Source organism: Triticum dicoccoides, chromosome 2A (assembly GCF_002162155.2).
Source record: "Triticum dicoccoides isolate Atlit2015 ecotype Zavitan chromosome 2A, WEW_v2.0, whole genome shotgun sequence".
Classification (NCBI taxonomy): Eukaryota; Viridiplantae; Streptophyta; class Magnoliopsida; order Poales; family Poaceae; genus Triticum; species Triticum dicoccoides.
The window spans coordinates 188,560,352-188,632,440 of record NC_041382.1 but is presented as its reverse complement, the minus strand read 5'-3'; positions in this window follow the sequence as shown (position 1 = coordinate 188,632,440).

The following is a 72,089-nucleotide window of genomic DNA, read 5'->3' as shown; positions in this document are numbered from 1 at the left end:
CACCTGCCGCACCTGGGAGGTAAAGGGCAAGAACAGGGATCACGAGGCACCTATCCATTTTAGTTTTTAGACATGCGGGCACTCATTAGATTTGAACCTTGTAATCCCCTTGCTCATGTTTACATTCCGTACGAACTATACCTGTTTGAAACGTATTAATGAAAAAGGGTGCTTGCCGGGTTCTTTGTGCATGAGCGAGGCCCATGCCAAGGAATGAATCCTTGATATTCCTAAGATAAACATTATTGCCCGGCAACAGGCCTTGTTGTCCCCTCACTTCATAGCACGACCATACTCACACTCTCAGCGGAGGCAGGGGGAAGTAGGATTAGGCCCTCCGTTTGCTTCCTTGTCAACACAACTACAACCAAGTTCTGGCCCAGAGAATAGTTCTTGGGCACAGGAAAGGGGGAGCATGGTGGCCCAGGAATAAACGAGGCTTCATACGTCCCAATTCCTTACGGAAATGCTTAACAGGGAATAAAAAGACTTATCTAAATCTGCAGCCCCCGGCAACCTTGGCTTGCCGTGGTTGAATACTTGAATATGCAGCCCCTCGGCAATGGCTTCCCGGGGTCGAGGATGTCGATCCGTCTCCCTGGCCTTAAATGGCTTGGCAGAAACGCCTGCGTAGCCTGCGAACCAAAGAAAGGACTGGAAAAGGCAGAAAGACACACACCCGACCTCTATGCTAGGGGTTAGTTGTCGCTGAGCACTATCAACCCTACCAAAGAGGGAGACTTAACCTAGCATGCATGCTAAAACTTAGGGCGCCAGCGCTTCATTTATTTATGCTCATGGTCTGTGCCTGGCTCTGTACAAAGGGTTACATGCCTTGTCGGCAAGGCTTGTACAAAAGGTGGTTTTCCGGGAGGCTTGGCAACCGCGCCTCATGTATAAAACTTACGAAGATGTTTGATGTTCTAGGAGTTGCTCACTGGGACACCAACTTCGGTCTCCAGGAGGACTGCGCCAGGCCTGGTGACTCGTATTACCCGATAAGGCCCTTCCCACTTCGGCGTCAACTTGTTGGAACTCTTGGCCGACTGAACGCGCCAAAGAACAAGGTCGCCTTCCTCAAGACTTCGGGCATGAACCTTGCAGCTATGGTAGCAGTGCAAGGCTTGCTGGTAGCGTGCAGCTCGCACAGCCGCCCAAAGACGATCTTCCTCAAGGAGCGTCATGTCATTTTGCCGCAACTGCTCTTGCTCAAGCTCTTCATAAGCGAGCACTCGAGGTGACCCGTATGTGAGTTCCGTGGTGAGAACTGCTTCTACCCCGTATACCAGGGCAAAGGATGTCTAGCCAGTGGCTCGATTTGGTGTCGTTCTGATCGACCAAATAACCGTCGGCAACTCATCAATCCAGTGCCTTCCACACTTGTGCAGCATGTCAAAAGTATTTGTCCTTAGGCCTCGCAGTACTTTAGCATTTGCCCTCTCCGCCTGGCCGTTGCTTTGTGGGTGTGCCACTGAAGCAAAACAGACCTTGCTACCGAGGTCCTGGATCTATTGCATGAAGGTGTGGCTTGTGAACTGTGTGTCGTTGTCGGTGATGACCCTGTTCGGCACACCAAAATGGCAAACTAGCCCCTTGAAGAACTTGACGGCTGACTATGCTATCACCTTCCTCACTACTTCCACTTTGGGCCACTTTGTGAACTTGTCGATTGCGACGTACAAGTACTCAAGCCCCCGGTAGTACGGGGGAAAGGGCCCAGTATGTCGAGCCCCTAGACCGAAAATGGCCAGAGAGAGGGATTGTTTGAAGGGCTTGAGCTGGTTGATGAAGCTTCTTCGAATGGAACTAACACGCTTCACACTTGGTTACTAGCGCAGTTGCATCCTGGAGGGTTGTGGGCCAGAAGAAACTTTGCTAGAATGCCTTGCCAGCAAGGGCCCTCGACCCTATGTGGGAGCCACATACACCTCCATGTATCTCCGCAAATAGCTCTAGTCCGTCCTCTTCAGGAATGCACTTCAGCCTCACACCGTTTGGCCTCCTTCTGTATAGGGTATCATCCAGAAACCGGTACATGTTGGACCGGCGGGCTACTTTCTCTGCTTCTTCCTGCTCCTCAGGGAGCTCTCCTGTTTGGAGGAAACGGACGGTGGGCTGCGCCCATGCCGGAGCCTGGGGCTCGACGGCAAGGACCAAAGGCACATCTTCGCACGCAGGGGTAGCTGCCTCTACGGTCAAGGCCTGGGGCCCTGCCAGAGGTAGTTTCCCCTCGGCAAGCTTGGGCTACCCGGCAACCTCCTTGCCGGCGGCTCCTGGGAGCTCGGCGGGAAGGTACTTGCCGGCGCTTGTCTTCCTTCGCTTGTTCTGCCCTACTAATGGCTCTACGGATGGTTGTATTAACTTAAGTACAAAGGTACCTGGTTCCACAGGCAACTTGAGGGCAGCGCATTTCGACAGGTCGTCAGCAATGATGTTCTCCGCTCGGGGAACATGTTCTGCCTGTAGGTCGTCGAAACATTCTTCCAACTTCCTCACTTCATTCACGTAGGCCTCCATCAACGGGCTCTGGTAATCCTTGTTAACTTGCTTGACGACGATCTGTGAATCACCTCTGATGATGAGCTTCTTGATTCTGAGGTCTGCCGCGATCCTGAGACCGGCAAGCAACCCCCCGTACTCTGCCGTATTATTCGTTGATTTTTCCTGGGGAAAGTGCATCTGAATTACGTACTTGAGGTGCTCTCCGGTGGGTGCGATGAGTAGCACACCAGCACCAGCACCTTGGAGGGAGAAAGCTCTGTAAAAGTACATAATCCACTCACTCCTCGTCTCCTTGCCGGGAAGGGTGGTCTCTTGAATCTCCTCGTCGGGCATTGCGGTCCACTCTGCTATGAACTCTGCCAAATCTTGGCTCTTGATTGTTGAAGTACTTTCAAACCTGAGGCCAAAGCTCGACAGCTCCAATGCCCACTCCACAATCCTCCCTGTCGCATCTGGGTTGTGCAAAATCCAATGCAAAGGGAGGCAGGTGACGACGGTGATCTCGTGCGCTTGGAAATAGTGGCGCAGCTTTCTCGAGGCCATGAGGAGGCCTAAGAGCAGCTTCTGCATTCCAGAATATCTTGACCTAGCCCCCTGCAAGAGGGAACTGACAAAATACACTGGGTGATGCACCATCTTCTTCTTCTGTCCCACTTCGCCCATCCGCTCAGACTCTGCCTCGCCGGGACCAGGCCTTGCCGGGGTCATGGTTTTTCGGTGTCAGGCTCTGTCAGGAGGACCCCGGCCCGCCATCCGACGGCTTTGCCGCAACTGTTGCTTCTCCCTCAAGTTCCCTCTGCACCACTAGCGCAGCACTGACCATTGATTCGTTACTGCTAAGTCCAGCAGCAACGGCTCCCGTGGTTTAGGCGCGACCAGTATTGGTGTGGAGGAGAGGTACCTCTTCAAATCTTGCAGTGCTGCCTCTGCCTCGGGAGTCCATTTTACTGGACCCGCCTTTTTCAAAACTTTGAAAAAGGGAGGGCGCGCTCAGCACATTTGGAGATGAACCTACTCAGGGAAGCAACGCAGCCGGCGAGCCTACAGACGTCTTTGACCCGTTTCGGTGCCTCAATCTGCTTGATCGCCTTGATCTTGTAGGGATTTGCTTCGATTCCGTGTTGAGACACAAAGAACCCGAGAAGTTTGCCGGAGGGGACACCGAATATGCACTTCTCTGGGTTGAGCTTGAGGTTGATCTTGCGCAGATTTGCGAATGTTTCTTCTAAATCTTGCACGAGCGTGGCCCTGTCCTTGGTTTTGACCACTATTTAATCCATATAAGCTTCCATATTTCTATGTAGCCGGGGCTCAAAACCAATCTGGACTGCCCAGGCAAATGTTGAACCAGTGCTCTTCAACCCGAAAGGCATTCGTACAAAACAGTATGTACCACATGGGGTGATGAACGCGGTCTTCTCTTCGTCTTCCTTCATCATGAAGATCTGGTGGTATCCTGAATAGGCATCGAGGAATGACAGCAGGTCACACCCAGCAGTGGAGTCTACAATCTGGTCGATGCGTGGCAGAGGGAAAGGATCCTTTGGACAAGCTTTATTGATGTCTGTGTAATCAATACACAGACTCCACTTCCCATTCACCTTACTCACCACCACCGGATTGGCCAACCACGTGGGGTGGAGTACTCCTCTTACCAGGCCTACCGCCTCCAACTTCCTGATCTCTTCAATGATGAACTCTTGTTGCTCCAAAGCTTGCTTCCTGACCTTCTGCTTGACGGCCGTGCGTGAGGACAGACAGCAAGATGGTGCTCAATCACCTCTGTGGGAATGCCGAGGATGTCAGATGCTTGCCATGCAAATACATCGACATTCACCCGCAGGAAGGCGACAAGCATGCTTTCCTATTTGTTGTCAAGAGTGGAGCTTATAGTGAAAGCCCCGCCCGTGCCGTCCTCCTAGACGGACACCTTCCTGGTTTTTGGTGGTGCAGCCTTGGACTTCTTGCTCTTGCCGGTGGAGCTCTCTGGCATGTCCTCAACGGGGGCACAACACTCCTAAGAGGTGCGCTTGCCAGAGTGGGTGCAAGAGGTCTTGCCGGCCTTCTTCCCTCCCTGGGCTTCAGTGGCAGGAGCAAGTGCCCTGGTGGTAGTTGCTGCAACTACCTCTTGGTAGAGTTGGTCGGCGCAGATGAGCACATATTTCTTGTCAGAGGGGACTGTGATGATGGTCAGTGACCCCGGTATCTTCAATGTGTTGTAGGCGTAGTGTGACGCCGCCATGAACTTGGCCAGCGCCGGGCGGCCAAGGATCCCGTTGTATGGCAGGGGAATGTCGGCAACATAAAAAACGATCTTCTCCGTCCTGTAGTTCAGCTCACCTCCGAACGTAACGGGAAGCGTGATTTTACCTTTCGGCTGACTCCTTCCCGGGTTGACCCCTTGGAACATGCCCGTCTCCTCGAGATCTCCATCAGGAATCTGCAGCTTCTTGATCACAGCGGGCGAGATCAAATTCAGACCGGCCCCACCATCAACCATCATTTTGGTCACCTTGAGGTTGCGTATTGTTGGTGAAACCAACAACGACAAACACCCGACCGCAGTTGTGCGATCAGGGTGATCCTCGGTGTCAAAAACGATGGGCGTGCGGGACCACTTCAGTGGCTTCTGGGCATCGAACGACGGCTCCGCCACAGTGACCTCACGCGCCCATTGCTTCAGCTGGCGACGTGAGGTGTGCAACGAGGCGCCACCATCGACGCACATGGCCTCTGTAGCCTTCTAGAACTCGTGGTCACCGGACTCGTCGTCCTTGTCGTGATCATCATCTTCCTCTTTCTTGTCGCGGCCCCGAGCGGGCCTCTCCTGTTGGTTATCTTTGCCGTGGCGACCCCCTTAGCCACCACACTTCTTGCTGGACCCATCGGCACCATCCTGACCCTTCTCCTTGTCTCACCTTTCATATTCAGCCTTCTGCTTTTCTGCCAGCAGCTCAACCTGTCGGTAGTTCTGGAGGTCATGGCCCTTATTGCGATGGATCTTCCAGTACTGCTTGTCGGAGCCTCCTGGTTTTGCCGGCAGCCGACAGGGCTAAATAGGCGGCACACCCGGCAATCTCCTTGCCGGATCGTCAGCCTTGGCCTTTTTGGCGGTGCCGGGCTCGCCGGATCCCTCAACAGCAAGCATAGTCTTGCCCTTACATTTCCTGTTGCGGCGTCGGTCCTTCTTTTTCGGGGCAGCGGTGTCTTCGTCTGTGGAGTCGGTTTCCTCACCGGCATCTTCGCCAGGGTACTTCCTCCCCTCTTCAGCTCGAGCACATCTATTGGCCAGAACATAAAGTTCGGCCACATCCTTGACCCTGTTCATTGCCAACTCTTCACGCATCTTGCGGTTGCGCACATTCTGATGGAATGCGCTGATGACAGCGGCGGGATGAACATCCGGAATGTTGTATTGCACCCGACTGAACCTCTGTACGTACTTGTGCAAGTTTTCACCTTCTTTCTAGGGGATGGTATGCAAATCGCTCGCCTGGCCATGAGCTTGGTGGCCTCCAGTGAAGGCGCCAACAAACTCATGACACAAATCCGACCAAGAAGAAATGGAATCCACCGGCAAGTGCATCAACCACGACATGATGTTGGGTTTGAGTGCCAATGGGAAGTAATTGGCAAGCACCTTGTCGTCGCAAGCTCCAGCAGTTGCATCGCAATGGTGTAGATGCTGAGGAACTCCGACGGGTGGGTCTTGCCATTGTACTTCTTGCCAACATCGAGCTTGAACGTGCGGTGGGAGGGCCACTGGAACTGCCACAGCTCTCGGGTAAAGGCTGGACAACCCACCTCGTAAGGCAGGTCGCCGGGGCCTACCGAACCTGGGTGTTCCATAGTAGGCCCCGCATGCTGATCTGACTGATGGTGCGTCTCCCGTTGTCGTTCGATGGTAGTTCGAGCTTCTTCCTGGGCCCGTTACAAGGGGCTCTGTCGCGGTCTCGCGGCTGCACACTGCCTACACCGGTGTCCGAGCGTGCACGCCGGCCCGGTTAGTCTTGTGAGTGGCGCACAGGGCTCTTTCCGAGGCGGTGCCCGGGGGCTCCGGCATCGCAGTGTTGCTCATCGCGCGCGGCCTGGGAAGGGCGTGGCACGGGTGCCACCTGGAGTGCCGTAGAGGCTGCCACGCCACCCGTGGGTAGCACGGCCCTGCCCCCGGACCCAGCAGCGTGTGGCTCATCATCTCGGATTCGGCCGCCACCACTCGCCTGGCTCCGATCGCCAGAGTGTCGTGGACGCTCGCGGGCCATGTCTCCGGCTCCATCCGTGACCACCCGGCCACCTGCTCGTACTGGCGTCGACGGGCTGGCCCCGGATGAGCCGATCGTTGTGATCCCCTTTTTCTTGGGGGCCATGGTGATGATGAAGTCAGTGTGCTAACCTTCAAACCAGATTTTCACAGCTTGCACCCCTACCTGGCGCGCCAAAGATGTCGGGGGAAAGGACACCTACGGGATCACGACGAATCCCTTTTGCTACGGTTGGCGGGCCCAGGGTTGTGGAAAGAGCGGGTTTGAGGGATCAACACAGGGGGGTTATCCAGGTTCGGGCTGCAAGTGATGCCTAATAGCCTATTCCTACTGGTTTATGTTTGCCTGGTGTTCTTGGACTAGCTACAAAGCGTGTTGGGTCCAAAAAGTCAGAATCCTCTCTCAGTACGCCGTGGGCCTCCTTTTATAGTCAAAAGGGGCTGCCACAATGGCACACAGGAGGTGGAAAGTTGTACAATAGTTGAGTCTATCTCCTGGCATCGTAGGACATGCATTTAATGCGCTGCCAATGTGCCCTTTTTGCTTTATCGGGGAGGGCAAGGAAGCTCGTCCCAGCTGTCGCCACCTTGTCTGGCTTCAACGCGCGTCCGAACTAACAAGGCGTGTAGTGCCACGCTGGCTGAGTGGCTGCTGAGTTGGTGTGGTGGCAGAGTCTTCATGAAGATCTGCATGCCAGCACGCAGGTGCTTGCTGAATTAGCCTGGAGGCCGCACATCGCCATGCAGGTGCTCGCCTAGTTGGTGGGCTTGCAGCTATGTCGGAATGGCGGTGGAGTCTTGGCAGGTGTGGGTCTTGCCGCGGCGTCGTGGGCGTCCCCGACAAGGGTCTTGCCGGGGGGGTCTCATGGGTATCCTCGGCAAGGATCTTGCCGAGGATCTTCGTCTTCTGATTCTCATCTAGTCTTGTATGTTCTTGGTCTTCACAAAGATCTGCATGTCACCATGGAGGCGCCTCCCAAGCTTTGGTTCCAATGTGGTTGAGGGCGTCACTCTTAGGCTCAAGGGTGGCAACCCTGCTTGCGTTGGGCAAGTTGCCTCGGCAAGGTTCTTGCCGGGGCCGTGAAGGCCGCCCTGGTAAGGACCTTGCCGGGGGAGTTTCACCTCGCCCCTCAGTTCTTCATGCTTCTGGTCTTGAGCACGGCTATGGTAACCTTGGCTTATTCTGCCCTGCCAAGTGTGGTGTCAAAAACGGCGGATCTCGGGTAGGGGGTCCCGAACTGTGCGTCTAGGCCAATGGTAACAGGAGGCAGGGGACACGATGTTTTACCCAGGTTCGGGCCCTCTTGATGGAGGTAAAACCCTACGTCCTGCTTGATTAATATTGATGATATGGGTAGTACAAGAGTAGATCTACCACGAGATCGGAGAGGCTAAACCCTAGAAGCTAGCCTATGGTATGATTGTATGTTTTGATTGTGCTCTATCGACTAGCCTGGCCCTGGTTTATATAATGCACCAGAGGCCTAGGATAACAAGAGTCCTAGCCGAATACGCCGGTGGGGAGAAGTCCTTGTCTTGATCGCCAAGTCTTGTGGAATCTTCCTTGTATGCGGCAGCTATCCGAACTGGCCCATGAGTATACGACCATGGGGGTCCTCGGCCCAATCTAATAGATCGGGAGACGACGTGGTGAGTACTCCCTAGTCCAGGACACCGTCAGTAGCCTCCTGAACCGGTCTTCAAGTTAGGGACGCTCCTCGATTCTTCCAAACCGTTCTTCATCTTCGGTCGTCGGTCTTGAAAACTGGTTCAACAAATCTTCTCATCTTCGATATTGAGGATCGCCGAAATGCATTCGACGAGTTTACACGTCGGGTATCCGAGGAGCCCCTTTAAGTTTACGGCCTTTATCAATGCCTTGTTATTTTTATGCCACACCTCGGGTTTGAAGTTGTTCCCAGGCGGCAGCGTCCTCTTGCGTCCGAGCTCCAACACCGGACTGTATTCGAGGTATCTTTTGCAACCGAGCACCAACGCCGGACCGCTTCGTAGCTCTAATGCCGGAATGTATCCGAGCTCCAACGCCGGACTATGTATCCGAGCTCCAACGCCGGACAATATCCGAGCTCCAACGCCAGACTATATCCGAGGTGTCGTAAATCACCTTGGTTCAAAGAAGTTTGAAGGAGTTTAGCCGAGCTTAATGCCGGAAATGCCCTCTATGGAGCCAGCCACTAGCGCCCGAGCTTTATGCCGGGCTACTTCCGAGGTGGTGCACCACCCCGAATGTGGGCCGATTTTTGTGAATATTTTTTATTGGTGCAATTTATTCTCTGGCGAGATATATAGCCAGTAGCCCTCAAGGTGTGTATCGGTCTAAAACCCGAGATGCACCTGAAGGATGACGTAAGACCGCTGATTCCAGTAGCCGCTGAGACTCAGGTTGATTTGCAAAATCGGCCTGAGGATCAAGTCCAAGCTCGGCAGAATACTTCGGGACACTAAAAGCGGCGTGCTCAGTCCTCGAGACTCAGGTTGGGTGCGGCCGACCAACCTGAGGATCAAAATCTCCTCGGAAACTATATTGCACATAAAATTTTCTGCATTGGACAAGCAATGCAGTAGCCCCCGAGACACTGGTCGGGTGGCAAAACCAGATCAGGGGATCGATGTGCCCCTTTAATATTTGTAAATAATAATCCCAAAGCCCAATAGCCCCCGAGCCTTAATGCGGGCACGGGTGGCCGAATTAAGGATCAATATCCATAGTAAAATGACAAATTATGTGTAATGACTCTATGTATCCAAGTACTTTATGTCATTAATGCTCGGATCCGCATTGTACAAAACTTTGTTGACCGACCATCGGCTTCCACCTCCTCGGCCAGTAGCCGAGGAGTGTTTGTCCTACTTTATAAAGCCTTTACGAGGGCAAAGATTTACAACAAACAAGGCAATCTGGCCATACAGTTTTATAAACAAAGGTACGCAGAGAGTTATATTACTGTTTAACAGAAAAATGTCTTCCAAAGAAAATAGTCCCGCTATCGGTTCCTTTCTTTGGGTTGTCATGCTAAGCATGATCATTAAACCTCAGCTCTAATGTAAGAGCAAAATATCGAGGATTTAGTTTGGGAGGCAAGTTAATAGCCCCCGGTAGTGTTCGGTGACAGTCGGGGTCAAGCCGTAAACACTTCGGCCAATGTTATGAACGGCCCGTCATTTAACATAGTCATCGGATCGCTGACCAGTTTACGCTTATTGTGACAGTCAGTTTTCGGCTTTCTCCACTGAGGTGCTTAACTATGTGAGCTGGACGCACAATCGCAGCGGTTCTCCCTTTGCACGCCTAGCCGAACAAAACGGAACGTAGGAAGCAAGTGCAGGAGCCGGGCAACCCAACTATTGACCGAAGACACAATTCGAAACTGATGCATATATAGCAATATCTGAGAATGTTTTTGCCGAATCCCTAAAGGTGTCCGGCGTTGCACTGCGAGACTAATGCTGGAAAAGCACAAATAGTTTAAAAGTGCCAAAAAGCTTGGAAAACCAAGAAACGTCAGTAAAAACATGACGTCCGAACAAGATCAAGTGTTCGGTGCCAATCCGAAAATTGGTCTTAGAAAAAAGAAGTGCCTCTGTCGTGCTTTAACATGATACATCCTATCTCAAGACTTCGAGTGGGTCAGCCTACGGCTTCAACCTCCTATCCCGAGGGCGGAGTACTTCTCATTAGGCCAGTTTAGCAAACTAAACTCTAGCGGCTTTGAGAGAGAAATTAGGCTCCCCGGCTAGTGACCGCACACTCACGTCGAAAAAGGGAGTGATGAATAATAATAATAATAAAACTTTGCAACGACTAAGAAGAAGAACACTTATTATAAAATGGCTCAAATAAACTTAAGAGCCCCCAAGTGACTTGGGTAAAAGAATGATTGCATGTACCTAAGTACATATATCATATCTATGTTCAATCGAACTTTAAACGCGTCTTAACCGACCGTCGGCTTCTCCCTCTTCGGTCAAGGACCGAAAAGTGTTATGTACTCCATCGGTCGAGAATATCGACGGTGTTTCCAATAACCAGGCAATCAGGCCATAAGGCTGTAACAGACAAAGCTCACTCAGTAACTTATGCTATATTACTGCGAAGTGTAAGAAGCATCTTCGAAGAAAATAGTACCCCCACCGATACCTTTCTTCGGTGCTCATTGTTATTATGAGACTTGTGCAATAGATTTTTTGTACTCATGAGTTCCGTTGTGTGCCGACCATCATTGAAAACTATAAGAGCACTAGCTTTCGGCTTCACCCAGTCTGAGGTCCGGCTCGGGTGACCCGATCGTGACAATCACAGAGGTGCTCCCTTTACTCCCTAGCCGAACAATCGGGAATGTAGGGGTAAACACAGGAGCGAGGCAACCCAGCTTGCAAATCGCTTAAGTCAATATGGTGCATATTGTGGCGTAATACACGAACAAGGAACGAAGCCGTACAAGTGTAATCATATGCAAGAGGAAAAGCTTCATGAAGGAAGCCCCCGAATGAATTGGGTATTTGAATTTATGCGTCACAAACAAAGTTTGGACAAGGAAATTTTTTACAAGCAACTTTTTTCCAAAAAAGTATAATGCTTGGTCGAACCAAACACAAGTTAGAAATTTAAGCTTTGAGCATGAAAGCGACTTAGCTGGTTAATGTGTTCGGTATTGATGACACGGCCTGAGCTTGATGCGGGGCAAGGTTCCATCCACCAAGCCGGTCCCGAGGTGGCGGAGCGGAGAGCTCGACACGCCGAAGTGGTGACATAGCACGGTCAATGCAGCGGCAGAGTGACGCCGAAGTCCCCGGATCATTTTCCTGTGCACAAAAAATAGTGCAAACCGGAGATAATAGTAATAATGATAATTAAAAAAATCGTTGCATAATAAATAATTTATGCAAAGTGAGTAATAAAAGAAATATGACCTGGCACCGAAGTCAATGTCGATGCAGGGCGTCGGCGTGATGCGGTAAAGGCGTGGCAAAGCCTGAATTCGCAGGTCGGTCCGGATGCGGCGTTCGCCGGACTATGTACGGAAACTGACCGAACCACCATGCGACTGTCGTTAATGCGGCCACCATTTGATAGACCTGTGTACATATGATGGACAAACCAGAGTAATAATTCCTTGGGAAAAATGAACCCAAACAAGCAAAAAATATTGGGGTTAATAGCACCTGGTTTATTTGTCGTAGCCATCCGAAGGAAGGTGATTCCCAAAATTGGGACTCGATCCGCACACCCATTGCCTAATGGGTGATAAAATGACGGCATGGCAATGCTGGTAAAGGTTGGCTCGCCGAGGCAAAGCCCTCGGCCCGGCTAACGTGACGGAGCTGGTCGGCTAGTGACGCCGAAGTGTCCGGAGTAGGTTGATAAAGAGATGGTGAAGCCCCCGGTCCAGCCGAGATGTCGAGGCCTCGATGTCAGCCGATGAGTCGAAGTAGGTTGGCGTGATGGACACCAGCTTGAAGAAGCAATAGTGCGGCCCTGTCGATGCAGGTCGTGACGTGGTCGACGCCGGCTTGATGAAGCGACCATGCGGCGATGCCGGTATGCCCGCTCCGTGTAATACGTGGGGCGGCAATGTTGGTGATGATATATCCTTCGCGATGCCGGACTCTTGTTCGGCTTGCCGAGATGATGATCCGAAGAAGTTGAGCTCGGCTCAACAAAGTGACGCCGTGTCATGCGCAGGTCGGCAGCCGTGGAGTAATATTGCTGGACTGGATTGACACCAGCATGATGTTGAAGATCATGTTCAAAAGATTTTAAAGTTAGTGGGATGTGTTCGGGAACAAAACACAATACCCCATACAAAACTTCCTTCAAAAGGGATGTCCGAAATCCCGTTCATAAAAAAGATGAACTCGGGTCGGATTCGTTTTCGCGCAGAAAACAGATCCGAAAAGTGATGCACTAATCGGAAGGTTTCCGGAGTTTGGACGGCCGGATCAAGCTGAAATTTTGAGAGGTGATAGATACAGGAATTCCGCAGCCGATCAACGGTTGGATCTTCCAAAGGACGTCCGAGCTAGAAGCTGGACACCACGCCCTAAACGCATCCAAATTCCCGTCCAGATTTGACGTGGCTCCGGTATATCGTGGATTGCCAGAGATTCCTCCATCGGAACTCGACAAAATTTTCCAGGATTGTTATAGACTCAATTCCACACAATTCCACCAAAGGGATCGTCAAAGTGAAACTCGAGGAGGTGGTGGTGGCAGATACGAGTTCGCTGTCCAAAAAAACAACACGGTCGCTTGAGGGCAATGTCGATGTTGAGCCCCCGAGCTCCATAGATGATTCCTCCGTGATCTTGATAGAGATCAGAGTTGATGTTTGATGAAGGCCTTCGTCCGAACATGGTGATCCGAACACGGGGCGCAATTCTTGGTCGAACCAAGGTGACCAGTCGAGCTGGTGATGAAAATGCCGAAGTCGCAGTTGATCTGCAGGCGAGCCATCGATCCTTTTGTCGATCACAGAGCGGAACTCTCAATGAAAGCACCAATGTCGGTGTCAAAACCGGCGGATCTCGGGTAGGGGGTCCCGAACTATGCGTCTAGGCGGATGGTAACAGGAGGCAGGGGACACGATGTTTTACCCAGGTTCGGGCCCTCTTGATGGAGGTAAAACCCTACGTCATGCTTGATTAATATTGATGATATGGGTAGTACAAGAGTAGATTTACCACGAGATCGGAGAGGCTAAACCCTAGAAGCTAGCCTATGGTATGATTGTATGTTTTGATTGTGCTCTATCGACTAGCCTGGCCCTGGTTTATATAATGCACTAGAGGCCTAGGATAACAAGAGTCCTAGCCGAATACGCCGGTGGGGAGAAGTCCTTGTCTTGATCGCCAAGTCTTGTGGAATCTTCCTTGTATGCGGCAGCTGTCCGAACTGGCCCATGAGTATATGGCCATGGGGGTCCTCGGCCCAATCTAATAGATCGGGAGACGACGTGGTGAGTACCCCCTAGTCCAGGACACCGTCAACGGCTATGGTAACCTTGGCTTATTTTGCCCCGCCAAGTGTGGCCACGGGCGTGGGGCTGCGACTGCCCGCACACAAGTAAAGGGGTACAAAAAGGGACCCCTACTTTTGTACACCAACAACTTTATGTTATCAAATAATAAATTCCTTGGAAAAGTGTTGGTATGGAGGGCACCCGTGGATACAGTTAGCCATGGAAAGTGAAAGTTATGGTGGAAAAAGGAATAAACTTTATTTTCTGTTTGGAAACCACCTATGATATATCTATGCATGGAAAGTATTGGGAACTCAAAGTCGTTTTTGTTGGTGGGATGGATACACCTCCCAAAATGTTTTTGTCTCTAAGTTTTTCGCTTTGAGCTCTGGCACCTCTACAAATCCCTACTTCCCTCTGCGAAGGGCCTTTCTTTTACTTTATGCATTTTTTATTTTGAGTCTCCATCTTCTTTTACAAAAGCACCAACTAGGAGGCAATATGATCATGCTTAAGTATTGGGTGTAGTTAATATTCGAGTGTGTTTCATGAATGGATCAATGTTTGAGCATGATGGGCTAGGGATAACTTATTTTAGCATTGATATTTTGAAAGACATGGTTACTTGTTGATATGCTTGAGTATCTAAATTATTATGTCAAAACTAGACTATTGCTTTTAATCACGTAAAAGTCAAAATGTCCATGCTATAAAGAAAAGAATATGATATGACATGATGAGCAGCACTCCACATCAAAAATTCTATTTTTATCACTTACCTACTCGAGGACGAATAGGAGTTAAGCTTGGGGATGCTGATACGTATCCAACGTATCTATAATTTTTGATTGTTCCATGTTGTTTTATTATCAATCTTGGATGTTTTGTAATCATTTTTTGGTACCAACCTATTGACATAGTGCCAAGTGCCAGTTGCCGTTTTTTCCATGGTTTTTACATCACAGAAAATCATTGTCAAAAGGAGTCCAAATGCCACGAAACTTTACGGAGATTTTTTATGGACCATATGGAAGATATAGGGCCCTGGTTGCACCTAGGGGAGTCTCGAGGAGGGGACAACCCACCAGGGTGCGCTAGGAGGCCCAGGCGCGCCCTGGTGGGTCGCGCCCACCTCGGGTGCCCCCGGGACCGCCTCTTTTCTCTATAAATACCCAAATATTCCCAAAACCCTAAGGGAGTCAATGAAATATTCATCCAACCGCCACAGAGTCCAGAACCACCAGATCTAATCTAGACACCATCACGGAGGGGTTTACCACTTCCATTGGTGCCTCTCCGATGATATGTGAGTAGTTCTTGTAGACCTTCGGGTCCGTAGTAAGTAGCTTGATGGCTTCATCTCTCTCTCTCTCTCTCTCTCGATTCTCAATACAATGGTCTCTTGGAGATATATATGATGTAACTATTTTGCGGTGTGTTTGTTGGGATCGATGAACTTTGAGTTTATGATCAGATCTATCTTTTATATCCATGAAAGTATTTGTGTTTCTTTGATCTGTTTTATGCATGATCTCTTATAGCCTCGTATTTCTTCTCCAATATTTGGGTTTTGTTTGGCCAACTTGATCTATTTATCTTACAATGGGAAGAGGTGTCCTGTAGTGAGTTCGATCTTACGGTGCTTGATCCGAGTGACAGAAAGGGAACCGGCATGTATGTATCGTTGCTACTGATGATAAAAAGATGGGATCGACACTACAAAAAAATACACTTCCATGATGATACGTGTTTGTCACAGTAGGTCACGTTTTCTATCATGCATGTACATCCATGACAAATTTATGACAGAATCAAGATGATCATACCTGTGCTGTCGTAGAAGTGTTCCATGACATTACCAAAATTATCATCATGGAAGTGTCCACTTCCATGACGATAAATCGCGCATCACAGAAGTGCTTTCGTCAAGGGTGACTGACACGTGGCATCCACTGTAATGGAACGCCGTTATGCTATTGGGTCCAGTTTTGGATCCGATAACCCGTTAACAGCCCCAAACAATGTGGATTTTCCATGTGTAAAATCATCATTGGGTGGAGGAAACACATGTCGGCTCACCGTTGGGACAGATGTCATCCACTCATTAGACCCAAAGCGCCTATGATACGTCGACACATGGCATGGCCCAACAGAGGCCCATTCCTGTGAAAAGGCTGGCCCATTTGACTTGGTCAAAAGGTGGCGGGCCGTCCCACGGCAAGCCTGTTAATGGCCTGTTCGCATATAGCCCATTTACAGCCTGCTATCCCAGGTCCCGTTTACGGCCTATCCGAATTAGGCCAGTAGCGTCATCTGGGCCGTCCAATATAATTCCAGCTCATTTTAACTTCCGGCCCATGTATGGCCCATGACGTCTTTCGGCACATATGAGGTCCTTAGTAACCCTCAGCCCCTTAACGGCCCGTGGTAAAACTGGCCCGTAATGAACAGTGTATCACTTTATACCCATTAATGGCCCATTATTCCGTTGGGCTGTTTCCAGCCCATGTTATCTTCCGGCCTTCTCAGGGCCCATTTATTCTTGGGCTCATTTCCAACATTTGGTTACTTATGGCCCGTTACTGTCATTTTCTGCTTGTGGTCCAAATTCAGCCCGTGGTTACAGTCGGCTCATTTGTGGCCCGTTAATACGTTGGGCCGTTTTCATGTCGAAAAAAACCCGTTGGGCTGTTTTCCTAGAGTTATCAAATACGGCCTATTAATGGTCCGTTATTATCCATGAATAGTATGGCCTATGATTGGCGAAATGATGATATACCACGTAGAAGGCCCATGGATCCTACGGCCCATAAAAGGCCCATGGATTGTACGACCCGTAGAAGGCCCATGGATCATAGAGCCCGTATAGAAGGCCAATGGATCATACGGCCCGTAGAAGGCCCATGGATCATACGGCCCGCAGGAGGCCCATGGTTACAACAGTCTGTGTGTTGCCATGATTATTTTGTCCTAGTTTCCAAAATAGGTTATTGTAGCCACTAGAAAAACACAGAAAAAGAACTGCAGTGACTACAAGCAAACAACTAAAGAAGACAATAAGGAAATAAATAAGCAAGCAATTAATGCTAGCCTATTACCGCTATTACACATATTACATCCACTGGGCATCAAAGTTCGCCACCAGTGCAAATATAGGGAACAAAGCAGCATATTACATGCACTGGCCGTCAAAATTGGCCACCAGTGCAAATAAACCCAGCAACAAAACAAGAGCATAACTCAAACAACTTCAGAAGAGCTCAAGAAACATGGTATCCACCATGCTGGCAATAAGCTTAGCAAGCTTATTAGCTTTGTCTTGTTTGGTGCTAAAATCCTCCAACGCTTGCTGTTGCACCAGAAAGTATGCATCTGAATGCTCCAGGGACTTTCGCAGTCCTTCCGCTTCTTGTCGCAGCATAGTTGATCGATGTCTTTCAGCTTGTAGTTGAGACTCTACACTCAAGAAACCGAACTGATTCAGACAGTGAGTTTGAATAGCTTGTGCAAGCGATAGTGGCCAGTAACTTGAACACTAAACCAAGACGGGACTTTGGGGTTGTCTCACTGTCTTCAAGATAGTCTTCCTTAGCTGTTTTATCAGCTTTGTTGGAGACTGATAAGTCCATTTTGTATCATGCTTTTATATCAATATTTATTGCATTATGGGCTGTTATTACACATTATGTCACAATACTTATGCCTATTCTCTCTTATTTTACAAGGTTTACATAAAGAGGGAGATTGCCGACAGCTGGGATTCTGGGCTGGAAAAGGAGAAAATATTAGAGACCTATTCTGCACAGCTCCAAAAGTCCTGAGACCTCACGGAAGATGTTTTCAGAATATATAAAAAATATTGAGCGCAAGAAGTTCACCAGGGGGGCCACACCCTGCCCACGAGGGTGGGGGGGGGTGCGCCCTACCCCCTGGGTGCGCCCCACTACCTCGTGGGCCCCCTGGTGGCCCTCCGATGACCATCTTCTGCTATATGGAGTCTTTCGATGAGGAAAAAAATCATAATCCATCTTCCCGGACGAAACTCCGCCGCCACGAGGCAGAACCTTGGCGGATCCAATCTAGGGCTCCGCCAGAGCTATTCTGCTGGGGAAACTTCCCTCCGGGAAGGGGGAAATCATCGCCATCGTCATCACCAATGCTCCTCTCATCGGGAGAGGGCAATCTCCATGAACATCTTCACCAGCACCATCTCCTCTCAAAACCCTAGTTCATCTCTTGTATCCAATTCTTGTCTCCAAGTCCGGGATTGGTACTAGTAGGTTGCTAGTAGTGTTAATTACTCCTTGTAGTTGATGCTAGTTGGTTTATTTGGTGGAAGATCATATGTTCAAATCATATATGCATATTAATACCCCTCTGATTATGAACATGAATATGCTTTGTGAGTAGTTACGTTTGTTCCTGAGGACATGGGAGAAGTCTTGCTATTAATAGTCATGTGAATTTGGTATTTGTTCGATATTTTGATGAGATGTATGTTGTCTCTCCTCTAGTGGTGTTATGTGAACTTCGACTACATAACGCATCACCATTATTTGGGCCTAGAGGAAGGCATTGGGAAGTAACAAGTAGATGATGGGTTGCTAGAGTGACAGAAGCTTAAACCCTAGTTTATGTGTTGCTTCGTAAGGGGCTGATTTGGATCCATATGTTTCATGCTATGGTTAGGTTTACATTAATACTTTTGTTGTAGTTGCGGATGCTTGCAATAGAGGTTAATCATAAGTGGGATGCTTGTCCAAGTAAGGGAAGTACCCAAGCACCGGTCCACCCACATACCAAATTATCAAAGTACCGAACGCGAATCATATGAACGTGATGAAAACTAGCTTGACGATATTCCCATGTGTCCTCAGGAGCGATTTTCTGTATATAAGAGTTTGTTCGGGCGTGTACTTTGCTACAAAAAGGATTGGGCCACCTTTCTGCACTTTATTTACTTTTGTTACTTGTTGCTCGTTACAAATTATCCTATCACAAAACTATTTGTTACCACTTATTTCAGTACTTGCAGAGAATACATTGCTGGAAACCGCTTATCATGTCCTTCTGCTCCTCGTTGGGTTCGACACTCTTACTTATCGAAAGGACTATGATAGATCCCCTATACTTGTGGGTCATCAAGACTCTTTTCTGGCGCCGTTGCCAGGGAGTGAAGCGCCTTTGGTAGGTGGAATTTGGTAAGGAAATTTTATATAGTATGCTGAAATTTACTGTCAATTGTTAGTATGGAAAGTAATCCTCTGAGGGGCTTGTTCGGGGTATCTTCACCCCGACCAGTAGAGCAAAGAGTTGCTCCTCAACCTACTGAACCTACAGAAAATGAAAATGTCTACTTTGATATTCCTTCGGGTATGATAGAAAAACTGCTAGCTAATCCTTTTGCAGGAGACGGAACAATGCATCCTGATGAACACCTACTATATGTGGATGAAGTTTGTGGATTATTTAAGCTTGCAGGTATACCCGGAGATGTTGTTAATAAGAAGGTCTTCCCTTTATCTTTGAATGAAGATGCATTGACATGGTATAGGCTATGTGATGATACGGGGTCATGGAACTTCAAACGATTGAAATTGGAATTTCATCACAAGTTTTATCCTATGCATCTTGTTCATCGTGATTGCAATTATATATATAATTTTTGGCCTCGCGAAGGAGAAAGCATCGCTCCATCTTGGGGGAGCCTTAAATCAATGTTATATTCATGCCCCAATCATGAGCTCTCAAGAGAGATGATTATTGAAAATTTATATGCTCGGCTTTCTGATAACAATCGCACCATGCTCGATACTTCTTGTGCTGGCTCTTTTATGACGAAGACTATTGAAGTCAAATGGGATTTATTGGAAATAATTAAACGCAATTCTGAAGATTGGGACCTCGACGAAGGTAAGGAGTTAGGTATGACACCTAAGTTTGATTTTGTTAAATCTTTTATGGATACCGATGTTTTCTGTAAATTTAGCACTAAATATGGACTTGACTCTAAAATAGTAGCTTCTTTCTGTGAATCTTTTGCTACTTATGTTGATCTCCCCAAGGAGAAGTGGTTTAAATATCATCCTCCCATAGAAGTAAAAGTAGTTTCACCTATTAAAGTTGTATAAAAGACTATCACTTATAATGATCCTATTGTTCCTACTTCTTATGTTGAGAAACCACCTTTCCCTGTTAGGATAAAGGATCATGCTAAAGCTTCAATTGTGGTTCGTAAAAGCAATATTTCTATTGTTAAAGATCTCTTGTCTGGTAATATTGATGGGCATGTTATTCATTTCCTTAATGAGACTGCTAGAATTGCTAAACCTTGTGCTAAAGATAAAAACAGACTTGTGGTAGGCATGCCTGTTATTTCTGTTAAAATAGGAGATCATTGTTATCATGGCTTATGTGATATGGGTGCTAGTGCTAGTGCAATACCTTACGCCTTATACAAAGAAATTGCATAATATTGCACCTGCTGAGATAGAAGATATTGATGTCACAATTAAACTTGCCAATAGAGATACTATTTCACCAATGGGAATTGTTAGAGATGTTGAAGTCTTGTGTGGGAAAACTAAATATCCTGCTGATTTTCTTGTTCTTGGTTCCCCACAAGATAGCTTTTGCTCCATTATATTTGGTAGACCCTTCTTAAACACTGTTAATGCTAAAATAGATTGCAAAAAGGATGTTGTTACTATCGGTTTAGATGATACGTCTCATGAATTTAATTTCTCTAAATTTAGTAGACAACACCATGAAGAAGAATTACCTAGTAAGGATGAAATTATTGGTCTTGCTTCTATTTCCGTACCTCCTAGTGATCCTTTAGAACAATATTTGCAAGACCATGAAAATGATATGTTTATGAATGAAAGAAGGGAAATAGATGATGTATTCTTTAAACAGGAACCTAGTCTAAAACACAATTTGCCTGTTGAAATCCTAGGGGATCCTCCTCCACCCAAGGGTGATCCCGTGTTTGAGCTTAAACTGTTGCCTGGTACTCTTAAATATGCTTATCTTGATGAGAAAAAGATATATCCTGTTATTATTAGTGCTAACTTTTCAGAGCATGAGGAAGAGAGATTATTGAAAACTCTGAAGAAGCACCCTGTTGCTATTGGGTATACTCTTGATGATCTTAAGGGCATTAGTCCCACTCTATGTCAACATAAAATAAATTTGGAAGAAGATGCTAAACCAGTTCGTGATCATCAGTGACGGCTGAATCCTAAAATGAAAGAAGTGGTAAGAAAGGAAATACTAAAGCTCCTTGAGGCAGGTATAATCTATCCCGTTGCTGGTAGTCAGTGGGTAAGTCTTGTCCATTGTGTCCCTAAGAAGGGACGTATTACTGTCGTTCCTAATGATAAATATGAATTGATTCCTCAAAGAATTATTACATGTTATAGGATGGTAATTGATTTCTGCAAATTAAATAAGGCCACTAAAAAGGATCATTACCCCTTACCTTTTATCGATCAAATGCTAGAAAGATTATCCAAACATACACATTTTTTGCTTTCTAGATGGTTATTCTGGTTTCTCTCAAATACCTGTGTCAGCCAAGGATCAATCAAAGACTACTTTTACTTGCCCTTTTGGTACTTTTGCTTATAGACGTATGCCTTTTGGTTTATGTAATGCACCTGCTACCTTTCAAAGATGCATGATGGCTATATTCTCTGACTTTTGTGAAAAGATTTGCGAGGTTTTCATGGACGATTTCTCCGTCTATGGATCTTCTTTTGATGATTGCTTGAGAAACCTTGATCGAGTTTTGCAGAGATGTGAAGAAACTAATCTTGTCTTGAATTGGGAAAAGTGCCACTTTATGGTTAATGAAGGTATTTTCTTGGGGCATAAAGTTTCTGAAAGAGGTATCGAAGTTGATAAAGCCAAGGTTGATGCTATTGAAAAGATGCCATGCCCCAAGGACATCAAAGGTATAAGAAGTTTCCTTGGTCACGCCGGATTTTATAGGAGGTTCATTAAGGACTTCTCAAAAATTTCTCGGCCTCTGACTAATTTATTACAAAAAGATATACCATTTGTCTTTGATCATGATTGTGTAGAAGCATTTGAAATACTTAAGAAAGCATTGATCTCTGCACCTATTGTTCAGCCACCTGATTGGAATTTACCCTTTGAAATTATGTGTGATGCTAGTGATTATGCTGTAGGTGTTGTTCTAGGGCAAAGAGTTTATAAGAAATTAAATGTTATTCAATATGCTAGTAAAACCCTAGACAATGCTCAAAGAAATTATGCTACTACTGAAAAAGAATTCTTAGCAGTTGTATTTGCTTGTGATAAGTTCAGACCTTATATTGTTGATTCTAAAGTAACTATTCACACTGATCATGCTGCTATTAAATATCTTATGGAAAAGAAAGATGCTAAACCTAGACTTATTAGATGGGTTCTCTTGCTACAAGAATTTGACTTACATATTGTTGATAGAAAGGGAGTTGAGAACCCCGTTGCAGACAACTTGTCTAGGTTAGAAAATGTGCTTGATGACCCACTACCTATTGATGATAGCTTTCCTGATGAGCAATTAAATGTCATAAATGCTTCTCATACTGCTCCATGGTATGCTGATTATGCTAATTACATTGTTGCCAAATTCATACCACCTAGTTTCACACACCAGCAAAAGAAAAAGTTCTTCTATGATTTGAGGCATTACTTTTGGGATGACCCACATCTTTATAAAGAAGGAGTAGATGGTGTTATTAGATATTGTGTACCTGAGCATGAACAGGAACAAATCCTATGCAAGTGTCACTCTGAAACTTATGGAGGACACCATGCTAGAGATAGAACTGCACATAAGGTATTGCAATCTGGTTTTTATTGGCCTACTCTCTTCAAGGACACCCGTAAGTATGTCTTATCTTGTGATGAATGTCAAAGAATTGGTAATATTAGTAGACGTTAAGAAATGCCTATGAACTATTCACTCGTTATTGAACCATTTGATGTTTGGGGCTTTGACTATATGGGACCTTTTCCTGCCTCTAATGGATATACACATATTTTAGTTGTTGTTGATTACGTTACTAAGTGGGTAGAAGCTATTCCAACTAGTAGTGCTGATCATAACACTTCTATTAAAATGCTTAAAGAAGTTATTTTTCCAAGATTTGGAGTCCCTAGATATTTAATGATTGATGGTGGTTCACATTTTATTCATGGTGCTTTCCGTAAAATGCTTGCTAAGTATGATGTTAACCATAGAATTGCATCCCCTTATTACCCTCGGTCTAGTGGTCAAGTAGAATTGAGTAATAGAGAGCTCAAATTAATTTTGCAAAAGACTGTCAATAGATCTAGGAAGAATTACTCCAAGAAACTTGATGATGCATTATAGGCCTATAGAACTGCATATAAAAATCCTATGGGTATGTCTCCGTATAAAATGGTTTATGGAAAAGCATGTCACTTACCTCTCGAACTAGAACACAAGGCATATCGGGCTATTAAAGAGCTCAATTATGATTTAAAACTTGCCGGTGAGAAGAGGTTATTTGATATTAGCTCACTCGATGAATGGAGAACCCAAGCCTATGAAAATGCCAAGTTGTTTAAAGAAAAAGTTAAAAGATGCCATGATAAAAGGATACAAAAGCGTGAGTTTAATGTAGGTGATTATGTATTGCTATACAACTCTCGTTTAAGATTTTTTTTGCAGGAAAACTCCTCTCTAAATGGGAAGGTCCTTACGTTATCGAGGAGGTCTGTCGTTCCGGTGCCATAAAAAACAACAACTTCGAAGGCACAAATCCGAAGGTGGTGAACGGTCAAAGAATAAAACATTATATCTCAGGTAATCCCATAAATGTTGAAACCAATGTTATTGAAATCGTAACCCCGGAGGAATACATAAGGGACACTTTTCGGAATGTTTCAGACTCCAAAAAGGAATAGGTATGTGGTACCGTAAGTAAACCGACTCCAAAACAGTTTTTAAGGTAATATTTCTCTGTTTTGGAATATTTAGAAAAATAGAAAAATAAGAAGCAGTCCGGGAAGGACACGAGGCCTCCACGAGGGTGGAGGGTGACCCTACCCTACTGGGCGCGCCCCCCTACCTCTTGGGCACCTCGTGCGCTTTCCGGACTCCGTCTTCTTACACGATATGTATTTTGGTCGGTAAAAATTCATTATATAATCACCCGAAGGTTTTGACCACTGTATCACGCGAAAATCTCTTGTTCTTGTTTCGAGTTGTTTTCTCCCAGGGTTGTCAAAGCTAAGCAACATGTCGTCCCAGGATTCATAAGGAGAAAGCTATGTGGCTGACTACTTTGCAGATCCTAAGGTCTATGGGGATGTGGAGCATTGTGGTTGGACTACGGAAGAAGAAGAGGACTATGAACCCAAGGGAAGGGAGGAGACGAGCTCAGAAGAAGATGAAATCCCATTACCTCAACCTGGGGACATGCACGTGGGATTCAAAAAGTCAAGCCTCCCGAATAGAGTAAAGAAACATAAGATCGAGTTTATCCCTTTTCAACTCTTGCAAGAAAACAAGCGGGAACTATGCAAAAAGACACTGAGCCTGGGGCAGGAGATCGAGGACCTAAGGGACCAAAATTCTGTCCTCAAGCACAAATTAAGGAAGAAGCCTACGCCATCAACAAAACCATCACCTCTTTCACCAACAAAGAAGAATGGAGTATCTGGTATGGGCACTCCCCTTGGAACTTGGGGGAGTGCCCCGGTATCGTATCACCATCACTTTTATCTTTCCCGTTTTTCTTAGTTCGATCCTTTTGGTAATATCTTGATCTAGTAGAATAAAGTTTATGGCATGATCTAGTTTTGAGTTTTGCTTTATGATACCTCTATGTAATCGAGTATGTGATTTATATATAATAAAGATTAGTGTTGAGTCAAGGGCTTGATTATTTTGCCATGATCCTAAGTGAATAAAAGAAAAGAGAAATAAATAAATAAAAGGAAACAAAGAGATCATATGGATCTTATGGAGAGTAATGAGCTCACATACAAAAAGTATGATGAATAAAAGTTGTTGAGAGTTGACAAACATAGTTTTGGTCATCGTTGCAATTAATAGGAAGTAATAAAGAAAGAGAGGTCTTCACATATAAATATACTATCTTGGACATCTTTTATGATTGTGAGCACTCATTAAAATATGACATGCTAAAGAGTTGACGTTGGACAAGGAAGACAACATAATGGGTTATGTTTTCATACATCTGAGATAAATTATATTGTCATGGATCATCCAACATGGTTGAGCTTGCCTTTCCCCCTCATGCTAGCCAAATTCATCGCACCAAGTAGAGATACTACTTGTGCTTCCAAATACCCTTAAACCAGTTTTGCCATGAGAGTCCACCATATCTACCTATGGATTGAGTAAGATCCTCCAAGTAAGTTGTCATCAGTGCAAGCAATAAAAAATTGCTCTCTAAATATGTATGACTTATTAGTGTGGGAGAAAATAAGCTTTATACGATCGTGCGATATGGAAGAAATAAAAGTGACAGACTGCATAATAAAGGTCCATATCACAAGTGGCAGTATAAAGTGACGTTCTTTCGCATTAAGATTTCATGCATCCAACCATAAAAGTGCATGACAACCTCTGCTTCCCTCTGCGAAGGGCCTATCTTTTACTTTTATCTCCTGCCTTGCATAAGAGTCATGGTGATCTTCACCCTACCTTTTTACATTTTATCCTTTGGCAAGCACAATATGTTGGAAAGATCCTGGTATATATGGATAATTGGATGTGAGTTTTCATGAACTATTATTGTTGACATTACCCTTGAGGTAAAACATTGGGAGGCAAAACTATAAGCCCCTATCTTTCTCTGTGTCCGATTAAAACTCCATACCCATAAGTATTGCGTGAGTGTCAGCAATTGTGAAAGACTATATGATAGTTGAGTATGTGGACTTGCTGAAAAGCTCTTATATATTGACACTTTCCTATGCTATGATAAATTGCAATTGCTCCAATGACTGAGATTATAGTTTGTTAAGTTTTCAATGAAGTTTACGGTTCATACTTGAAATTGTGATTGAATTATTACTCTAGCATAAGAAATCATGTGACAAGAACTATGTAAGTTGTTGTTCTAAGAATGATCATGATGCCCTCATGCCCATATTTTATTTTTATCGACACCTCTATCTCCAAACATGTGGACATATTTTTTGATTTCGGCTTTCGCTTGAGGACAAGCGAGGTCTAAGCTTGGGGGAGTTGATACGTCCATTTTGCATCATGCTTTTATATCGATATTTATTGCATTATGGGCTGTTATTACATATTATGTCACAATACTTATGCCTATTCTCCCTTATTTTACAAGGTTTACATACAGAGGGAGAATGCCGGCAGCTGGGATTCTGGGCTGGAAAAGGAGAAAATATTAGAGACCTATTTTGCACAGCTCCAAAAGTCCTGAGACTTCACGGAAGATGTTTTCAGAATATATAAAAAATACTGAGCGCAAGAAGTTCACCAGGCGGGCCACACCCTGCCCACGAGGGTGGGCGGCGTGCCCTACCCCCTGGGTGCGCACCCTACCTCGTGGGCCCCCTGGTGGCCCTCCGATGGCCATCTTCTGCTATATGGAGTCTTTCGATGAGGAAAAAATCAGAAGCCATCTTCTCGGACGAAACTCCACCGCCACGAGGCGGAACCTTGGCGGATCCAATCTAGGGCTCCGGCAGAGCTGTTCTGCCCGGGAAACTTCCCTCCGGGAGGGGGAAATCATCGCCATCGTCATCACCAACGCTCCTCTCATCGGGAGAGGGCAATCTCCATCAACATCTTCACCAGCACCATCTCCTCTCAAAACCCTAGTTCATCTCTTGTATCCAATTCTTGTCTCCAAGTCCAGGATTGGTACTAGTAGGTTGCTACTAGTGTTAATTACTCCTTGTAGTTGATGCTAGTTGGTTTATTTGGTGGAAGATCATATGTTCAGATCCTATATGCATATTAATACCCCTTTAATTATGAACATGAATATGCTTTGTGAGTAGTTATGTTTGTTCCTGAGGACATGGGAGAAGTCTTGCTATTAATAGTCATGTGAATTTGGTATTCATTCTATATTTTGATGAGATGTATGTTGTCTCTCCTCTAGTTGTGTTATGTGAACGTCAACTACATAACACTTCACCATTATTTGGGCCTAGAGGAAGGCATTGGGAAGTAATAAGTAGATGATGGGTTGCTAGAGTGACAGAAGCTTAAACCCTAGTTTATGCGTTGCTTCGTAAGGGGCTGATTTGGGTCCATATGTTTCATGCTATGGCTAGGTTTACCTTAATACTTTTGTTGTAGTTGCGGATGCTTGCAATAGAGGTTAATCATAAGTGGGATGCTTGTCCAAGTAAGGGCAGTACCAAAGCACCGGTCCACCCACATACCAAATTATCAAAGTACCGAACGCGAATCATATGAACGTGATGAAAACTAGCTTGACGATATTCCCATATGTCCTCGGGAGCGCTTTTCTCTATAAAAGAGTTTGTCCAGGCTTGTCCTTTGCTACAAAAAGGATTGGGCCACCTTGCTGCACTTTATTTACTTTTGTTACTTGTTGCTCGTTACAAATTATCCTATCACAAAACTATCTGTTACCACTTATTTCAGTACTTGTAGAGAATACCTTGCTGGAAACCGCTTATCATTTCCTTCTGCTCCTCCTTGGGTTCGACACTCTTACTTATCAAAAGGACTACGATAGATCCCCTCTACTTGTGGGTCATCAGAGACCAACAAGGATGTGTCACTATCCTGAACCTTATCTGCATTACTTCCTTTACCATTGGTTAATACGGCACTCTTCCCCAATATTTTGTCAGCATTCTAAAAGAAGAAACAAGCAGACACATAACATGTTTAGCATGTACTAGTATATGAAACTCATTTTGGTGAACCAGTTGATTAGTAAGGTGGACAGGATTAAACTACCAAGTCTTCTATTGCCAAGTACTAGTACATAATATAGGCATCAAACAAACATATATCTATGTCCTATGGTCACTGCATTGTCTTACCAAATCAAAATAGATACATGGTTCAAATCATATCAGTTCAAGACAATGCAGCAGTGAAAGAATACAAAGCGTGGGAAACTACACGGCACAACAAGATTTCAGATGGGTACCACGGGTCTACATGTACAACAACACTATTGGATCTGTTGTGATGCTAGTAATGTGCATGATATGAGAAGTCAACTGTATACATAATTGAAATTGAAATCAACAGAGCTATTGATAAGAGCAAGCCTGTTAAAGAAACATGCGTGAACATACCTGCTGTGCCATTGGAGTTTCGATTGGATCCTTAAATTTAAAAATAAGTTTGTGTGAGTAAATAAAGTGATACAAGAGCAAAGCAGTATGCACAATAGCAATCATAGTTAAAAAAAGGCCGCCTAAGAGAGCGCTTAAGCACGCCTAGGCTCTAGGCGTTGGCGAAACGCATTGCACATAACTACGCTTAATCTGTGCATAACTGCGCATACGCATGCGCTTTGGTCAATAAAGTGCAAGGCGGTGGCAAAACGCATAATTAACGCCTAGCGCTTTTTTGAACTATGATAGCAATGTAATCTTAAATTAGAACAGTTGTTCTTCAGGTTTAGGCACTTGTTCTACATGAACAGAGTACAGTAAGACACAAGAATATAGTACTTAAAATAGAAATGAGCTCATAGACCTTACCACATTCTTGGTTCAGGACCAGTACAGAACAAGGCGTTCCCAGTCATCGTCTAGTAAATGTGTCTCAGGAGAACATAAGGGAATTTGATGAGTTTCTTTGCCGGTGAAGTACGTTTTCTTTAGGTAATTCCGATACTGCCACCAAGCATTCTTGAATATAGCAGAGGTATTAGCACAGGTTACCTCATCCTGAGTTTCCAAATCGGTCTTCTCTATAGACAAAAATGAGAAAATTTGTTGTATTGTAACCATCATGGAGGTAGGATGTATGGGACAAAGCAAATTAATTTCCATGAATAACATTAGTTACACATAACTCGTTCACAAACACCTGCAACTGGCATTTTCCTTCATCTTCAGTATAATATTTCCAAGATGGGAAGATACGCACATACGATTTAACAACATCAAATGCGATAGATGCTAAAGTATGACTAGCTGGTTGTGCTTCCTCCACAGGAATAGGCATACTAACTGGTGGAGTTGGGGTTCGCCGTGGTAGTACTGGCCCTTTGGGTACTGGAGCTGCCTTACTAACTTCTCTTGTTTGGGAGCTCTATGGTGGAGATGGTGTTGTGTCAATAGGAACTGGGTTACTATCTGCCGGGGTTGGGGTTAGATTGGGTGAAGCTGGTTCTCTGTCCATCGCAGTAGGGGTACAATTTGCGAGAGTTTGGGTTATGTGTGGTAGGGCTGGTTCTCATGCATGTACAACCGGGGTGCTATCTCCACCAAGAGGTAGCACTATTTTAGCTGGTTCTCTGTCCATCGCAGTAGGATTACAATCTGCGAGAGTTTGGATTATGTGTGGTAGGGCTGGTTCTCGTGCATGTACAACCGGGGTGCTATCTCCACCAAGAGGTAGCACTGTTTTATTTGAAGACCGTGTTTTTAGTCCGCTAGATGCTGGCATCACCCGCTCCAATTCAAATGGCCGATAAATAGGAAACATAGTTGAATGTACAGACATTGTATGAGAGACAGATGCAATAGATAGTGTGGGAAAAAGAGGGCATGAAATAGTTGACATGTATATTGTTTAACTAAAATGGATAGCATGACATAATTTCACATATATGATGTCTATCTAAACTGGATAGCATCGCATAACATAATTCAAAGATATGATGAATAACTAAATAGGATCGCATGGCATAATTCACCTACTTGTTATCTAAGTAATCAGGATCGCATCATTTAATTCACATATGTGATTTATATGCTAAACAGAGGGCATTAGATATGATGTATGAACTAAGAACATGGTGTTGAATATTGTGTATATGATGTCTAAACTATGCAATGCAAGACACCATATGCATGATATGAGCAGTATAACCGTGACAAGTTAGAGCATACACCTCGGTGGGGGAATAGGACTGGTCATCTGTCTCTGAATCCATCTCTGAGGAGCTATCAGGACCCAACAAGAGATCTGCTTCGACAGGTAGCATTGTCTGCTCTGAAGGCCTTGTTTCACTCCAGATTTTCAATCTCCCACCCAAATGGCTGATTCACAGGAAGAGTAGTTTAATGTACAAACATTGTCGACAAATGGAAATGTAATGAAGGAAAGGATGGGCAAGATATCATTCAAATATATGATGCCTGGTTAAACAGGATGGCATTGCACATTTCATGTATATTATGGCTGGCTAAAAGACATGAGACTGCATAATTCCCATATATGATATAGAAACTAAACAGGTGGCATTACAAAACATGTCTAACCTAAGTAGATGACATATATGATGTCAAAAGTAGGCACTGCAAGGCAACATATGCATGATATGACTAACATCATCATGCCAAGGTAGAGCAAACACCTTGGGGAGTAAATAGGAGTGGTCAGCGGCGTCTAAATCCGCCTCAGAATAGATATCTTCCTCTGGATTACAATCTGGAGAGGGGTGGGGAGGGTTTGCCATTGAACCCACCATGGAGCGATGTCTGCATGACATTGTATTGCCGCGCAAAACTCTTCTCTTTTTCTCTACATGTTCAGCATGACCGTATACAATATCTGACATGCATACGAAAAAAATATGGTGAGATTATGTAAGGAGAGCATGTAGAAATTTAGAGTGATGATAACAACCAGTGGATGGATCCAAAAATAATGATAGCAGGATGATGATTGCTTTAATTTAATAAAAAGACAGATGATGATTGCTTTACTATTTGTTTCCCACTCAAGATGAACAACATAGGCATACCATAGGTGAACCAGATATTAGACAGAGATACTATTCATTGCTTCCTCGATATGTGCCCCACAACTAATTTAGAACTCAAGTTTGAACATTAATTTGGACCTGACTTGGAGTCCAAGAGGTGAACAGGACGATAAAGTAGCAGGTAATTTTAAGCAATGCATAACATAAGCAGAAACAAAAGAGTGCGACCTCTCTTATGGACCCGTGTACTCCTCAGGTTCATCTGCTGAGTCGATGATGGTGATGCCATTGCAGTGGGTGCCGGCAGCAGGGAAGGAGATCTGAGGCGGCGAAAGACGGTCATGAGTCGTGAGGTCTGGTTTGGTGGATGTTTCTGTCGATGGAGCAGCTCAGTTGAGGTGGACGACGTCGCTGCAGGAGCAGGACAAACCACACAAAGTTCCCTTCGACACCTACCTGTAACTGAAGTAATTCTGTAAGGGCTCATTTGGCTTGCATGATTCTAAAAACGCAGGGATAGGAAAAACACCGGAATAGGATAGGAATGCACATGGTAAACAGAGCATTTGTAAACACAGGGTTTCTGTCAACTTGAGTGTTTGGTTTACATGAATCGGAAGAGCAGAGGAATGCAAAGAAACATGGCCAAAATAAAGTGAAACCATATGAAAGCGTGTATAGTTAGAATGTTATTCTGCCACTAATGCACTTGGTCTTGTTTTCATGCATAGCATTTTGAAAAGTAGGTCCAGGTGGATGTTTTGCTTCATTCCTTTCAACAAAATGCATGAATAATTGAATAGTAGAGTGCCATTGGAAAATTCCCTATTGCTATGTTTTTCCGTCGAACCAAAATAGCCCTAATGGATCAACATGAATGTATAGTAATAAGTGATGCAACAAGTGTACAACCTCTTTGTCGTAGCCGTGTCGACATCAGCATCGTTGGGGTGGTCGTTGAAGCAGTTGAGGCAGAGGTGGCTGTCGGAGGTGTGGAGGAAGATCTGAGGAATCTGTAGATGGCATCCAGGGCACTGCTCTGTTGTGATTGATCGCTCTATCATTGGAGCAGCCCCGGTGAGCCGTAAGACGTCAAGGCTGAAGCAGCATAAGACAGACATCATCAATCTCAAGTGGGATTCTAATAGCATCTCCAATAGATGATGTAAAATAGATGATGTAAAATAGATGAAAAATTTACATCACCAAAAACCACCTGACTACAACAGATGAGGTAAAAACTGTTGACTCTGAACTTAACTTTCGAAAGTGAAATTTATCATGGAATCTGAATGTTACTGTCGAAACTGAACGCAATGGTAGTAGAGAGGCACTTGACATGTAGTTTAGGGAGGGCCTGCAGTTCATCTTCAACCTGCACCCCCCTGAGCCGCCAGCCACCACCGGCTGAACCGCCGGCCCCAACGCCGCCTCACCGCCCCGAAACAACTCCCCACCGCCGGTTCGCCACCGCCTCGGCCAGCCCTATAGCCCCCCCGCCCCCACCCTGAACCCTAAGATGGATAGTGGGGTACCTCTACGGTGAGCCCCCGTCCCCGCTGTGGGTGGTTCTTCCTTAACTCCGGCGACCCCCACCCCCTGAAAATCGACTGACCCAAAAGTCGATTCAGTCAACTGAAGTGTAGCTAAATCAGAGTAGAGCAGCAACACGAGCAAGGGGGAGAGAAGCAGCAGCAGCGCGAGCGAGCGAGCGAGAGCTGGAGAAGCAGCAGCTGGGCAAGCGGGCGATCAAGCGAGAGCCGAGCAGCAGCAGCGCGAGCGAGCAAGTGAGAGCCGGAGCAGCAGCAGCAGATCTGGTTGGTTTGGACGCCGCCGCCGAAGGGGCCTCGCGCTGGGGGAGAGCCACCGTGGAGATGTCGCCCGCGATGCCGGCTTCAAGGTAGCCGCTCCATGGGGGTGCGGGATGGAGCACCGTCAGTGCAGGGAGGTCGAGCTAAGGAGAAGGCGCGATGCGATGAGTGTACAACCTCTTTGGTGGTGCCGAGTAGGCCTCGGCTTTGTCCGAGGAGTCGGTGAGGATGATGCGGTTCCGGTGGAGCAGGTTAAGGCGGTGTTGTGGGGATGGAGCAGCCATAATAGACGAGGCGATCGTCGGAGTAGCTCCTTGGACGTGGAGGACAGGGCGGCTGAACCAGCGGGACGACGGATCCTCATCCGGGGAGGTGGACGAGGAATGTCGAGCTATTGTGGTGGATGACGTCGTCGAGGAAGAGGCTCCGGCTAGGCAGCGATGAGGTGGCGGACGGAGGAGGGTGGGGTTTCGCGGCTGGAGCGGAGAGGTTATGGCGGCCTGGGATTTCGAATGGCAAAAAGGAGGTGATGGGAGGGGTGAACCATGACTTAGGGACGCGCTTGTCCAAAATGTAGGGTGTGTTACAAAAGTACCCCCCCCCCCACCGATTTGAACTAGCGGCCCTTTCGACTCAGGGTTAGAAGGAGGATTTCGCGTGTCGGGATTTGGCAGCTGGAGGGAGTTTTCGGTGCGTTGTAATCTATAATACCTAAATAGTAACATGCAGCCTATCCACATCAGCGATCAACATGCAACCATCCACCTAAGCTAATTTGCCACATCATTAAGTTTTTTCTTTTACTTTTCTATCCTCACAGCCATCCCATGTTTTTTCTATTTATATTTACTATAGAGGGTTCCACACCGCAACGCTTCCTCGAGTGGTTCCGCATCGCACGCTTCCTCTTCCCTACCCCATGACCTCCTTTTTCAAGCAGCGCCGCCTGTGCTTCCCAATCACAACCTTCTACCTTCTTCAGATCAAACTTCTCCCCCACTTCATCTTCTCCAAAGTCCATTAAATCACGGCAATGGAAAGGGTGCAGCTCTATATTTACACGGGTACCAATCAATCGATCACATGAGAGCCAAGAACATGAGACGGCGAGGGCGAGGTCGAGCTTCAGGTCAAGGTTCAGACAAGAGGCATGGCCGAGCGATGGCTTACCGGAGCAGTGGCCTCCTCGGTGGTCATGTTCGAGCCATGGCATCCTGCTCCTGCCGGCCGCTAGACAGCGTGAGGTCACACCCCGCCGCCGACTGCTGCTGCTTTTGATGCGTGCTTACCTACGGTAATATCTTCTCTGAACATTAATACTCTCCTCATTCTCGCATACCCATGCCAGTCGATCTGTCTCTTCTCCTTCGATGCAGGGCTCCACGGCCCACTATACCATGCACTACCATCATCATCCACCTAATCGGCTAGAGTGCGCCACAGCAAGTAGTAGCCGCAGCCAATGGAAGTGTTGGCTTGGTCAGGAGGAGGAGGCTAGAGTGCACTACAACAAGCAGTAGCAGCAGCCGATGGAAGTGTTGGCTTGGTCAGGAGGAGAGTTGCTGCTTTTAAAATTGCCATTCAGTATGCATCTCTGACCTGTACTGTGTGTGTGTAGGTTAGCATTATTTCCTGTGACGCGACGGAATATACTGTTGGAGCCATAGCTCACGCCTTTGATTTTATTGGTCCAGTTTTGAGGACCACACATTGTAGCCAGGAGACTGAGGAATTTCAACTTGAATGGAGACACAACAATGGCAAAGGATTAGATGCATGTAGCATTTACTTTTAGATCTAGCCGTTTGGGTCGCCCGCAGAGTTTAACTGATTATAGCTATTGTCATTGTTCCTAACTTTATGTGACATTTAATCTTGAATTATACATTGTTGAGCTAATATCATGTTCGTATATGAATGGTGACTGAGTGCTATGTCCTTGGTTTACTTGGAAAGGCCAAATACAAATCGCATTTTGGTTATGTTTCTGATAGTTGGTCTACTTATTTTCTGTTTAACTCCCATCACGGTACAAATTTGTTGGATACACTATCGTTTTCTGAAGATGATGTTTCAGTGCATCCCTTTAAAGAAATACTTAGAATTTGACTCATGAAAACTTAACTGGAATGAGCAAATTGCAAACTTTAGTGATTCAATTTTGCATGGTTTATTTTTACATTGATATGTATGCATATGTTCCTACAGCAACGCGCGGGGAATCATCTAGTTTCGGGATAGCAAGGCGCGGGTTGTGAAGGCGCCTGTTTTGGGAGCACGATATCTGAATTTTCGGGATATAACAAGGTGCGGGTTGAATTTTAGGGACAAGCCTAACGTGTAATATTATACTTGTATGTACCAAATCAATTCGCACTTCCCTCAACCAAACAAAAAAATAAAAATATTCACACCACACAAAGAGAGAGTCTTGCCCCGTTTTACTATAAAAATGCTAATCAAAGCTACTCCCTCCTTCCATCTATATAGGGCCTAATGTGTTTTTAAATGCTAACTTTGACCAAATATTAGAGCAATAATATATGACATGCAACTTACACAAAGCACACCGTTAAATTCGTCTGTGAAAGGTTCTTTCAATGATATAGTTTTCACATTGTGCTTGTCATGTACTATTAATCTTGTCAATAATCAAAGGTGGTCTTAAAAACGCATTATGCCCTATATAGATGGAAGGAGGGAGTATGAATCCATGTTATGTCCAATTAAATTTTTTCGCTTGTTGTATAATGCATGTAACCTAGTCATATCAACATTTTTGTGCATTCCAAATGTCTATACTACCGCTGCAATTCAAATTGAATTTGAATTCGTTTCTCTATTTCAATAAGAATCTACAATCATGGTTGTTGCCAACTTCAACCATCATTCATGTCTTACCTTAATAACACACCACATGATTACTATAGAGATAGATATGAACTATGTGTACTACATGAACTCGAATTATATTTTTTGAATACACTTAATGTTGATTCCAAATAATAGTACATTTGATGTACTAACTATATATTCATAATCTAAACCATGTTCCATACGTGTACACCGTGTTTATCACACATAGTATAGTGCCCCGCCCCTTACATTATGACAAGTATTTAGACCTGAGCTGCAAAAGCCACACATTAGCCCAAATTATGATCAATGTTCTATATATTATACGTAGTACTAGCAAGATGCCCATGCGTTCCATAGAACATCAACATGATCAAGGGGAGGCCTAATTTGCAAATATGGGTGTGGGCATCATTTTTAAAAATTGCAATAGTTTCCTTCCCCTCCGTCAGATATAAATCGGACGGCCTATATTGCAGGATGGGAGGCACACCATCATCAACAACTCCATTTTATTATAAGAGTAGAGATAAAATATATTATATGTAGTATAACATGTTCATAACCATACCATGTGTACCACCGTTATATATATTCACACATGCGTCGATTCAAAACACTATGGTAAATTCTTCAAATATCTGAATTCGCTTTTTATAATGAAGTATGATCTCTGTTCGTCATTTACACCCACACAATCCTCTTATCTTTGTAGCTAGCTAGCGCTAACTTTCTCTCGTGCATTCACACGCCCGCATCCCTCTCACCCTCCCTCAGCATTCTCTAGCTCCATCGTGCAAATTCATCTTTCCACTTTAGGTCGTTCACCCACGGTGTGTGTAGGGCCCCCAGCTCCTTCTTTACGGCACACATCGATCGATATGCCTCTCTAGCCAGGTGTGCCTAGCACAAACACAAGCTTCCCCTCTTCTCTTATCACCATCCATGCCTCACTCCCACCACTCTTTTCATTGATCTCGTACTCGCACACTCCTTCCCCCTTGATATAGTATGACTCTCGCACCACCTCCTAGATGCATCCCTCTCTCTATCCTTCTCCTCATGCCTCATTTGCTTCTAACACACACATGCATGTATACCAATCGATCTCCCAACATATACCTAGGTCGACTTTAACTATCCCCCAATCGATCAACGTACGTCACAAGTTATGTCTCTCCTTTCTCCGACAAAGGAAGATTGATCTTCCTATGTAGTTATGTCTGCTTACCACAGCCATATCGTCCCCCCTAATCATTCATGCATGCCTCTTGACCCGTCTCTCACACGCACGTGCACAGACATGCAGCCATCCTCTCTCTTATTGATATTGCAGGTGTGCCCTGCGGTTGTCTAGCAAGCCTATCCCACCATTTGTTAGAAGCAACTCCACTACCACCCCCTCCAACACTCTAGCTTTGTCTCTCTCCCAACCTTATTCCTCTCCTACACATATGCATGGATGCCGATCGATCTCCCTTAATACATGAGGTAGATCGATCTCCCTTAATACATGAGGTAGTCCTCTCTCCTCCTCCACACATATACCATCCATTGTACATCTATAGTTAATTAGGCCTCCCTCCCCCCCCACCTAACACCGATAGTCGAGCGCTATAGGTAGGTATCCATGCCACAGAGACAAACTGCACCTGTCCTCTCTCTCGTTCTAGTAGGCCAACCACTCTATATATTTGACGTGGGCACACACATATTCGATGGCACTCTTTATCGACCGCGCGCGCGCACACACACATCATCCCTCTCTTCGATTCTATGGACACCTCAAGTCGATGATACCTCCACTCTCTTCTCATGGATCGCCCCCTCTATATATATGATATATCCAGGACTCTATTTCACACACATTGCATATGTTACATTTTCTGATTGACCCCCCCCCCCAAATAAAACTCTCACGAACCCACACACTATATCTCTCTCACACAACCCCACGTAGGTGGGGTACGTATACAAGAAGAGAACAGATGACCGTGCACGTACTCGCGCTTCGTGCCCAGCCACACCCGCGCGGGTACATGGTGGAGCTCATTTCTGTACGAAATGGCAGCCCACGTAATAATTTGAATGCGTGTAGCAGTTGTTTACCTACGGAAGTCGTGTACCACGCGTGCACGAAACAAAGTTCGGCTTGATGCGTTGGTGCGTTATTTTTAAATAAAGTTATATCGCTCAATGGCACATACATAGAATATAAAACGATTTTTATGGAGAAATAGGTAGTCCGCTCCACTATATACAATGGAGCCTCCCTGCCTGGTTTGTCTCTCTTCAGAGTATCTCACACAAGGCTGCGGTGGCCTCTCTCTCTCACTGTTGGTCACTGATCCGGCCGCATCCCGTCCGCCGGCGGAAAGGGAGGACGTGCATTGTTTCTCCGTTCGACGGCGCCGAGGCAGCAAGTCCCGATCTGCGGTACACGTCGTTCTCTCTGACCAAGCTCCGGCGCGGTAGGGCCTACGCCACCTGCTCGCTGCTGCAATATGGGCAGATTCCGCCCGCCGTCGCTCACCTAGTTACATCCCGACAACCTCCAGGTATCCCCTCCGGCCTTGCTCCACTGCCCGTCTTCCCATGTCCCTGCATGTGGATCTTCCATAGTTCTTTGCACAAAATGTAGCTCGTCCGGCGTACTTTCCATATTGCAATCTCGTCCTCTCACCATTCTAGACAAACACAACCGTGTTGTTATCTTCCCTTAGGCCAAGGAATTTGCTTCTTTTTTGTCGTCGCAACTGTCATCAACAATATTTGTCTTTTTACAAATTTCAAATGGGCATATTTTAGAGTGTAGATTCACTCATTTTGCTTCGTATGTGTATTCCCTCCGTTGCTAAATATTTGTGTTTCTAGAGATTTCAACAAGTGACTACATACAAAGCAAAATGAGTGAATCTACACTCTAAAATATTTCTATATACATCTGTATGTAGTATTCCATTTGAATCTCTAAAAAGACAAATATTTGAGTAGTCACTTGTTGAAATCTCTAGAAAGACAAATACTCTGGAGTATATTTAAGAACCTAGGGGGTAGTGCACAGCCGCATGGGAGACTCAGACCGGTCGTTGTGCCGCATTAATAGTGAGTAATGAGCAGTAATATCATAAGCCCCACCTTTCCCACTGTAAGTTGCTCGAAAGAAGCAACCATTAATACGCTCTTCTTTGAATCCACTCATACTACTCCATCCGTCACTGTTTATAGAGCGTGCTTCAGAAAAAGAGAAAATCTCTGGGACCAAGGCGACTAGCGATCGGCCTGAAAAATAGCATTGATAGTTATAGCACGACGTCTATTACTAGAGGAAATAATGCGTACACACATGCATGCAGTGCTTCCACCCTGGGTACACACATGCATGCACTTAATCCACTCCATAGTACTACATCGAGAGAAAATTGTGGTTACCACGCCCTAATTAATTGAGCATTAAACCAAACGCGTCTAAAGTCTCTCTGGTGGTGGAAATGCATTGAGAGAAATGCATCATAATGAAGCGCGCCCTGTAAACTGTGACGGAGGGAGGAGTAGTATGAAGGTGCAAAACCAAGTACGTGTATGGCCAGTTAGTCAACGCACCTCCTTTTGGCATATCACTGACATGTGGGACCGGAGTGTGAGCAAATCGATCTCAATTGACGGAAAAATGGCCAACCCGTCGTTCCTTGAGAGAGGCGAGGAGTGATAACACACAGACGGGCTCACACGGAGGCCAAGATATATTCGAGCATGGTTGATCGATATCATCATTACATGTTGGGCTGTCGTTTTCCGCCCTTCTCCGGAATAAATGTGTACTTTATCAGAGATTAAAAAAAAGAGTACAGAGGCTCCACCATGCGGTTCGAGTAGTAGTACTACTCGTACTACTAAACCTTGTGCTTGGCTCTTCGCCTCTTCGTGAAGTAGAAGAATGATGGTACTCCGCATGTTCGGTACTAGTACAATATATGCCTCTGGCAATCTGACACCGAATGAACTGATGCATGTCCACCGCCTGGGCGAGTGTACGTTGCATTAGTCAAAAGGCGTAAGCAAGCTTCACCTTGTCCTGCAAGCTTCTCCTCATTCTGCGAGTTGACGGGACACACCAACAAGTAGTGCTAGTCCATACTCCCTCCTTTCCGGTTAATATGGCTTAATATTTTTTACGAGTAAATGAGAGACCTTTATTCATATATAAGCATTCTTAGGACGATCAGCCAAGACACTGGTCACTAGGAAGTGAGGAACCCCGCAAAAAAGAAGTAGGAAGCGAGGTGTTTCATCAAGCCAGCTCTCGGCCACATTCAAAGTGCACAATGCACGGTTCGCACAAAGATCCGCCGCAAGGTTTGCTGGCCTGTTTACATGCTAAATAACAAAGAAAGAGGAAATATTACCGAGTGCTCCTATTTGTAACAGGATATGAGCCAGAATTAAGCGAGGATTGTGGTGAGTGTTCCATGCAATCAATTTCCATTATCACATGCGAGAACCCTCGAAGAGAACCAAATGTGTTGAAGATTGCTTTATCACATTTTAAAATATAATAAGAGTGCAGACGCTCCTCCATCCGGTTCCTAGTACTAGTATAGTACATACCTCTATAGACTATAGTAGTAGTACTAGTACTAGTAAACTTTGCGCTTGGCTGCTCGCCTCCTTGAGAAGTGTAACAATAATAGTACTAGTATAGTGTATGCTTCTGGCAATCTGACACCGAATTAACTATTGCATGTCCACCGCCTGATCGAAGGAGAGCTTGCATTAGTCAAAAGTTTCTCCTTGTCCTGCGAGCCACCGCGCACAAGCTTCTCCCGTCCTGCAAGCTTCTCCTCGGTCGGCAAGTTGACAGGACACAACAAAGTAATGCTAGTCCATATTGCCTCCTCTCCGGTTAATATGGCTTAATTTCGAACTAGATAAATACACTATCTGTCATTGTATATTTGTAAAAATACGGTCAATGGCTTCATAATACGCTCATTACGCTCAATATATACATTTTCCGGTGTTTATACGGTCACTAGCTCACCTGGGTTGAGTATGTGTGTGCATGCACGTGTAGGTTGAGCACTTGAGCATGACCGTGTGTGTTATGTCGTGTGCTCAGACATGCATGCATTAGGGCGTCGCGCGCGTTTTTGCGTCCATGTGTACGTGTGACTGTTGCATACACGTAGGGGGAGTACGTGTAGGGGCCACTAAAGGAGCAATCAAATCACACAGTAAGTTAGTCGGAAGAAGCAACCAGCATTTCACTCTTCAATGACATGTACGCAATATGAAATGGTTGATATGGAGAGAAAAAGAAAACCACTATATATACACTAGCGGGAGCCTAAGCTACAAGCCTGCTTGCTTGGGTTGCTCTCGTCACAAGCATAGAACGACGGTGGCCACACCGCTGGTCACATATCTGGCCTGATCCCACAGCTGGGGGAAGGGAACAATGTTCTGCATAAACGCGGTCGACATCGGCGAGGGAGAAAATCCACAGTCGGTGCGTCCCAATCGGGGGTCACCGCGGTATGGGCCGATGTCGCGTCCCAACCGCCCTTCTAGCTACAGCCCGACGTCCGTTTCAAAAATATTAGTGCATGTCAACAAAAATTATACTAGTATCACCGTTCCATTTCAAAAAAAAGCATATAAGCTGTTACTTCTTACCCAAAGGATCTTTATATCCAACAGACACAAAATATCCATTCGACTGTTTGAAATTACTTTCACCGCTGATTTGATGTCGAGCTAATTGCTGCATCGCCACCAAAACCCACCATCTCTTAAGCTAAAGTAGACCGAGCTAACCCCTATATTAGCATATTTACTAAGATAAACAGAAGGCACTGTAGAATCATTTAGGACGTGAGCTTGTCAATCTGAATGTGGAGGGACACCAGCTTAGCCCCGGCCAGCAGCTTGGGCGAAACTGTGAAGTAGGTCAGCTCCTGCACGGCGACGTCGCCGGGATCCCTGCTGCTTGTCACCTCCATTTCCACCTTGACGGCGTCGGTCCTGCCTTTGGGCTCCCACGGCGGGCCGTTCGCCCACATCTTGGCCACGTAGTGCGGCAGTGGGGACGCCCCCGCTCTGATGTAGACGACCGACACGACGATAGGCGCGCCGATGTCGAGCATGCCGCCGACCAAGAAAAACACACGGCCGTCCTCCTCCGCGAACAGTAAGAGCCATGGCTCCAACAGTGGCACTTGCAGCTGGAGCGCCTTGCCGTACTGGATCCTGTGCACGGGCATGGGATGCACGATGCTGATGTGGTGGGAGAGCAGCGGCGGCGGGCCTTCGTAGCCGCAGACGGGCACGAGGCATTTGCAGGGCGCGAGCGGACACACGCTCTCGTGATCGGCGAGCTTGTGGTAAGTGACGTAGAGCCCACAGCCTTCATGCAGGCACTCCACCCTCACCGAGGAGAGGACAACGTCCACCGCCGTGTTCCGCATGTCAAAGCCACCGCTGCGCTCACACTTCTAGCACTGCCGCTGGTTCCCGGGGCGCTTGACGCGACAGTACGCGCAAGCCAGGTGCCCTCCCTTGCACTGCACAAATCAATCGAACAACACATCAATCAAGAAACCTGCACCTTGCTCGATCAGCCGAACGGATGAGGTGTATTCGAACCTCATACACTGGAGGCACCAGGGGCAGTGGAGCAAGGTGAGGTCCATCGAGACCATAGAGAGCTCCATCGTCGGGTCCTGTTTCGTCTGCATGATCTCGCCCATGAGCGTGGTGGCTGGCAGGACTAGGAGAAGCTTTTTCTTCACTACACGCTCTCCCTCCCGTACGCGGTGGACATGCAGCAGTTCAGTCGGTGTCAGATGGCCAGAAGCATATTGTAGTACTCCTCCACTGCAGTAGTACTCCCGAAGAGGCGAAGAGCCAAGCGCAGCCCGGACGCTCGTGTGGCAGTTTCATGTGTAGAGTAGTCTAGGATAGTGTGTACCGTGGATGTAAGCTTAAAATCATTGGGGTCGGCTCCATGCTATATTTTTTGATTAAAATAATCTTCTAGCCCTACATGTCATCCTGGTGATTCTAGTTTGCACGCTCATCTGGTCAAGATAGGAATATATATCTTAATTTGTGGTGGGGTAAATGTTAGAGGTTGCAGGAAATGGAGTATTGTACACTGCAGGTCTTTCAGCGTCAACTCGTACAACGAGGAGAAGCTTGATTTTACTACTACACGCCTTCTCCCTCGCCCATGCGCGCGGTGTCTCGCAGATGAGGACAGGCTTTTGCTTATAGTACTACAACAAGCTATCCCTCCCGCTCGCGGTGGATGGACATGCAGCAGTGGATTCGATGTTGTAGAAGCAGTAGTAGTAACATCACTATTCGTCTTCTCGAAGAGGCGAAGAGCCAAGTGCAACCCGAACGTGGCAGTTGCGAACCTTGGAGCACGCATATAGCCAGGCTCTTGCATGAGACAAAATTGCTATGTGAGCCCACTATTGTAATACTCCCTCCGTCCAGAAATACTTGTCATCAAAATGAATAAAAGGGGATGTATCTAAATGTATATTAGTTCTAGATACATCTTTTTTTATCCATTTTGATGACAAGTATTTCCGGACGGAGGGAGTACTTGCTAGTATAGCCCTGTAAACCAGAAAGGAGAATTTTCCTTTCTAGAGATTTCAACAAGTGACTAGACTACACTGAGACGGAGTACATATGGAGCAAAATGAGTGAATCTACTTCGTAAATAAATATGTAGTTCTCTCATTTTCCTCTCGGCCTTGGTCGCGGTGCACAATATTGAGTATACTAGTACTATCATCTTGAAATTTATGAAGTCACCATAGGCACCTCGTCGTCGACAGGAACGTCTCCTAACACGCGATAGACGCGAGCGGCAGTCGCCTCCATAGGTGCTTGAATGCCAAGGAGGGAGAGTGTAGCGGTTCCCGAGACATTGAACGGTCAATGATGCATCCTCAAATTACTCTACACGCGGAGGGAATTAATTGGAGAAGTAGAATAGAGCCAGCACGATGTGAATGCAATAGAGTTTGGATTCTCATATAAAGGCGCCCCACCACTCCAATCCATCTACTCCTTAGTCTCTATGCAACACTGCTCACTCCAATCCAAGACCAAGTGACTAGAAGCCAGAAACACCTATGGAGGCGATGGTCGCGAGCGGCAGTCGGTTGTGCCAAATCATCCGAGGCGCCGGCCTGCGGCCCTGCACCACGCAACGTTTCCAGATGGTGATGGCGACCACAAGCGTCGTATCCCTCGCCGACGCCGCCTTCGCCTCTCGCATGGACGACATGATGATCAACTCCATCCGCAAGTTCGCCGCCGTCAAGAAGCGTGTAGCGAAAGCTCCCACTAGTCCTGCCAGCCACCACACTCATGCGCGAGGGAGGGACCTAGCTTCATTGACTTACTGCTCCTGCCTTTGCGTCTATGATAGGTGGGCCCAATAGGTGGTTGGCCCACCTGTCATGCATCCAAAGCCAGGTGTAGTTAAGGCACCGGAGCTCAGTCCACGAGTGAGAGGGCGTTGTAGTAATCAAACTTCTTGGTCTTGTACGAGTTGACGCGACACATCAAAGCACTGCACTCGATATAAGTCTTTTTACACATTTCAAATGGACTACTACGTACGGATGTATGTAGACATATTTTGCTTCGTATGTAGTCACTTGTTGCAATCTCTAAAAAGACTTATATTTGGAAATGGAGGTAGTACAACGCATGCATGCATGTTGTGACTTCCCTTTTGATACTTGCATGTGTTGATTTGATGCACCTTGCCAAATTTTGACTATAAATTTAACTAACCAAATTTTCATGCATGTCCCAAAAAATTACGGGGCTATTTGGATTGTGACTATGTTTGTCTTATGTTGCCACGTTATTTTTCCCACACTTGCCACACTTACCTAACTTGAGTTGCTCAAATGTTAGACACACTTTGGCTTGCCTAAGGGAATCTTGCCACACTTTTTGTGTCTATGACATGTGGGGTTCACTACTAATAAAAAATTCTTGTCTTAGGTGTGGCTAGTAAAAAAGACTTATATTTAGGAACAAAGGGAGTAGAAAATATAAATAATAATGCATGTTGGGGTAACCCACGTTTCCGATAATTTTAGTCATGGGCTTGTTCACAATTTTTATGAGGGGGTGGTTGTTCATTTAATGGAGGAACTTGTACCAGACTTGAACAATACAAAGTGCGACCTGGCACACCGTAACACCACTTAAAACAAGTGGGTAGCTATCCCAAAAAACAATCAACAAATAAAAAAACGGCGATCTGACACGTAGTACACAATTTTAAATGATTGTTTTGATGGAGTGAAAAAGGAAAACTACCCCACTACGTATATATAGGCCGGAGCCTCCGCGCTTGCTTGCTAGGGTTACTCTATTCACACACTCTCACCCTCTCTAGATCTAAACAAGATAGGGGTGGTAACATTGTCTTTCTCCCTTCAAAAAACATTGTCTTTATATCCTCACCATTGGTTACAGATCCGGACGTATCCCCCTCCGCCGGTGAACGGTAGGAGGGGCAGCGTTTAGGCCGTCATCGACAAAGAGGGAGGAAACCCACTGCTGGCTGCACCGTTATCTCTGGCCGAGTGCCGGCGCGGGAGGTCCTCCAATCCCTTCATCGTTACCCTAGTGTGGGCGGATTCGGCCTCCCGCCGCACACCGATCCACATCCCGACGACCTTCAGGTATATCTTCCTTTGAAACCGCCTTAGCTCTACTTCCCCAACTCGCTACATCGCTGCATGTGCATCATTTTCTACCTCTCAGCCCCTCTCGATCGGATGGTCCAACGTCACCAACTTTTTTCTTCTACTATTAGAGGTAAAGCTACTTCATGGAGTCGAATCTTGTACTTAGTTCAAACAAAAAGGGGCTGTTTGGTTTGTGACTAACTTTGCCAAAGGTTGCCACACCTAAGGTTAGGCAAGTTTGACTAAGTTAGGTGAGCGTTTAGTTCAAGCCACACCTTAGGCAAGCCACACTTGAGCCCCACATGGCATACACACACAAAATGTGGCAAGATTCACTTAGGCTTGCCAACTTGTGGCTTTCATTTTGTGGCAAAATATGGCAATGCTAGGCCTAGAACCAAACAACCCCTAAACTTAGGCAAGGTTTGCAAAATGTGTGGCAAAATATGGCAATACTAGTCCTAGAACCAAACATAGTACATCGGACTTGATACAAACAGGAAGGAAAGAGGGTGAAAGTAGTATAGACTGGTCATCCAACCGGTCTCTTGGTCGAAAAGGGAATTATAGGGGTAACGCTGAACACAATGGTATGACCAGGACTAGATTTGCTATCCACACATAGGAGTAGGTGGCTAGAGTGAAAAAAATGGGACCAACCCAGATATGTTTCTTGGATGTTTGTTTCTCGGGGCAACAAACTATGAATCACCACTTTATGCCCCTGTTTAGGTGGTGCTGGACTGCTGGTGCACCCACTGTCCCATGCCCTTATACCAACTATTTAGTTGTTCTTAATCTAATGCCCCTGGTAAAAATGAAGCCATGCCACTATTATAAGCCATGACAAGTTTAGCCAAATGTTTTTTCCTGTAATTATTTGAGACTCTGACTGTTTCCTCTGTAGCTTTTTGCGTAAACAGGGATATCCATTTCACCTGGTTGCTGTTGTGGCCTTTTGGTGCACTGCACAAAACTCTTCTTAAAAGGTCCTCTTAAAAGCAGTGACTTTTGTGCTATTTAACTGGAATGTCAGAATGGAACAGTTGGTTCATTTCGGTGGAACTACACAAAGGGATATCTGTGTTCCAATCCTCATCATCCATATTAGCACCATAACCTTCCTTTAGGTAAGAATGATATTTAATGCATGTGTTCATCTCTATTTTGCGACTGCCATGGGAAAATAATGCTATTTTTTACTAGTACACTTGTACTCCCTCACTGAAAAAACCAATTCTGAAATAGAAGGCCAATCATGTACTTGGTTTCACCAACTGGTGAGGAGAATGAGAAACAGAGCATGAAGAGGAGGAACAAGAAGAAGAATAAACAGTGCCAAGGTGATCTTGCTGAAGCCAGAGGCCTCAGTTGAGGCCATTCAAGGGCTCCGGCAATGACTACCTTACATGTGAGACGATCCTCCAGGGAGCCCTTCCACTTCTGTTGTCTCACTTAATTAATTAGGAGTACTTAAGTACCACTAATTTATTGCTGCCTAAGTTTCCTGTCGGAGTTAAACAAATCTTTATTAGCACCCTATGTTGAATCATGTACGTGTGTATGTTTGTCTATGGAGGTGAATCATGTGGTGGAGCAGGGAGGGGGTATTATTAGTGTCATGACATAATAGTGCTATTGTTTTGCATGTCAATTTATTTCCATTGGTTCAACGAGGTAATGTTTTGCGTATTGTCCATCATGAATTTGATGCTACTGTTAGAGTAATATGCTAATGTCTTTCTATCCTTTCTCACTAAGCTAATGAAGGTTTCACCTTGTTCCTACTTGTGCAAACAGGGATCATGGTGTGCCAATCATACATTTTAGTGGAACTACACAAGACAATACAATGAATTGTATCCTAGCCTTTGCTTTAATTCTGCTGGAAGTTCTTGATAATCTTTCGATATAATCTCAGCACTAGTAAACAAGAGTGATTTCAACCATACATTTGAAGTGCACAAAAACATATACTATTGAGTGATTCTAGTGAGTGCTTTATCATCTCTTATGGGACTACATGAATAAGTTTTTTTTCCTAGGGTTGGTACGGGCCTAAGGCCTTCATCCATATTAGTTTGCTGTCATCTCTATTTGTATTGTGCTACTGTCATCAGAAACTCCTTTATCTTTGCACGTTAAAGTTTTGCAACGTATGATACATGGCAATGCTTTGAGTGTTGAGCTAATTGGCACTAATTAAATAAACTAATACCTCTCTTTAAGCAAGACTACTATGTTGCTAACTTTACCCATTAAGATAATGAGGGTGCTTCTATTTGTTAGTGTATTTTTCATCAACTAGTTCCACTATTACAGTAATCTCACTCTCTCAACATATGTGCCAATAGGGATGCTCGATTTTGGTGGAACTGCACAAAAACTTTGGGTGCTTCATTGCCTCGACAGCTTCCATCGTTTCCTGTCAATCGCTAATCTGGGCCTGCTTTCTTCCTTTGTTGTCAGTTGCTTCGCTTATCTCGGCTTCCAGTCAAAGGAAAAAGTAATTGATATGCTACCTCACACAGGTTGGTACTGGTCTTTATCCTGATTATTGTGCTTGTCATGTATTGATAATTTGGTATTGTGCTACTATTTGCCGATTTTATAAAGGAGTAACTGTTGGAAATATGCCCTAGAGGCAATAATAAAATGGTTATTATTGTATTTCCTTGTTCATGATAATTGTCTATTGTTCATGCTATAATTGTATTATCCGGAAACCGTAATACATGTGTGAATACATAGACCACAACATGTCCCTAGTAAGCCTCTAGTTGACTAGGTCGTTGATCAATAGATGGTCATGGTTTCCTGAACATGGACATTGGATGTCATTGATAACGGGATCACATCATTAGGAGAATGATGTGATGGACAAGACCCAATCCTAAGCATAGTGCAAGATCGTGTAGTTTGTCTGCTAAAGCTTTTCTAATGTCAAGTATCATTTCCTTAGACCATGAGATTGTGCAACTCCCGGATACCGTAGGAATGCTTTGGGTGTGCCAAACGTCCCAACGTAACTGAGTGACTATAAAGGCACACTATGGGTATCTCCGAAAGTGTCTGTTGGATTGGCACGAATCGAGACTGGGATTTGTCACTCCGTGTGACGGAGAGGTATCTCTGGGCCGACTCGGTAGGACATCATCATGAGCTCAATGTGACCAAAGAGTTGATCACGGGATGATGTGTTTACAGAACGAGTAAAAGTGACTTACCGGTAACGAGATTGAACGAGGTATTGAAATACCGAGGATCGAATCTCGGGCAAGTAACGTACCGATTGACAAAGAGAATTGTATACGGGATAGATTGAATTCCCGACATCGTGGTTCATCCGATGAGATCATCGTGGAACATGTGGGAGCTAACATGGGTATCCAGATCCCGCTGTTGGTTATTGGCCGGAGAGTTGTCTCGGTCATGTCTACATGGTTCCTGAACCCGTAGGGTCTACACACTTAAGGTTCGATGACGCTAGGGTTATTAGGAAGACTTGTATGTGATTACCGAATGTTGTTCGGAGTCCCGGATGAGGTCCCAGACGTCACGAGGAGTTCCGGAATGGTCCGGAGGTAAAGATTTATATATGGAAAGTTGTTGTTCGGGTTCCAGGAAAAGTTCGGTTTTTCCGGTATTGTACCGGGAAGCTTCCGGAGGATTCCGGAGGGGTCCGGAGGTCCGGAAAATGTTCCACCACGTCCAATACAGCAGCATGGGCTGTAGGGGCTCCCTAGCCTTAATGGGCCAGGGGCACCAGCCCCCCCAAGGCCCATGCGCATGGGAGAGGGGAAACCCTAAGGGGGAGGGCCTCCACTTGACTTGGGAGGCACTCCTCCCCCCCTTGGCCGCCGCCCCAACCCTAGATGGGATCTAGGGGGGCCGTCCCCCTCTCTCCCCACCTATAAATAGTGGAGGGGTGGGAGGGCGGCCATACCCTTGCACCTGGCGCAGCCCCTCCCCTCCAATACCTCTCCTCCTCCGCGTGAGCTTGGCGAAGCCCTGCCGGAGAACTGCCACTCCATCACCACCACGCCGTCGTGCTGCTGTTGGACTCTCTTCCTCAACCTCTCCCTCCTCCTTGCTGGATCAAGGCGCGGGAGACGTCTCCGTTCCATACGTGTGTTCAACGGGGAGGTGTCGTTCGTTCGGCGCTAGGATCATCAGTGATTTGGATCACGACGAGTACGACTCCATTAACCCCGTTCTCTTGAACGCTTCCGCTTAGCGATCTTCAAGGGTATGAATATGCACTCCCTCTCTCTCGTTGCTAGTATCTCCTAGATTGATCTTGGTGACACGTAGGAAAATTTTGAATTATTGCTACGTTCCCGACAGTGGCATCATGAGCTAGGTCTATGCATAGATTCTATGCACGAGTAGAACACAAAGCAGTTATGGGCGATGTTTTGTTCAATTTGCTTACCGTTACTAGTATTATCTTGATCCGGCGGCATTGTGGGATGAAGCATCCCGGACCGACCTTACACGTACGCTTACGTGAGACTGGTTCCACCGACTGACATGCACTTGATGCATAAGTTGCCTGGCGGGTGTCTGTCTCTCCCACTTTAGTCGGGTCGGATTCGATGAAAAGGGTCCTTATGAAGGGTAAATAGCAATTGGCATATCACCATTGTGGTTTTGCGTAGGTAAGAAACGTTCTTGCTAGAAACCCATAGCAGCCATGTAAAACATGCAACAACAATTAGAGGACATCTAACTTGTTTTTGCAGGGTATGCTATGTGATGTGATATGGCCAAAAGGATGTGATGAATGATATATGTGATGTATGAGATTGATCATGTTCTTGTAATAGGAATCATGACTTGCATGTCGATGAGTATGACAACCGGCAGGAGCCATAAGAGTTGTCTTAATTTATTTATGACCCGCGTGTCATTGAAAATGCCATGTAATTACTTTACTTTATTGCTAATCGTTAGTCGTAGTAGTAGAAGTAATAGTTGGTGAGGCAACTTCATGAAGACACAATGATGGAGATCATGGTGTCATGCCGGTGACGATGGTGTTCATGCCGTGCCTCGAAGATGGAGATCAAAGGCGCAAGATGATATTGGCCATATCATGTCACTTTATGATTTGCAAGTGATGTTTGTCATGTTTTTACATCGTATTTGCTTAGAACGACGGTAGCATAAATAGGATGATCCCTCATTAAAATATCAAGGATTGTGTTCCCCCTAACTGTGCACCGTTGCTAAGGTCCGTTGTTCTGAAGCACCACGTGATGATCGGGTGTGATAGGTTCTAACGTTCGCATACAACGGGTGTAAGCCAGATTTACACATGCAATACACTTAGGTTAACTTGACGAGCCTAGCATGTACAGACATGGCCTCGGAACACGGAAGACCAAAAGGTCGAACATGAGTCATATAGTGGATACGATCAACATGAAGATGTTCACCGATGATGACTAGTCCGTCTCACATGATGATCGGACACGGCCTAGTTAACTCGGATTATGTATCACTTAGATGACTAGAGGGATGTCTATCTAAGTGGGAGTTCATTGAATAATTTGATTAGATGAACTTAATTATCATGAACATAGTCAAAAGTTCTTTGCAAATTATGTCGTAGCTCACGCTTTAGTTCTACTGTTTTAGATATGTTCCTAGAGAAAATTTAGTTGAGAGTTGAGTAGTAGCAATTATGCGGACTGGGTCCGTGAACTGAGGATTGTCCTCATTGCTGCACAGAAGGGCTATGTCCTTAATGCACCGCTCAGTGCATTGAACCTCGAGCGTCGTCTGTAGATGTTGGGAAACATCTGACATACACGTTTTGATGACTACGTGATAGTTTAGTGCATAATACTAACGGTTTAGAATTGTGGCACCAAAGATGTTTTTGAAACATCGCAGAACATATGATATGTTCCAAAGACTGAAATTGGGATTTCAGACTAGTGCCCACGTCAAGAGGTATGAGACCTCTGACAAGTTTCTTAAGCCTGCAAACTAAGGGAGAAAAGCTCAATCGTTGAGCATGTGCTCAGATTGTCTGAGTACTACAATCGCTTGAATCGAGTGGGAGTTAATCTTCCAGATGAGATAGTGATAGTTCTCCATAGTCACTGCCACCAAGCTATTAGAGCTTAGTGATGAACTATAACATATCAAGGATAGACATGATGATCCTTGAGCAATTCGTGATGTTTGACACCGTGAAAGTAGAAATCAAGTAGGAGCATCAATTGTTGATGGTTAGTAAAACCACTAGTTTCAAGAAGGGCAAGGGAAAGAAGGGATACTTCATGAGACGGCAAATTAGTTGCTGCTCTAGTGAAGAAACCCAAGGTTGAACCAAACCCGAGACGAAGTGCTTCTATAATGAGGGGAATGGTCACTGAAGCAGAACTACCCTAGATCCTTGGTAGATGAGAAGGCTGGCAAGGTCGACAGAAGTATTTTGAATATACATTATATTATTGTGTACTTTACTAGTACTCCTAGTAGCACCAGGGTAATAAATACCGGTTTGGTTACTAAGTGTTAGTAACTCGAAATAAAAGGCTACGGAGACTAGCTAAAGGTGAGATGACAATATGTTGGAAGTGTTTCCAAGGTTGATGAGATCAAACATCGCACGCTCCCTCTACCATCGAGATTGGTGTTAAACCTAAATAATTGTTATTTGGTGTTTGCGTTGAGCATAGACATGATTGGATTATGTTTATCGCCATACGGTTATTCATTTAAGGAGAATAATGGTTACTCTGTTTACTTGAATAATACCTTCAATGGTCTTGCTCCTAAAATAAATGGTTTATTGAATCTCGATCATAGTGATACACATGTTCATGCCAAAAGATATAAGATAGTGATGATAGTACCACATACTTGTGGCACTACCATTTGAGTCATGTTGGTATAAAACGCATGAAGAAGCTCCGTGTTGATGGATCTTTGGACTCACTCGTTTTTGAAAAGATTGAGACATGTGAACCATGTCTATTGGTAGATATGCATGAAGAAACTCCATATAGATGGATCATTTGGACTCACTTGATTTTGAATCACTTAAGACATGCAAATCATACCACATGGGAAAGATGACTAAAAGGCCTCGTTTTCAGTAAGCTGGAACAAGAAAGCAACTTGTTGGAAGTAATGCATTTTGATGTGTGCAGTCCAATGAGTGCTGAGGCACGCAGTGGATATCGTTATGTTCTTACTTCACAGATGATTTGAGTAGATGCTGAGTATATTTACTTGATGAAACACAAGTCTGAATTATTGAAAGGTTCAAGTAATTTCAGAGTGAAGTTGAAGATCGTCATGACAAGATGATAAAATGTCTGATATGATCATAGAGATGACTATCTGAGTTACGAGTTTGGCACACAATTAAGACATTGTGGAAATTGTTTCACAACTAATACTGCCTGGAACACCATAGTGTGATGGTGTATCCGAACATCATAACTGCACCCTATTGGATATGGTGCATACCATGATGCCTCTTATCAAATTACCACTATCGTTTATGGGTTAGACATTATAGACAACCGCATTCACTTTAAATAAGGCACCACACAATTCCGTTGAGACGACACCGTATGAACTATGGTTTAGAAAAACCTAAGCTGTCGTTTCTTAAAAGTTTGGGGCTGCGACGCTTATGTGAAAAAGTTTCAGGCTGATAAGCTCGAACCCAAAGCGGATAAATGCATCTTCATAGAATACCCAAAAATAGTTGGGTATACCTCCTATTTCAGATCCGCAAGCAAAAGTGATTTTTTCTAGAAACGGGTCCTTTCTCGAGGAAAAGTTTCTCTCGAAAGAATTGAGTGGGAGGATGGTGGAGACTTGATGAGGTTATTGAACCGTTACTTCAACTAGTGTGTAGCAGGGCACGGGAAGTTGTTCCTGTGGCACCTACACCAATTGAAGTGGAAGCTTATGATAATGATCATGAAACTTCGGATCAAGTCACTACCAAACCTCATATGTCGACAAGGATGTGTACTACTTCAGAGTGGTACGTAATCCTGTCTTGGAAGTCATGTTGCTAGACAACAATGAACCTATGAGCTATGGAGAAGCGATGGTGGGCCCGGATTCCGACGAATGGCTCGAGGCCATAAAATCCGAGAAAGGATCCATGTATAAAACAAAGTATAGACTTTGAAAGAACTACTTGATGGTCGTAAGGTTGTTGGGTGCAGATGGATTTTAAAAGGAAGACGGACAATGATGGTAAGTGTCACCATTAAGAAAGCTCGACTTGTCGTTAAGATGTTTCCCGACAAGTTCAAGGAGTTGACTATGATGAGACTTTCTCACTCGTAGCGATGCTAAGAGTCTGTTGGAATTATGTTAGCAGTTACTGCATTATTTATGAAATCTTGCAGATAGGACGTCAAAACATTGTTTCCTCGACGTTTTTCTTGAGGAAAGGTTGTATGTGATACAACCAGAAGGTTTTGTCAATCCTGAAAGATGCTAACAAGTATGCAAAGCTGCAGCAATCCTTCTAAGGACTGGAGTAAGCATCTCGGAGTTGGAATGTACACTTTGATGAGATGATCAAAGATTTTGGGTTTATACAAAGTTTATGAGAAACTTGTATTTCCAAAGAAGTGAGTGGGAGCACTATAGAATTTTTGATGAGTATATGTTGTTAACATATTGTTGATCAGAAATGATGTAGAATTTCTGGATAGCATGCAGGGTTATTTTAAAAGTGTTTTTCAATGGAAAGCCTGGATTAAGCTACTTGAACATTGAGCATCAAGATCTATAAGGATAGATCAAAAACACTTAATATTACTTCCAAATGAATACATACCATGACAAGATTTTGAAGGAGTTCAAAATAGATCAGCAAGGAAGGAGTTCTTGGCTGTGTTACAAGGTGTGAGTATTGAGTAAGACTCAAGACATGACCACGGTAGAAGAGAGAGAAAGGACGAAGGTCGTCCCCTATGCTTTAAACGTAAGCTCTACAGTATGCTATGATGTGTACCGCACCTGAAGTGTGCCTTGCCATGAGTTAGTCAAGGGGTACAAGAGTGATCCAGGAATGGATCACATGACAGCAGTCGAACTTATCCTTAGTAACTACTGGACTAAGAAATTTTGTCGATTATGGAGGTGGTAAAAAAGTTCGTTGTAAAGGGTTACGTCGATACAAACTTCGACACTAATCTGAATGACTCTGAGTAGTAGACCGGATTCGTATAGTAGAGCAGTTATTTGGAATAGCTCAAAGTAGCGCGTGGTAGCTGCATCTACAAGATGACATAGAGATTTGCAAAGCACACATGGATCTGAAAGGTTTAGACCCATTGACTAATAAACCCCTCTCACAAGCAAGATATGTACAAATCCTATGGGTGTTGGATTCATTACAATCACATAGTGATGTGAACTAGATTATTGACTCTAGTGCAAGTGGGAGACTGTTGGAAATATGCCCTAGAGGCAATAATAAAATGGTTATTATTGTATTTCCTTGTTCATGATAATTGTCTATTGTTCATGCTATAATTGTATTATCCGGAAACCGTAATACATGTGTGAATACATAGACCACAACATGTCCCTAGTAAGCCTCTAGTTGACTAGGTCGTTGATCAATAGATGGTCATGGTTTCCTGACCATGGACATTGGATGTCATTGATAATGGGATCACATCATTAGGAGAAAGATGTGATGGACAAGACCCAATCCTAAGCATAGTGCAAGATCGTGTAGTTCGTCTGCTAAAGCTTTTCTAATGTCAAGTATCATTTCCTTAGACCATGAGATTGTGCAACTCCCGGATACCGTAGGAATGCTTTGGGTGTGCCAAACGTCACAACGCAACTGGGTGGATATAAAGGCACACTACGGGTATCTCCGAAAGTGTCTATTGGGTTGACACGAATCGAGACTAGGATTTGTCACTCCGTGTGACGGAGAGGTATCTCTGGGCCCACTCGGTAGGACATCATCATGAGCTCAATGTGACCAAAGAGTTGATCACGGGATGATGTGTTTACGGAACGAGTAAAAGTGACTTGCCGGTAACGAGATTGAACGAGGTATTGAAATACCGACGATCGAATCTCAGGCAAGTAACGTACCGATTGACAAAGGGAATTGTATACGGGATAGATTGAATCCCCGACATCGTGGTTCATCCGATGAGATCATCGTGGAACATGTGGGAGCCAACATGGGTATCCAGATCCTGCTGTTGGTTATTGGCCGGAGAGTTGTCTCGGTCATGTCTGCATGGTTCACGAACCCGTAGGGTCTACACACTCAAGGTTCGATGATGCTAGGGTTATTAGGAAGACTTGTATGTGATTACCGAATGTTGTTCGGAGTCCCGGATGAGATCCCGGACGTCACGAGGAGTTCCGGAATGGTTCGGAGGTAAAGATTTATATATGGAAAGTTGTTGTTCGGGTTCTAGGAAAAGTTCGGTTTTTTCCGGTATTGTACCGGGAAGTTTCCGGAAGGTTCCGGAGGGTTCCGGAGGTCCGGAAAATGTTACACCACGTCCAGTACAGCAGCATGGGCTGTAGGGGGGCTCCCTAGCCTTAATGGTCTAGGGGCACTAGCCCCCCCAAGGCCCATGTGCATGGGAGAGGGGAAACCCTAAGGGGGAGGGCCTCCACTTGACTTGGGAGGCACTCCTCCCCCACTTGGCCGCCGCCCCCAAACCTAGATGGGATCTAGGCGGCCCGGCCCCCTCTCTCCCCACCTATAAATAGTGGAGGGGTGGGAGGGCGGACATACCCTTGCACCTGGCGTAGCCCCTCCCCTCCAATACCTCTCCTCCTCCGCGTGAGCTTGGCGAAGCCCTGCCGGAGAACTGCCACTCCATCACCACCACGCCGTCGTGCTGCTGTTGGACTCTCTTCCTAAACCTCTCCCTCCTCTTTGCTGGATCAAGGCATGGGAGACGTCTCCGTTCCGTACGTGTGTTGAACGCGGAGGTGTCGTCCGTTCGGCGCTAGGATCATCGGTGATTTGGATCACGACGAGTACGACTCCATCAACCCCGTTCTCTTGAACGCTTCCGCTTAGCGATCTTCAAGGGTATGAAGATGCACTCCCTCTCTCTCGTTGCTAGTATCTCCTGGATTGATCTTTGTGACACGTCGAAATTTTTTGAATTATTGCTACGTTCCCCGACAGTAACTTGGAGCCTGAACTCGCAGGCTAATCATTGCATTGGGTGATTTCAGTAGGACTGCACAAAAAGATCAGATGGACAGATACTTATGTTGCTGCTATGTACTCCAAAACTTCACTCCGACAAGCATCGATGTTGAAAAGAAGTGCCTATATTCATTCGAGTATCAACCGGCGTCAACCAGTTGTCAAACTCCCAAGTATTAGGAGAGTGAACGCTAAAAATATTGCTTGGCGCATAGTCCAGAAAAACACACTCCAGTCTTTGCTCCCAATTTGTGCCTTTTTTTATCGGTAGATATGGTAGCGAACTATATGGCATGGAGTCTAAAGATTCCAGACAAGTTGGTTGACGCGTATATTCATCTGGCACTTAATCAGTCTGCATGCCAGGGATGCTCCATTTTAGTTGAACTGCACAAAAAAATTGGGTGGTTCATTTTCTCAACCGCCTCCTTTCTCGGCTGCAATGTAGAATTTTGGCGAGCTACATGACCAAGATGAGCCAGTAAACTAGTTGGATGAAAGTAGTGGCCAAGTTGCTCAAACCTCCCTCGGCACGAGCCCACTATTTGAGGATAAACCTACAAGCAAAGTTCAGATTGTCTATGCTGCCTCTTATATACTCGAAAGTTTAGTCGTACAAGCATTAATTTTAGCAAGAAGTACCTCCGACTGAACACCATTTACCAGTCTGCAATGTAGAATTTTGGCGAGCTATAGGACCAAGATGAGCCACTAAACTAGTTGGATGTAAGTAGTGGCCAAGTTGCTCAAACCTCCCTCGGCACGAGGCCACTATTTGAGGATAAACCTACAAGCAAAGTCCAGATTGTCTTTGCTGCCTCTTATATACTCGAAAGTTTACTCGTACAAGCATTAATTTTAGCAAGAAGTACCTCCGACTGAACACCATTTACCAGTCTATACCCTAGGTAATTAAAGTTCGTCCATGGATCATATTGGCTGTGATCTCAATCATCTGGATGCATAAACATACTGAACATGTGTATATCTGAATCTTTTTGTGAATTATCTATGAATATTGTTGTGTGATCTATCAATCATTTGGATCCATAGACATGTTGAACTTGTGTATATATGAATCTTTTGAGTTGTTGATAGTGAATGTTGGCTATGAATATGAACGTGTCCTGTGAACCTGAGTTTGATATGAATGTTTACCTTTTCTGTTGTGCTTGGGTGTGAACTTGTTCGTATGCCTACTGTGGGGTATGTGACGCGTGGGTGTCAACGGCACACCTTCTTCCCGAGAAGAATTGCACCTACTTTGTTAGGGTAGCAATGGCGCATCAGCTCTTTTTAATATCTTTGCTCTGTCTTGCCCCATCCCCTGCTCAACCCCTGCTGTAATGTTTTCGGCCTCAAAACAAACATAGTACTGCTTTGTTTTTGGGGCTTGATGAAAAATCGAGTGCTGGTTTCTGTAGGTTGGCCCGCCCAGCAAATGGGCTGCTGGTCCACCATGGACTGGGAGGCTAAAAATACAAGTTGTATGGTGCAGAGGCAAGTAAAAAACGCCATCGAGAGCCATCCACTGAAGAAGAAAAAATCGCTCCTGATGTGCTTCTTCAGTCGTGCCGCTGGCCCCCTCTATAATCCATTTCGCTCGGGGATCTGGTATCATTTTTTTCTAGAGGGCGAACAAGTATCAGCTAGGCCTAGGTTTTGTATTTTAACATGCGTAGACCACGACATACGGTGAAAGTGGTTTCAACTTCTTTTTTGAGGTCCATACTGGCCTATGGGCTTTTTCTTAAAGATCGGCAGCCCAATGTATTTTTAACCACATTATATATATTTATATTATTACTATTATCGTATATTTTATAGAGACTTATATATACATTTTAAAACATCCCACGTGTTATAAACTTGTAAAAGTAAATGTTTAACAGAAGTTGGCAAGAAAAATCCTGGCTGTTTTTTAATCACAAGCAAGGAAAATCCTGGGGATTGTGTACAAAAGCTTGCGAAGATTTTAAGGACCAATGTAATAATAACGCGCTCATTTTTATTTTGAGCAATAACTCGCTAATTTGTTAATTATGTATATAAAAAATGTGCCTCTCCGGTTTATTTTTGATATTAATTGCTCCTTCTAACATAACATTATATATATAACGAGCCCAGCTAATTCATGTATTTGAAGGAAGTGCAAATGGGCTGGGATTTCTTAGATAATATAAATGGGCCGCATTGACGCGAAATTATTTGTTCACCCAGCCCAGCAAATGGACTGTACATTCTAGAAAACATGGCTTAAATATATGCCACATTTTTGCAGGCTGACATGTGGGCCAATAGGTCGAAGCCTACGCAGGGCGTTGTCAACTTGGTCGGCATGCACCTTGAATCTCTTGTCTTCTTCCTCCAGCGTCGTCGGGACCGCCTGGTCCGGCCTCCGGCGGATAGCGGCTCTACTTAGCACGCATCACTGCGAAGCGCTACCCCACCGTCGGCCAGGCTATCCCTTCACCCCTCCACACATCCTGTTATTCTCCACCGACTGCAGCCCCACGCCGCACCAGAACCAGTTATAACCCTTCTCCTCCACTCAATCTGCAACTCCACTGCCGCGTCTTCCCATCTCCGAGCCGTTCCCATCCGGGGCCTCACCGTTGTCCACCGCCTCGCTGCGCTCGGTGTGGCGTGGTCAAAAAATGAGAGTCATCAGAAGAGGACTGTATGTGGAGAGCCTGACGGCTGGGACCCACGAGGTCCATGGTCGCATGCAAGGAAAGTTCCTCCTTATTAAGCTGAAAAAAATGTTTCCTTCACCTGACAGCTAGGACCCACCGGCTGTATCTTCGCACGGAAGTAAGTGCCTCCTTGTTATGCGAAAAAAATTATTCCTCCCATTGACAGCTGGGACCCATCAGATTTGATGGCTGACTTGTGGGCCTACTAAGTGGACGTGTATGCAGGGCTTTGTCAACTTAATCAACAAATGATTCTAGCAGTTGGACCGTTGGATGTTAATCCAACGGCCGTGCTCCTTCTTCAACCTCTGTTCTTGCTCCTGTCTCCCGTGGGCGGAACCGCGACTATGCTGCCGCGCACCCGAACCAGTCAAGTTTCCCACTCCTCTCCATCTGCGACTCCACTGCCCCGTCTTCCCCATCTTTGGGTTGTTCCAGTCTGGGGCCTCACTATCGTCCACTGGCCTTTGGTGCGCTCGGCACGGTGTGGTCCATGTGGTCAACAACCGAGAGTCATCGGAAGATGACTGTACGTGAGAGGCTGACAGTGGGGACGCACCACGCCCATGGACGCATGCATGCAACAGAACATGGCGTGGTCAACGTGGTCAAGGAACGACTTCCATCGGAAGTGTACTGTACGTGGAGAGGCTGACAGCTGGGTCCACAGCCGTAGCAAGGAAGTGCCTCCTTATTACGCAGAAAATAATGATTCCTCCACCTAACAGCAGGGACCCATCGGACGGGCCACCATATTTTGCGAAAAAACGTTTCCCCCCTGACTGCTGGGACCCACCAGACGGGTCACCGTATTTCGCGGAAAAAATGTTCCCCCCGCTGTCATCTTGGACCCATTGGAAGTGCCTCCTTACTATGCAGAAAAAAATGAATACTCCCCCTGCTAGCTGGGACCCACCTTGGTGGGAGGCTGACTTGTGGGCCTACTAAGTTGACGGGGACGGAGGGCTTTGTCAACTTAGTCAATATGAACGATTCTAGATCCAGTGACCGTACGATGTCCATCTGTAGGATCGAAAGTATGTCTAGAGGGGGGGTGATTAGACTACTTGACCAAATAAAAACTTAACCTTTTCCCAATTTTAGTTCTTGGCAGATTTTAGCTATTGTAGGACAAGTCAAGCAATTATCACACAATTCAAGCAAGCATGCAAAGAGTATATTGGCAGCGGAAAGTAAAGCATGCAACTTGCAAGAATGTAAAGGGAAGGGTTTGGAGAATTCAAACGCAATTGGAGACACAGATGTTTTTCCCGTGGTTCGGATAGGTGGTGCTATCCTACATCCACGTTGATGGAGACTTCAACCCACGAAGCGTAACGGTTGCGCGAGTCCACGGAGGGCTCCACCCACAAAGGGTAATGGTTGCACGAGTCCATGGAGGGCTCCACCCATGAAGGGTCCACGAAGAAGCAACCACCCACAAAGGGTCCACGAAGTAGCAACCTTGTCTATCCCACCATGGCCATCGCCCACGAAGGACTTGCCTCACTAGCGGTAGATCTTCATGAAGTAGGCGATCTCCTTGCCCTTACAAACTCCTTGGTTCAACTCCACAATCTTGTCGGAGGCTCCCAAGTGACACCTAGCCAATCTAGGAGACACCACTCTCCAAGAAGTAACAAATGGTGTGTAGGTAATGAACTCCTTGCTCTTGTGCTTCAAATGATAGTCTCCCCAACACTCAACTCTCTCTCATAGGATTTGGATTTTGTGGAAAGAAGATTTGAGTGGAAAGCAACTTGGGGAAGGCTAGAGATCAAGATTCATATGGTAGGAATGGAATATCTTGGTCTCAACACATGAGTAGGTGGTTCTCTCTCAGAACATATGAGTTGGAATTGTGTATGTGTTCTGATGGCTCTCTCCACGAATGAAGAGGAGGTGGAGGGGTATATATAGCCTCCACGCAAAATCCAACCATTACACACAGTTTTCCAATCTCGGTGGGACCGAATCAACAAACTCGGTCAGACCGAAAAGGTAAACCTAGTGACCGTTAGAGATTTTCGGTGGGACTGACATGCAACTCGGTGGGACCGATATGGTTAGGGTTTGGGCATAACGTAATCTCAGTGAGACCAATTACACAAACTCGGTGAGACCGATTTTGGTAATTAGCTAACCAGAGAGTTGGTCAGGCAAACTCGGTGGGACCGATTTGCTCTTTCGGTGAGACCGAAAAGTTACAAAAAGGAAACACTGAATTTACATTGCAATCTCGATGGGACCGATTCGCTCTTTCGGTGAGACCGAAAAGTTACGAAAGGGAAACAGAGAGTTTGCAATCCCATCTCGATGAGACAGAGATCCCTATCGGTAGAACCGAATTGCTAGGGTTTGGCAGTGGCTTATGACAAGTGAAACTCGGTGGCGCCGGATAGAAAGAATCAGTAGGACCGAGTTTGGCTTAGGGTTTAGGTAATATGTGGATATGGGAAAGTAGTTGAGGGTTTTGGAGCATATCACTAAGCACATGAAGCAAGAGGCTCATTAAGCAACACCTCATCCCTCCTTGATAGTTTGGCTTTTCCTAAAGACTCAATGTGATCTTGGATCACTAAAATATAAAATGAAGAGTCTTGAGCTTTTGAGCTTGAGCCAATCCTTTGTCCTTAGCATTTTGAGGGTTCCACTTTCACATCCATGCCATGCCAATCATTGAGCTTTCCTGAAATAGTCATGTTGGAATAGCATTAGCTCAATGAGCTATATGTTGTTATGAATTACCAAAACCACCTAGGGATAGTTGCACTTTCAATCTCCCCCTTTTTGGTAATTGATGACAACATATAGATCAAAGCTTCAACAAATGATAATAAGCATGAAATATATCGTCGCTTTGAGAAGTATGTGATAAGTAAGAGCTCCCCCTAAATTTGTGCAGATTTAAAATTTGCTTTGGACTGCAAATGCACAAAGAGTTAGAGTCATGGGTTACTCTTCCATGTCACATACATCTTGGTGGAGCGCTTAAAATGATAAGAATGAAATACATGCACTCATCACCAAGAATAGTGAATGATCACATAAGATAGATAAGATGATTAACATTAAGCAAACATTAAGTGTAGCTTATGATCAAACACATGATCATCAATGTCTCACGAGCAATGACATAGTATCTCAAGCACTCAAAAGCAAACGAAGTTCGAAAAACCACCAAATAAAGAAAGAGAGAAAAAAAGCAACACTCTCTCTCTCGAAGCCTATGATCTATACATTTTTCTCCCCCTTTGGAAACAAGTTACCAAAAAGTTCCTAGAAAATGCATAGTGCTAGATCGACGCTCAGGCTTGATCTTCAGGTGGTGGTGGAGTCCGGAGCACTCCAAGGACGAAGCCTTCTGTAGACGTGGTTGGAGTCGAGGTTGAAGTAGATGCTGGAGCTGATGGAACTGAGGCTGTAGGTGGTGCAGAAGTGGTGGCTCTGGTGTCAGCAACTGGCACTGCAGACGACCTCGGACCTCGTGGCACTCTGGCAAAGGCATCAGTTGTAGTCCTGCCTCTCCTTTCCTGCATGTCATCCTGGAGTTGCTCCACTGCAGTCTGAATCTCTGTCACCTTGACATCCAAGTCATAGAACTTTTGTTCCATGATTCTCTCTAGGCTTGCCTGGTTCTGAGTTAGGGTGGCTAGTCCTTTCTCAATCCGCAGGGTGGATGCAATCAGGTAACCAAGCTGCTTTTGTTTGGTTTTCAAGAAATACTCAGATGCCTCCTCTTGAGTTGGCATCTTGGCAGCTTTCTCCTTCCTTGCCTTCTCCTTCTTTGCTTGTGCTTGGGCAGATGATGGCTCATTCTTAGTCATAACAACTTGATTATCCTCAAAATCTGGACGGATGGGCAGGTGTTCCTTGTCCAATAAGTATATGCCCGTGCCCATCTTGGAGTTAATGAGCTCCTGAATTTGTGGGGCATACCCACAGCTCCTCTTCTTGTCTGCTGCTGTCCTCTTGATTGTATCTACCATGAGGCTCATCACCTTGAACTTCTGTGGCACATCAAAGATATGTAGCAAGTTGATTGCATGGCCTCTGATCAGATCATCTTGTGATCTCCAGACTTGGGCAATAAGGTGTGCCTCAGTATCCAATTTATGGTTGGCAGTCCCGACAGAAGATAATGCACTGAGCCAAATTTGAAAGTGTCAAGTGCTTCATTTGGAATCTCCTTGTACATGTTTGACATTGAGTTGTGGTCCATCTTCTCCTTGGCATAAATGTCCAAGTCATCTGCTTGCTCCTCTAGGGCATTAATCAGCTGAGCCCATTCAGTAACTGTAGACTGGTACCTCGTACCCTCTGACATCCATACAATCCTGCCATCTGGATAAAAATGGGCTGTGGAGTAGAACTGCATGATGAGTTCCTCGTTCCACTTTGTGAGCTTCTGCCCAACAAAGTCCTCTACTCCACATGCCTTGAAGCTATCCTGCACTCCAGGGTAGTACTCTTCATTGTCCTTGATGTATTGCCAGTCAACCCATCTCATATCACAGACTATTGGCTTCTTGTCCAACAAAACTGTCTCATAGAAGTCCTGCTATTCCTTAGTGTGAAACCTGTAATCCACAGCAGTTCTTCTCCTTGAAGCATACGAATCTGCTTCTCTCCACTTCCTCAGCCCTGAGTCTCTCCTGAGCTTCATATCCTCAGCCACAGGATGAGCATTGTTGTGGTCTGGGATCTTGGGCTTGAGTTTTTTAAGAACTTGCTCTTCATCATCTTCTTCTGCAGCTTCAGGCACTGGGGCCTTGTTCTTCTCAGTTGCAGGTATGCTCCTCGTATTTCTCTTTGGTGCAGAATTGGGCTTGGAGGCAGCTTTGGGTGCTTCTTTGGGCTTGGATGCAGCAGCCCCTGATCTTATAGCATCACCCATAAGCTTAGGTGCCTTAGGTGCTGGTGCAGCTACCTCTTCTTCTTCCTCTTCTTCCATGATGGAAGCCTTTCCAAGCACTCTAGCTACGGTCTTCTTGACCCTTTCCTTCCTTTTCTTGCCTTCAGCAGCAACTGGCTCTATGGGAGTGGGCTTCTCAGAAATCTTGGTTGAAGCTCTGGCCTTTGGCATAGGCTACCTGCCTGCTGGCCTTTTGACTTTTAAGCCTGGCTTTGTGCTCTGTGCTGGCTCAACTCTCTTGGAAGTTGCTTCCTCTTCTGCCACATAGTCTTCATCCTCAGAATCTGAAGTTCTCTTCTTCCTTTGTCTGGTGGCAGCTTTTGGCAGATTGTTAGGAGTACTTCTGCTGCCATCATCTGAAGAACTTGAGGGACTAGTGCCCTCATTCATCTGCACTTGCTGTTCTGACATGTTCTGGCTGTCACTCTAATCTGACATGATGAACAAGCTATCTGCTGACCCTGTGAATAGTTTATAGATGAGGTAGAATAGATGAGCATCACAAAATGAAGAGATTTTTGCAAAAGAATGATCCAAAAACTTAGTTTTAGTTTCCCACTGAAATCATCTCGGATCTACCGATTTTTAAACTCGGTGATACCGAAGCAGTTTTGGAACCTAAACTAGTGAACTCGGTCAGACCGAGTCACAGTTCGGTGGCACCGAGACTGCTAGGGTTTCACAAAGTTCCAAAATCGGTCACACCGATAAGTAATTCTCGGTCAGACCGAGTCTCACTTGTGCAATGGCATAAGCCAAATCGGTGGGACCGAGTTTTTCAACTCGGTGGGTCCGAGATGGTTTCGGCGGAAACCTAACCCTAAAATTTTCAAATCAAACCTAATCTACGAACGCATTGACTGGATAGGAGTGTTTCAATCGTGGCAAGAATCATGATGATCACAATGTGCTAAGAATCGGATTGGGGAATAGCACAAAGATCGAGTACATACCCTAGTTCGGCGGAGACTCGCTATGGCGGCAACGGCGGGGTAGAATTCCGTTGACGGCGATGGAGACCAGCGACTGGAGGCGGCTGGCGGCGAGGAGACGATCCGGAGACCAAGTTGGCAGAGCAGGCTATCACGCGGGCGAAGGGGTTTGGAGAAATTTCCAAATTTTTGCCCGTGACTATATATAGCCCGACCCTGTCGGTGTGACCGAGTGGAACAACTCGGTGGCACCGAGATTCATAACTGCAAGCAGTTACTGAAACTCGGTGTGACCGAAAGGTTCAAATCGGTTGCATCGAGATCGAAAACCTAGATCAACTTAATGATCTCGGTAGGACCGAAAGTGGGGTATCGGTCAGACCGAGAATCATAAAGAGGTTTTGGAAGTTTAAGTCTATGACGAATCGGGGACTCCGAGCGCTCCTCACACAGAGTGGTTCGAATCTGACTTGATCAAATTTTGTGACGTAGCATGAATAGAGTTTGGGACGAGAAAAGCATAGATAGCTAGAGGAGGTTCTTAGGCATTCTTGTCCATCCACTTGGCAAAAGGAAATAAAACCAAACAATCAAAACAACAAGTGGATGTCCTTGAATGAGTAAAATATGCAACCAGCATGCTCACACAATAAGATGGCAAATGAAATATGTGACAAGGCATGCACAACCAATTCTAGCATCTATCAAGCAATTTGCGATGACAAGGTCATCTATATATGAGTATATTGACTTAGGAGTCAAGTGAGAACACTTGATCATAGGTCATACTCATCGTTTAAGCTCAAGTGGGGTTACCACTTTTACATAAAGCATTGTTGTGTTCACATCTTTAGAGTTGCTTTAGCTCAAGTCTTAGAGTAAAGCTCCCCCTAGATGTGATATCCCCCCTTTAGAGGGATGAACTAACCTCGGGTTTTGTTGATGATGACTTCATGTAGATGTTGAAGATGTGGATGCTCAATGTTGATGTAGATCACTTGGAGCTATCCATTTGAGTGAATTGCACTTTCAATACCTACATGGGTTAGTCCCACAAGGAACAAACAAGGATATCCATAGACATAGAGTGATGCACACACAAGATGATGTCCATGAAAACTTTTAGGTTACCTTGTCCCTTGTCTTACCACAAGAGGGTTTGTGACTCCTTGAACTAGTGCAAGATGTGGAAGTTGATTGCACTTGTTCTTGCCAAAATGATAAGAGTGAAGTATGTTGGCGGAGTCACCCTCAAGAACTCTCTAGTTCTTCTTCTTTTGGATCCACACCATCTTGATGGGAATCCTTGGAGTTGTAGTCGTACTTGATGAAGTGGAACTTGAAGTAGTCTTGGGAATCCACTTGACTAAGGTCTTAGGAGCTTCTTCAAATGCATCAATTTCCACTTGAAGCTTGTCCTTGCCTTTTTGCTTGTAGTCTTGTGGTGGAAGATCATCTTGAGCTTGTGTCCCCTTGAAAGAAGTATCATACTTCTCTTGTTGAGGAACAAACTTTGTCTTGGGGTATTGATCTTCTTCCCACTCAACTCCATTGGCATTGAACTTTCGTTCAAAACCAACACCTTGATTCTTCTGGTGCATTCCTTGCTTGCGCACAATTTCCTCGAATTGCTTACTCCCGGCAAGGCTTTTGTACACTCCTTTCTCTATAATTCCCTTCAATAAGCTATTTTCTTGCTCAAGTGTAACTTGGCTAAGAGAATCATTAGTGGAATCAAGAGAACTACTAGAAGCAACAATATTGGATTTAGCATGATCATTGTTACTGCTAGAGGAAGAATCTTTCTTGTTCTTGTTACTAGACTTGACTTGAGGCATGTAAGTGGATAAGAGTAAACACTTGGCAATGTAAGAAGAACTTTTCTTGCGGAGATCATCATTGATTGCTTTTAAGAACTCATGCTCTTGCTCGAGATTGAGCTTTTCAAAGCGTAATTTCTCATGAGCTCTTAAAAGTTCTTGATGATCTTCGAAGATAGTTTCATGAGCTAACTTAAGAGTGTTTAGTTCTTTAGTTAGAGCCTCAATCTTCTCCTTATCATTGTCATTCGTTTTATCTTGATTAGCATGATTAATTGACGTTTCATCATAGTATTCATCACTAGAGTTGTCAACAAGCAAATCATCACCTAATAAGTCATCTTCATCACTATTGAAATCAACATACTCGGGGTGTGTTACCTTAGGACCTTTGGTCATGAAGCATCTTCCAATTCCTTCATTTGGTGAGTCAAATATGTCGTAGGAGTTGGTTGACACAAGTGCTAGACCGGCAACACCTTCATCTTGAGTATCTTCGGAGTCGGAGTGATAACTTCTCTCGGAGTGGCTGTCGGAGTCGGAGCCGGATACCCATTCACCAACATGAGCTTGATGTCTTCGTTTTGTGTAGCTCCTTGATGATTTTTCCTTCCTTTATGAATCCTTGCTTCTCCGTGAGTATCTTCGTTCATAACGATCATCTCTACTCCTTCTCTCTCTTGGTGGTGATTCTTTGCTTCTTCGTTTTCGAGAATCTTCTCTTCTCTGGTAGGGAGCCGTACACTCATTGGAATAGTGTCCGGGTCTTCCACAACTGTAGCAGTTTCGCTCTCGACTAGAAGATCTTTTGTCATTGTAGGACCTTGACTTGAAGCTTCTATCTTTGCTTCTACTCTTGTAGAACTTGTTGAAGTTCTTCACCATTAAGCTCAATTCTTCATTGAAGTTTTGTTTCTCACTTGATGATGTAGGGGCTTCACATGAGGCTTTGTAGGCACCACTAGATTTGTTGTGAAGTTCCTCTTTATCCTTAAGTGACATCTCATGAGCAACAATTCTTCCAATCACCTCCGTTGGCTTGAGATCTTTGTAATTGGGCATCATTTGGATCAATGTGCACACGGTATCATATTTTCCATCCAAGGCTCTTAGAATCTTCTTGATGATGAATCTATCGGTCATCTCTTCACTTCCTAAGCCGGCAATCTCATTTGTGATGAGAGCAAGCCTAGAGTACATTTCAGCGACACCTTCACCATCCTTCATCTTGAACTTGTCAAGTTGACTTTGAAGCACATCCAACTTGGATTCCTTGACGGAGTCGGTACCTTCGTCCATATCAATCAAAGTGTCCCAAATTTCCTTTGCATTCTCAAGACGGCTGATTTTGTTGAATTCTTCGGGGCACAATCCGTTGAAGAGAATATCACAAGCTTGAGCATTGTATCGCAACATCTTCAACTCATCCGCGGTAGCTTCATGGTTTGGTTCTTTCCCATCAAAGAAGTCACCTTGCAAACCAACACACACAATAGCCCAAACGGCGGGGTTATGTCCAAGAATATGCATTTTCATTTTATGCTTCCAACTAGCAAAATTAGTACCATCAAAGTAAGGACCTCTACGGTGATAATTTCCCTCGCTAGACGCCATACTCTCCTAGGTTGTGAAACCAAAGCTATGACCACCAAAAGCTATGGAGATCAAAGCAAATGGAGACCAAAGCTCTGATACCACTTGTAGGATCGAAAGTATGTCTAGAGGGGGGGGGGTGATTAGACTACTTGACCAAATAAAAACTTAACCTTTTCCCAATTTTAGTTCTTGGCAGATTTTAGCTATTGTAGGACAAGTCAAGCAATTATCACAAAATTCAAGCAAGCATGCAAAGAGTATATTGGCAGCGGAAAGTAAAGCATGCAACTTGCAAGAATGTAAAGGGAAGGGTTTGCAGAATTCAAACGCAATTGGAGACACGGATGTTTTTCCAGTGGTTCGGATAGGTGGTGCTATCCTACATCCACGTTGATGGAGACTTCAACCCATGAAGGGTAACGGTTGCGCGAGTCCACGGAGGGCTCCACCCACAAAGGGTAATGGTTGCACGAGTCCACGGAGGGCTCCACCCACGAAGGGTCCATGAAGAAGCAACCACCCACAAAGGGTCCACGAAGTAGCAACCTTGTCTATCCCACCATGGCCATCGCCCACGAAGGACTTGCCTCACTAGCGGTAGATCTTCACGAAGTAGGCGATCTCCTTGCCCTTACAAACTCCTTGGTTCAACTCCACAATCTTGTCGGAGGCTCCCAAGTGACACCTAGCCAATCTAGGAGACACCACTCTCCAAGAAGTAACAAATGGTGTGTAGGTAATGAACTCCTTGCTCTTGTGCTTCAAATGATAGTCTCCCCAACACTCAACTCTCTCTCATAGGATTTGGATTTTGTGGAAAGAAGATTTGAGTGGAAAGCAACTTGGGGAAGGCTAGAGATCAAGATTCATATGGTAGGAATGGAATATCTTGGTCTCAACACATGAGTAGGTGGTTCTCTCTCAGAACATATGAGTTGGAATTGTGTATGTGTTCTGATGGCTCTCTCCACGAATGAAGAGGAGGTGGAGGGGTATATATAGCCTCCACACAAAATCCAACCTTTACACACAGTTTTCCAATCTCGATGGGACCGAATCAACAAACTCGGTCGGACCGAAAAGGTAAACCTAGTGACCATTAGAGATTTTCGGTGGGACTGACATGCAACTCGGTGGGACCGATATGGTTAGGGTTTGGGCATAACATAATCTCGGTGAGACCGATTACACAAACTCGGTGAGACCGATTTTGGTAATTAGCTAACCAGAGAGTTGGTCAGGCAAACTCGGTGGGACCGATTTGCTCTTTCGGTGAGACCGAAAAGTTACAAAAAGGAAACGCTGAATTTACATTGCAATCTCGGTGGGACCTATTCGCTCTTTCGGTGAGACCGAAAAGTTACGAAAGGGAAACAGAGAGTTCGCAATCCCATCTCGGTGAGACCGAGATCCCTATCGGTAGAACCGAATTGCTAGGGTTTGGCAGTGGCTTATGACAAGTGAAACTCGGTGGCGCCGGATAGAAAGAATCGGTAGGACCGAGTTTGGCTTAGGGTTTAGGTCATATGTGGATATGGGAAAGTAGTTGAGGGTTTTGGAGCATATCACTAAGCACATGAAGCAAGAGGCTCATTAAGCAACACCTCATCCCTCCTTGATAGTATTGGCTTTTCCTAAAGACTCAATGTGATCTTGGATCACTAAAATATAAAATGAAGAGTCTTGAGCTCTTGAGCTTGAGCCAATCCTTTGTCCTTAGCATTTTCAGGGTTCCACTTTTACATCCATGCCATGCCAATCATTGAGCTTTCCTGAAATAGTCATCTTGGAATAGCATTAGCTCAATGAGCTATATGTTGTTATGAATTACCAAAACCACCTAGGGATAGTTGCACTTTCACCATCCAACTGCCGTAGTGCTTCTTCAACCTCTAGTCTTCTAGCTCCAGCCGCCCAAACCAGCGCCAGTCGTGCCGCGTGCTCCTCCCTCTCGTGGCCGGCTGTGATGCCGCGGAGGCCTCACCGACCCCTACTACTCCCACCGCTGGCCAGGCCATCCCTCTACTCACCCACACCCCCTGTTATCCTGCGGCGATGGCAGCCTCACACCATAGCCGAACCAGTGAACCCTCGTACTCCTCTCCACGTGGGCTTCCACTGTTGCGTCTTCCCTGGCTCCGCGTCGTCCCCTTCCTAGGCCTCACCGTCGTCCACCGCCCTGGTGCTCTCAGTGCGGCGTGGTCAACGTGGTCAAGGAATGGCTTCCATCGGACGTGGACTGTACGTGGTGAGGCTGACAGCTGGGTCCACGGCAACAGCAAGGAACGGCCTCCTTATTACAAGAAAAATAATTATTCCTCCACCTGGCGGTGGGGACCCACCGGACGGGCCACCGTATTTTGCGCAAAAAACGTTTCCCCCTGACTACTGGGACCCACCAGCTACATCTTTGCATGCAAGGAAGTGCGTTCGGGCAAAAAAATGATTCGCCCCCTGACTGTTGGGACCCACCAGCTACATCTTCGCATGCAAGGAAGTGTCTAACAGTCGGGACCCACCTGGTCGAAGCGTACGTAGCTTTGTCATTCTAGTCGTGAACGTGTACGTACATACTGGTCGATGTAGAGGCGTGCACGTGTCATAGTAGAGGCGCGCACGTAGCATGTACACGTACGTACAGCGGCCAGTGTGCAAGAAAGAAAATACGGCCACGTACGTACATACGGGCAGGGTCTCGAACGCCTACTCGCGCATACGTACGGCCAGGGCTCGTGTACATGGCTGGGTCAAAACGGAGAAACTGCGTCGTCATCGTGTTCATGGGGAGCCAACCGGCTAGGTCAGAACGAAATGCGTCGTCGTGTTCATCGGGAGGGCTTGGACGAAACAGCCGATGGAAACAAGGCCTGGCGTATCGCAGAACGGAGGAAACGGCCTTGTGTTCGACCGGCCATGTTCGAAATAGGATCCTGTTCATCGGGAGGGGTCTGGCGTACCACAAAATGGAGGAAACAGACCTCCTACGGTCGAAACGGGGGTCCTGTTGATCGGGAGGGGTGTGGCATACCGCAAAACGGAGGAAACGGACTTGTGTTGGAGCGCTACAGTCAAAACGGATGTCCTGTTCATCGGGAGGGGTGTGGCGTACCGCAAAACAGGACTCCACGAGATACTGTTCATCTCCACCGTCGACCCCCTCCAGCCTCCACGGGCTACTGTTCATCCACCGTCGACCTCCTCCAGCCTCCACCTGCGATTGTTCATCCACGGGCTCCTGTTCATCTAGCCTCCACCGCGCGCTACTCCATCGGCTACTGTTCAACCAGCCCTCTCCACGGGCTCCTATTAAACCACCCCTCCACGGGCTACTGTTAATCCAGCCCTCTACTGTCTATTGTTCATCCTGCCCTCCATGGGGTGGTCTTGTTCATCCAGCCCTCCACGGGGTCCTGTTCATCCAGCCCCAACCGGCTCGATCAATCGGGGTCCGGTTCATCCAGAGGCAATACCACGGGGTCCCGTTCATCCACCCCCACCGGGAACTGTTCATCCAAACCCCCCTAGCAATGCTCACTATTCATCCAGAGGCAGCATCGATCAGCTTTAGTTAGTAGCAGTAGGGAAGGAATAGCTCGATCGGGTTCAGTTAACAGCCATCGATCGATCGATCGGGTTCAGTAACGCGTAGCCTGCAGTGCAATCGCTCGGGTTCAGTTAGAGCCCAATGCCTCGCACCCACGCACGTGCGTGTACGAGAGAAATGTGCATCGCTCGGCCTCGACCACCCATCGTAACCGGGAACACCCCGATATTTTCCTCGCCCTCGCTTCTACCACGTTTTTTTCCATCATGGACGGCCCAAAGAATGTCATGCAGCCGCGTCTCTGGCCCGCCTAGGACGAAAAGCCC